The sequence below is a fragment of the Rhincodon typus genome, chromosome 29, assembly GCF_021869965.1.
Source record: "Rhincodon typus isolate 14 chromosome 29, sRhiTyp1.1, whole genome shotgun sequence".
Taxonomy (NCBI): Eukaryota; Metazoa; Chordata; class Chondrichthyes; order Orectolobiformes; family Rhincodontidae; genus Rhincodon; species Rhincodon typus.
Window position 1 is genome coordinate 4,551,833 of NC_063360.1, and position 53,535 is coordinate 4,605,367.

The following is a 53,535-nucleotide window of genomic DNA, read 5'->3' on the forward strand; positions in this document are numbered from 1 at the left end:
TTTCTGATGAAGGGTCTCGGCCCGAAACGTCAGCCTTTATGCTCCTACGATGCTGCTTGGCCTGCTGTGTTCATCCAGCTCTGTACCTTGTTGTGTCAGAGAGTCAGTCCAGACATGTTGGAACAAATGGTCTTCTTCTGCAATAACAATTCTGTAGTTCTGTAAAGTTGACAGGATCATGACCTCATTCCTGCTGGGCTGGTTGTCTACTGACTTGCAGATCCCTCCTCAAAGCTTCTCTCTAAAGTACACGCCGTGTGTCTGTGTCTGAACTGGTTTCTCTGTCACATCTTTTCTTATATCACTGTCGGACAAAATTGCAGTCCTTGACTATCTGAAGATGTTACAGTGAAGGGAGTGGAGGAATGAATGTAAAAAAGCAATACCTTAAACCATCAGCAGCTTGTAATCAGACAAGATTGTGGGGTGAGGAGAAAGTAGGATGGCCAAATAAAGAATTAGAACATTCCAACATTTTCAGTCCTGCCATTGGCCACAGCATCAGGTATGACTGCTCCAATGAGAGCAAGGACTGTTTTCAAAAGCACCTTCCTGTTGGGTTTATTTATTTATTAAGCTGTGACTTCCATGAACGTGTGTTAACCAACAGGACTTTTCTCATCCAATTGAGGCATGCAGCTCGTTATGAATTCACAGTCTGCAGTAACATCGGCAATACAAGCAGTTATTGTCCATCCCTCATTGATCTTGAGAATGTCGAGTTGACTTACCTTCTTGAACTGTCGTAGGTACCACCCACAGTGCAGTTAAGAAGTGAGTTCCAGGAATTTGACCCCAGGGAAGTGAAGGAACAGTGACATAGTTCCAAGTAAGGATAGTGTGTGTCTCTGAGGGGAACTTGCAGATGATGGGGGTCCATGTATCTGCTGCCTTGCCCTTCTAGATGGTAGAGGTTACAATTTTGAAGGTAGCTCTAGTACAGAGGAATCTGCATGACAATGTAGAAAATTGTGCAGGTAGTCCCGGCCAGAGGAAGTGCACAAATTCAACCCAATCTGTATCAGGATAAAGCATAGAGCAGGCCATTCAACCGACTCCATCATTCAATATGGTAATGGCCAATCATCCAGTTCAGTGCCCCAGTCCGCATATTCTATGATGCCTTTTGGCTCTAAGAACTATATCTAACTCCTTCTTCAAAACATTCAATGTTTTGGCCTTTAGCGTTTTCTCGAACAGAGTCCCACAGGCTCACCACTCTCTGGGTGAAGAAATTTCTCCTTAACCCTACATGGCCGATCTGTGACCCCTGGTTTTGGACTCTCCAGTCATCATGAGCATAATTCCTGTATTTACCTTATGTAGGCCTGTGAGAATTTTCATTGGTTTCTATGAAACTTACCCCACCATATCCCGCCCCAGGCCCCATTCATCTAAATTCCAGTGAACATAGTCCAAAATGACCCAGTCTCTCTTCATGTGTTAGCCCTGCTATCCTAGTAATCAGTCTGGTAAATATTCCCTTCTTACATTCCAAAGGTGAGACTCCAAGCATTTGCTGGTTCAAGTCCCACTCCAGAAACTTGAAAAACCACACTGCTGTACTGAGGGATAACTGCACTGTTGGAGGTACTGCCTTTTTGATGGGACATTAAACAGATGGCACTCACTAATCAACATGAATGACCCCATGTTACTATTTGAAAAGGTACATGGGAGTCCCCCTTGGTCTGATCTCCTGGCCAAACATGAATCAGCTAACATGTGACCCAGCTCAGGCTGAGGTAGGCAAAAACTTCAAGGCATGAGCAGGAATCCACAAGGAATACTGACGCATCCCAGTGAAAGGAAACATAACTGAGAAATTCATCCATGTATTATTAGAGATCCAAAATAGCACTGTCAGAATTCCAAGCCTACAAGACCCGCATGAATAAACCTCCTTCTACAGATATATATCCAACTGTAAATAGAAGTATAAAGTACAAAAGCAAGGCAGCTTTGTTGAGCCTATATACAATACTGGTTTAACCTTATCTGGTGTGGGTCATCACACCTTGAAAAGAACATCAAATATTTAGAAAGGTCACGCAAGCGATTCACTGGAATATAGTGGGACATGAGGAACTTCAGTTACATGGAATGCTGGGATTGTTCTCCTTAGATCAATGAAGAAGAGATGTAATATATGTATCAAAATCATGAAGGATTTGATTGAGTAAATAAGCAGAAACAGTTTCCACTAGTCAGAGAACTGATGGTCAGAGAATATTTGCCTAAAATCCAGCAATCAAGGCTGAAGTGAAATCTTTTTACAGAGCAGGTTCTCACAGGATGTAGAATATGTGCTGTCTGAAGTAACTTTCAACATGGAAATCAATATTGGTGAGAAAAATGAAAAGGGCTCAAGTGAAAGAGCTGGTGAGCAACGCGATTTGACGAACTCTTTCAGACGCACAATCAACCAAAATCCAACATGTATGATCCCCATATTGTGATGACTACACAAAAGTAAAATTGAAATCTCCAGGTTAATAGCCTCTATCATTTGAAGCACCCAGTATAAAATCACAGAGCAGGACAAAAGCTAATTTGGAAACTCTTGAAGTTTTTCTTTTTACTACATTGTAACTTCCAGAGACTCTCTGATATTCTCTTGAGATGAAAGATGTCAAAAATTCTAATTAGTCCGCAGTACTCTAGCAGCCTAGGGCCCTTCCATTAACTGCTCACTTAAGGTGAGTTTACAAACAGTATTTTAACTCATGATTTCAGGCACTTGTGCAATAATGGGATCACTGATGATTAATGGTCAACTCATGACAGAATCTTAGGTCATCTTAGTTCACTGAGTAGAAAATTAATGTTTGCCTTAAGGCTGTGACCAACCTATTTGAGAATTTTTTGAACCTCCTGTCTTACAGTTACTGGTATATAAATCCTAACCCTCAACCAGAACAATTTAGAAGGAGCTCCAGAACTCAGCAAATGAGGTGAGACTACAGTCAGTTTGTTTACTTACATTTAGATGTAATGATGTCTATAAACTGTTTAATGTCCCAGCCTGTATTAAATGTCTCCATTTGTATTTCAGTGTTAGGTTCCCTCATGCCATTTCCTAACAGACTGAAGTGAGCTAGCAGGTTTATTGTAATATTCTGGCTGAGGATAAATTGCAGTTTAGAAATTAACGGACATTTTAATTGTGTATATATCTCTCTTCTCCCTCTTTATAGTTCTATTTCAAAACATTCGATTTATCCAGTTGCCAAGCCAAAGGGTCATCTCACTAATACAGTGGTTAACAAGGGGCTAATTTTGTGAATACAACTATTCATAGAATCCCCACAGTGTAGAAGCAAACCATTCAGCCCATTGAGTCCACACTGACTCTCTGGAGCATCCCACCCAGACCCACTCACTTATCCTGTCCCTGTAACAGTACATTTCCCAGTGCTAACCCACCTAAGCCTGCATACCCCTGCACACTACGGGCAATTTAGCATGGCCAAACTGCCTAGCCTGCACATCTTTGGACTGGAAAGGAAACTGGAGCACCCAAAGCAAACCCATACAGACAAGGGGAGAATGTGCACGCTCCTCACAGACAGATGAGGCTGGAATCAAACCAGTGTTCCTCGTATTGCGAGGCAGCAGCAGTGCTAACCACTGAGCCACCATGCCACCCCAACTAATAAATTGTTCAAACTAATTATGTCATTATAGGGGACACAGTTTTATCATCCATAGCATTGAAAGGGTTTTATATTTTTCACACAACACAGACAGCTCTTTGTGAAAGACATGGATGATGTGTCTGATAGGATCTATATTTCTGTTGATCATGGAAGCTAACTGGAGAAACTATTCTAGCAAAGGGGTGCAATTGATGGGGATGTGCAGATTGTCTTTTAATGTACAAACACCGCCAGTTTTATTGACAAGAGTCTGCTACCTACTGACAGGTTAGGGAAAAGCGTGCTGTAAAAAGGAGTCAGTTCCAGCATTTGGTTTAAAGCATGGAAACAGAACTCAAGGGTGTGAAGACTTACACTGGGGATCCTGTCAGATACATCTCTGATAGGGCCAGTCACCTGCACCAGTTCACAGGTCAAGGTGATCAACTGGGCCTTTCACTAATGCCTCTCACCTCTTTCTCCTCAGGACTATGTTTGCACTGTATTTTTGAAATTATTTGTGCAGTCCCACTCTCGATGTTGGCCACAAGATGGCAGTGGATTGGAGCCCCAAGAAACATCTTTACAAGGGGCGATAGGCAGCAAAAGCATCATGGGTTAGAAAGCTGGGTGAAAGGAGCTTCAAGCCCCTTTCGCTCATTAAAGTTTATCACTCTGCTGATAGTGCAACATTTCATAACAAGTCAAACCAGGCTCAAAGCCAACAGATGGGGAACCAGTGATATTGTGATCATTTACTGGGCTAGTAATCCAGCCTGTTGCTGCAGGGAAATGAGCTCAAATAGCAAACTGTTTGAATTTGATCGAGACTCTGAATTGAAAGCTAGTCTGAGTGATAGTGACCATTCCAACTATTATCAATTATAGTAAAGAAATTTATTCTTTTAGGGAAGGAAACCTGCTGTCCTTACCTCGTCTACATATGGTTCTTCATTCATTTACTATTTGAGAGGCCTTCCCATTTGTCCGAAGCAACAGTGGTTGTAAATAATTGTATAGTCATAGAGTCATAGAGTTGTAAAGCATGGAAACAGACCCTTTGGTCCAACTCCTCCATGCCAACAAGTTATCCTAAATTAGTCTAGTCCCATTTGCCAGCATTTAGCCCACATCCCTCGAAACCCTTCCTTTTCATGTACCCATCCAGATGCTTTTTGAGTGTTGTTATTGGACCCGCCTCTACCATTTCCTCTGGCAGCTCATTCCATACACGCACCACTCTCTGTGTGAAAACGTTGCTCCTTAGGTCCCTTTTAAATCTTTCCCCTCTCACTTTAAACCTATGCCCTCTCGTTTTGGACTCCCCAGCCCCAGGAAAAAGACCTTGGCTATTCACCCTATCCATGGCCCTCATGCTTTTATAAACCTCTAAAAGGTCACCCCTCAGCCTCTGACACTCCAGGGAAAATAGCCCCAGCCTATTCAGCCTCTCCCTGTAGCTCAAACCATCCAACCACGGCAACGTTCTTGTAAAACTTTTCTGAACCCTTTCAAGTTTCATAACACCCTTCCTATAGCAGCAAGACCAGAACTGCACGCAATATCCCAAAAGTGGCTAAAACAATGTCCTGTATGGCTGCAACATGACCTCTCAAATCCTATACCCAATGCACTGACCAATAAAGGCAAGCATACCAAAGGCCTTCTTCACAATCCTGTCGATCTGGCACTCCACTTTCAAGGAATTATGAACCTGCACTCCAAGGTCTCTTTGTTCAGCAGCATTCCCCAGGACCTTACAATTAAGTGTATAAGTCCTGCCCTGATGTGTCTTTCCAAAATGCAGCACCTCACATTGATCTAAATTAAATTCCATCTACTATTCCTTGGCCCATTGGCCCACCTCATCAAGATCCTGTTGTACTCTGAGGTAACCTTCTTCGCCCTGCCCTCATTGGTCAGGAAACCTATGTTGACCTCCTTTCAGGAAATGTAGTGCATGTAGCATCTCAACCCTGTCCAATCTGTAGCTGGTCACCCCTTATTTTCTGTCCATCTTGTTAATGAGGAGTCCAGAAGAAGTGGCAACAGTCTCAGGATATACATTCATTCTAGCCATTTTAGAATGAGATGGGGAGAAATGTCTCCACTCAAAGGGTGGCAAACCTGTGGAATTCTCTCCCATAAAAGGTTGTGAGGGCTAAATCACTGAATATATTGAAGAAAAAAATAAATTTCTAGAGGTTGCACGTGTCCAAAAATATAGAGGTAGAGTAAAGCATTGGGATAGACAATCAACCATAGTCATTTTGAATGCAGAGCGGGCTTCATGGGCCAAATAGACTACTCTTGCACATATTTTCTAAGCTTTTTGTTTCTACAGTCAGCAGTTTTAGCCACCATCCTTAAAAAAGGGGCAGCACGGTGGCTCAGTGGTTAGCACTGCTGCCTCACAGTACCAGAGACCTGGGTGACTGTCTGTGTGGAATTTGTATGTTCTCCCCATGTCTCGTGGGTTTCCTCTGGGTGCTCCAGTTTCCTCCCACAGTCCAAAGATGTGCAGGCTAGGTGGATTGGCTGTGCTAAATTGCCCATAGTGCTCAGGGATGAGTGGTATAGGGGGATGGGTTCTGGGTGGGATGCTCTGAGGGTCCGTGTGGACTTGTTGGGCCAAAGGGCCTGTTTCCATATTGTAGGGATTCTCTGAAAAGGATAAATTGGCCTTGGAAAGAGTGCAAATTTATCAGGCAAATATCTGAACTAGAAAGGTTAAATTACAAGGTGTGATTACACCAGATAGGGCTGCCTTCCTGGAATTTGGTGAATGGTTTAGAGTTTTTGAGCAGTTTGGAGGAACAGGTAAGTTCGATGGACAGAAACTATTTGCTGGGAGTTTAGGACCAGACTAAACGATTATAGCCTGAATTTTTATGAATGAAATCAGAAAACTCATCTTCACATAAATGTGTCAGAAATTGGAGCATTCTTTCCCAAATGACAATTGGGATATTGGATCTGTTGTAAATGTGAAATGCAAGCTTGTTAGTTTTTTGGTATCCAGTGGTATTAAGGAATGTAGGGATAGGTAGATGTGTTGAGTTGGGTCACAGATCAACTATGATCTTGTTGGATAGTGGAATATGTTCAAGGGACTAAGTGGTCTGGTCCTATTCCAATATTCCAAAGAATTACTCTTCAGGTTTTGAGTGTTGAAGCAGTGCACAGTACAATATTCTCAACAATAGTCCGCACTGCTTGTCAGTGTAAAGATTTATGAAATATGCCAGGAGTTACAATGTTATAAGGAGTTGTAAGTTACAATATGAATGTATGTCTTCCATTTGTATTGGAATGTAAGATCAGCAACGACGGCTGTAAATAACCTGAAGGCTTGTCAGAGCAGCAGTTGCAGAGAGCACTTTATAAAGTTGGGTACGTTTCCCCGTCAAGTTGCCTTACCATATTCACGTCCATAAAATGAAGCTTATATCTCTGTATCATTCTGAGATTGATCTCACATGGATACCAACAGCTCTGGGCAGGCTGCAATTCCCAGCCTTGGAGGGTGAATGCCTTGCATACAAAGCTACACCGTCTTTCCATACTCGGGCAACTCAACATCACCAGGTGGATTTAAAGCTTCGGTCTTGTGTCATGTGGCCTCCCAGCTCCAGATCTATTCATTCTGCCCGTCTCAACCCTTTATGGTCTTAATTCACACTGTGGCTACAAGTAGGTACCTCTGTTAATTTGGCATCTAATGGAATCCCCAACAATAAACAAATTGGTACTAACTCCAGAAAATTCCAGAAAGTCAATCAAGCTAGAGGCTGGTGAACACTAAGCTCATGGTGCCATAATCCCAGGCAAATTGCCTAGAATTTTTAATTTTAGGAATGCCTGCATGATTGAGGAATGATGTGCTAAAGGATCCAAGCAGCCAAATTGCCTTTTCTCATTTTAAGCCTTCCTACAGAGTTATATCAGACACTGTGCATCCAGCTTCCTCCTTAGAGAAGGGTCTGGGGACTACAATGTCCACAGAATCACAAGGCATTTGGAAGAGGAAAGGAGGAACAGATAAAGAAATTAAGCTTCTGAGTTATTGACTTGTAAGACACTGGCTTCATCCTCTCATTTAGACATTCCCATAAGAGCGGCTGCGCTCTGTCATGAAACCGACTCAGTACCTGACTTTGGAGTTCTGTTTGCTCGCGGCATGGTCCGTGATCACAATTTGTGCCTTGACAACTACCCCAAGTTCAGATATAGACTGGGAAACCTGGAAGACCATCCATGGGAAAAAGTACAACAGTAAGGTAAGAAAGGTCTCAGAGGTGAGGAATACTAATCCAGGATGCTTTTTCATTTCTTTTGGATTGAGTAAATATCTGATGAAAAGGGGTTCAGGTACATAATTATTTGAAATTTGTATCACATGTGGACAGGGTGGCTAAGAAGGTGTTTAGCATACTTGCCTTCATTGCTCAGACCTTTCAGGATAGGAATTGGGATGTCACATTGAAGTTGTACAGGACATTGGTGAGGCCTCTTCTGGAGTATCGTGTACAGTTCTGGTAAAGATATTATTAAATTGGAGAGGGTTCAGAAAAGATTTATCGGGATATTGCTGGGAATGGAAGGTTTGAGTTATAAAGATAGGCTGGGACGTTTTTTTACTGGAGCATAGGAGGTTGAGGAGTGACTTTATAGAGTTTTATAAAATCATGAGGGGCACAGATAACGTGAACAGCAAAAGCCTTTTCTCTCGGTGGAGAAGTTCAAAACTAGGGGGCATATTTTTAGAGTGAGAGGAGAAAGATTTTAAAAGGACCTGAAGTGCAACTTTTTTACACAGATTGGTTCATATGTGGAATGAACTGCCAGAGAAAGTGGTGAATGCAGGTACAGTTACAATATTTAAAAGACATTAAGATAAGTACATTATTCAGAAAGGTTCAGAGGGATATGGGCCAAACGTGGGCAAGTGGGACTTGTTTAGTTTGGGAACATGGTCAGCATGGATTAGAGATAATAGGAACTGCAGATGCTGGAGAATCTGAGGTAACAAGGTGTAGAGCTGGATGAACACAGCAGGCCAAGCAGCATCAGAGGAGCAAGAAGGCTGACGTCTCAGACCTGAAACGTCAGCCTTCCTGCTCCTCTGATGCTGCTTGGCTTGCTATGTTCATCCAGCTCTGCACCTTGTTATCTCAGTATTGATTCTAACACCTGATTCGCCCTTTCTAACAGACCTTTGGGGAGCCAGGAGGTGAATTACTCACCACAGAATTTCTAGCCTTTCACTTGCTCTTTTAGCCAGAGTGTTTACAGGGTTGGTTCAATTCAGTTTCTGATCAATGATAAGCTGTGGGATGTTAATACTACAGGACTCATGATGGCAAAGTCATTGAAGGAGAGATGGTTGGATTCTCTCTTGTTGGGTTAATGTAATGGTTGTATGTTTCTATGGCCATTGCCTAGCACTGTGTGGTGTAAATGTTACTGGCCATTTATCAGCCCAAGCTAGGATCTCGTCCAGGTCTTGCTTAGAGGAATGCAAATTGCTTCAGTATGCAAGGAGTTACAAAGGGGAATGCTGCAGATCAAATGAGAAAAGCAGAGTACATGAACATAGTTGGGGCAGGTCTCAGATCTAGGATTCACAAGGATTTGAAGTTGAGATGCTTTTAATTCTTATCAAATTGTAAGATCTCACTGGATCCTTGGCTGAAGTTTGGATTAATTTCTTAACATTTTCTCTTACACCTTTAAATGAATTTGCCCCAAAATAATCATACACTGTAAAATGCTGCCTTATAATTAATTTCATGCTTAATCTAAACTTTATTTGTGCTGAAAAAGCTTTAATGCCCGTTAATTAAATGTCTGAACAATGGAACAGTGTAAACAGAACACACAAGAGTTCCAGTTTCTTGTTTTTAAAAGGGCAGTGACTCCTTCCACAGTCCTTAATTTACAGCAGTATCCTTTTCCCAATTTGATTCACAGTCCAAATTAAAGAAAAGTAAAAGATGGTTGCTCTTTACAATGGAAAGCATCTCATAGACTGCAATTGCAAGCCGCATCCATCGAAGTGGCAGGGACTTGATGGGCCGAATGCCTCCATTCGCAATGTAATGACTCCAAGCCCAGATTTAGAAACCTCCAATCATGTTGACAAGAAGATGGGAGCTTTATCCATGCAGCCCATGCCCCCACCACACACTTTCACTTCCTTCTGAACAGCTTATTGACTGACGTAGAAGAAGTGTTTCCAGAATTATTTACCAAGAAAATGTTCTCTGAATTTTGGCCTTTGACCTAGGGCACTACTTCCTCTTCCTGGTGGTTTTGACTTCGGTTCACCTTTCAGTCAAACTGCCTTTCCCAAGACTGGAATCCAACAGACTCACGACAATAAGTTCAAGTGAATAGAATTCTGTCAGTGAGAATGTTCGCCGATCACAAGAATGTCAAATTATTTTTTATTATTTGTAACGGATTGGTACAGACATTCCATCTCACCTACATCTCCCAGGCCCATTTTCCCATAGATTTAACTCCCTAACTGCTTGGTTGAATGTTAGCATTTTGACCAGGTTCCAAAAACATCGCAATTAATAGACATCGCAAGGACAGACAAATTAAATTTTATATCCCAGGAGCCCAGTGCAAGCTCTGCTGTGTCTTGACATGCAGATCCCACAAAATGGACGGTGTTGTCAGAGTAAACCTACTGGATTCACCAAGACTAAGCAACATGGAGATGCGTTTTCAAGCCAATCTCCACTTTTGAGCTTTCTCTTCCAGGGTGTTGCCCTGCATATGAGTGCATCAGATGACCCACTTCTAACTGGGTAGGTTTCAGACTAATGCACACATAATCCATACTGACACCTCTCACAGCAATATTGTTAATCATTTGCACTGTCATAGATACCACCTTTCCAATAAAGTGTTGAACCAAGGCTGTGTTTGCCCTCTCAGATGGATAAAGAAGATCCCTCACTGAGAAACAGCAGTGACATTCAGGCTGGCGGCCCAGCCAATATTCAAGCAGCTACACTTTGAAAGTAATGGGCTGTACAACACTCTAAGACACACTGAGATCTCGAGCGGCGCTATTGAAATGTAGACATGTCTTCATGAGGACAACACCTTAATTTCTCACTGTTCTATGTGCAGAAAACAGAGGCTCTCAGAAAAGGAATCTGGCTGGAAAATCTGAGGAAAATTAAGGAGCATAATGAGCAACAACAAAATTTGACATTTATGATGGTCATGAATAGTTTTGGTGATTTGGTGAGTGATATCCTGGGTTAAGGTGGCCTATTGGTTAAACTCAGAACCCAGTGTTTAGAATTTAAATTCCACCAGGATAAGTTGAGAAATGGAATTTGATAGAATCCAGTAATTTGTGGGTTAGCATCAGGTAAATGCATTCCTGGTTTTTTTGTGAAAGCCCTGCACAAGAACGGGGATCTGCTACACAAACCTTACTCAGTCACATATCACTCTGTCCTACACTACATAATTGGCTCTTAATGCTCTCAGGTCAACTACTCAGGTCAACTCAGGTCAATGAGCAATAAATACAGGTGCTTTAAAAAGGAGGAAGAGAGACAAAGCAGGGACCACGTGGGAGGTGAAACAAATGGAGAAATAAACCTGCACAGCTGTCTGACCCAGCAGCGAACCTGCACAGCTGACTGCCTCTGTGATTTAGTTTCAAGTATCTCTGGACATCTGAGTCAGTCTAAGAAAAATAAGCAAACAGTGACATTCACAGCTGACCTTGGAGAAACCTGCGTGGGAGAGCTCACAAAAGGGGAGTAGCTCAGTGGTTAGTTTTTAAAGTGTAATCTTACAGTTTTTTTTGTAAATCTACAATAGTGAGTAGAGTAGATTCTTTTTTGATTATATGTTTTTATTAAGATCTGTCTCTTGATTAAACTTTAAAAATATAAAACATAGGTACTGAGTTAGCATGGAGCAGTGTTTTGAGAGCAATAAGACTGTGCTAATTTCTGGGTCTGTAGACTGTTCAGCTACAAAGATGGCCTTTAGTAAAATGACATGCTCTTCCTGTCAGATGTGGGAAATTAGGGAGAATTTCCATGCTACTGATGGTTATGTCTGTAGGAAGTGTGTTTTGTTGCAAATCCTATCGGATTGCATGGATCGGTTGGAGCAGCAGTTACAGGCAATGAAGAGCTTACAGGAGTTAGGGGGTGTGATGGCTGACAGTTGCAGGGAAGGAGACAAACTGAAGAAACAGTCAGGTAGATGGGTTACCTCCAGGAAAGATAGGATAGGTAAGCAGGTAGTGCAGGAGTCTCCTGTGGCTATCCCCATCTCAAACAAGTATGCTTTTTTGGAAAATGTAGAGGATGAGGCGCTGACAGGGGAATGTAGCACTGACAGCCAGGTTTTTGGTACCAAGACTGGCTCTAATGTAATGAGGCTGCCTCAGGTTCTAAGTGATCGATTGTGACAGGGGACTCTCAAATCAGAGGCACAGACAAACGTTTCTGCGGCTGACAATAAGACATCAGAATCGTATGTTGCCTCCCAGATGCCAGGATAAGGGATGTCTCAGAGACGGTGCAGAATATTTTCAAAGGGGAGAGAGACGAACAGGAGGTCTAATGACATAGGAAGAATAAAGGACAAAATTCAGAGAGAGAATATAAGAAGTTAGGCAGGAATTTAAAAAGTAGGTCCTTGAGGGTAGTAATATCTGGATTACCCACAGGGCCATGAGCTAGTGAGGGTAGGAATAGGGTGTTGGAGCAAATGGAGGTGTGGCTAAGAAGCTGGTGCAAGGGAAAAGGATTGACATTTTTGGATCATTGGAATCTCTTCTGGGTTAGAAGTGACATGTATAAGAAAGATGGATTGCACCTGAATTGGAAGGAGACTAATATACTGACGGGGAGATTTGCTATATCTGCTCGGGAGGATTTAAACTAGTATGGGGGGGATACCCAGAGAAATATTGAGAAAAGAGATCAGTCTGCGGCTGGTGCAGTTGGGAAAAGGAGCAGGTCAAACAGACAGGAACACAGCAGAGAATGAGGTAGGACTGATACATTAAATTGCATTATTTCAAAACGAGAGGCCTGACTGGTAAGGCAGATGAACTGAAGGCATGGTAGGTGACATGGGACTGGGATATCACAGCGATTACAGAGACGTGGCTCAGGGATGGACAGGACTAGCAGCTTAATGTTCCAGGGTATAAATGCTAGAATCCTGGGAATACATCCAGAAAGTTATTTGGGTGGAACTTAGAAGTAAGAAAGGGATGATCACCTTATTGGGATTGTACTATAGACCCGTCAGTGGGAAACTGAGAAACAAATTTGTAAGGAGATCTCAGTTATCTGTAAGAATAATAGAGGGGTTAGGGTATGGGATTTTAACTTGCCAAACATAGACTGGGACTGCCATAGTGTTAAGGGCTTGGATTGAGAGGAATTTGTTAAGAGTGTACAAGAAAATTTTCTGATTCAGTATGTGGGTGGACCAACTAGAGAAGGTGCAAAACTTGACCTACTCTTGGGAAATAAGGCAGGGCAGGTGACTAAGGTATCAGTGGTGGAGCACTGTGCAGCCAGTGACGGTAATTCTATTAGTTTTAAAATAGTGATGGAAAAGGATCTAAAAGTTAAAGTTCTATTTTGATGGTATAAGACAAGAACTTTCAAAAATTGATAGGGGGCAGATGTTCACAGGTAAAGGGACAGATGGAAAATGGGAAGCCTTCAAACATGAGATAACGAAAGTCCAGGGACAGTATGTTCCTGTTAGGTTGAAGAGCAATGCTGGTAGGTGTAGGGAATGCTTGATGACTATGCTGGATGACTAGAGAAATTGAGATTTCAGTCAAGAAAAAATGAGGAAGCATATGTCAGGTATAGGCAGCAGGGATTGAGTGAATCCCTGGAACAATATAAAGGCAGTAAGAGTATACTTAAGAGGTAAATCAGGATGGCAAAAAAGGAGACATGAGATAGGGTTACAGGGTAAGTATGGTTAAGAAGAATCCAAAGGGATTCTACAAATACATTAAGGACATAAGAATAAGAATAAGGGGAGAATAGGACCCCTTAAAGATCAGCAAGACTGCCTGTGTGTGGAACCGCATCAAATGTGAGAGATACTAAATAAGTATTTTGCATGAGTATTTACAGAAGATATGGAAGATAGAGAATATGGGGAAATAAATAGAAACAGCTTGAAAAATGTCCATATTACAGAGGAGGAAGTGCTGGATGGCTTAAAAAGCAAAAAGGTAGTTAAATCCCCAGGACATGATCAAGTGTACCCTAGATTTCAGTGGGAAGCTGGCAAAGTGATTGCGGGGCCCCTTGCTGGCATATTTGTATCATCAATAACCACAGGTGAAGTGCCAGAAGACTGGAGGTTGGCTAACTTGGTGCCACTATTTAAGAAAGTGGATAAGGAAATGCCGGGGAACCAAAGGCCGGTGAGCCTGGTATCAGTGATGGGTAAGTTGTTGGAGGGGATCCTGAGGGATAGGATTTCCATGTATTTGGAAAGGAGAGGACTGATTAGGGATAGTCAACATGGCTTTGCGCATGGGAAATTGTGTCTCACTAACCTGATTGAGTTGTTTGAAAATGTAACAAAGAGGATTGATGAGAGCAGAGCGGTGGACGTGATCTTTATGAACTTCAGTATGGCTTATGAGAAGGTTTGGCTTGATAGACTGGTTAGTAAGGTAAGATCTCACAGAATAAAGGGAGAACTAGCGACTTGGATACACAACTGGCTTGAAGGTAGGAGACAGAAGGTGGTGGTGGAGGGTTGATTTTCAGGCCGAGGACCTCTGACCAGCGATGTGCCACAGTCCTGGGTCCATTGCTTTTCTTCATTTATTTAAATGATTTGGACATGAACATAAGAAGTATGGTTAGTAAGTTTGCAGATGACACTAAAATTGAAAGTGTAGTGGACAGCGAAGAAGATTATCTAGGAGTATGATGGGACCTTGATCAGATGGGCCAATGGGCTGAGGAGTGGCAGATAGAGTTTAATTTAGATAAATATGAGGTGCTGCATTTTGGAAAGGCAAGTCAGGGCAGGACTTTTAATTTAATGGTAAGGTCCTGGGGAGTGTTGCTGAGCAAAGAGACCTTGGAGTGCAGGTTCATAGTTCCTTGAAGGTAGAGTCTCAGATTGACAGGATAGTGAAGAAGATGTTTGATATGCTTGCCTTTGTTGGTCAGTGCATTGTGTATAGGAGTTGGGAGGGCACATCGCAGCTGTACAGGACATTGGTTAGACCAATTTTTGTATACTGCATCCAATTCTGGTCTCACTGCTATAGGAAGGATGTTGTGAAACTTGAAAGGGTTCAGCAAAGATATACAAGGATGTTGCCATGGTTGGAGGATTCAAGATATAGGGAGAAGCTGAATAGACTGGGGCTATTTTCCCTGGAGTGTCAGAGGCTGAGGAGTTGACATTGTGGAGGTTTGTACAATCATGAAGGGCATGGATAGGATGAATAGTCAACATCTTTTCCCCGGGGTGGAGGAGTCCAAAACTAAAGGTCATAGGTTTAAGGTGAGAGGGGAATGATTTAAAAAGGACCAAAGAGGCAACTTTTTTCACGCAGAGGACGGTGTGTGTAAGAAATGAGCTGCCAGTGGAAGTGGTGGAGGCTGGTACAATTACAACTTTTAAAAGGCATCTGGATCAGTGTATGAATAGGAAGGAGTTGGAAGGATATGGGCCAAATGTTGGCAAATGGGACCAGATTTATTTAGGATATTTGGTTGGTATAGACAAGTTGGACGAAAGGGCTTGTTTCCATGCTGTATAGATCTTGACATCTATGACTCTAAATGTCATTTTGCCAGCATTGCTTCTATCTTGAGGGCACATGTTCAAAAAGTAAATCATCACAGAATCTGTTTTTGGTAATTCATTTACAAGATGAAGGCATTGCTGGCTAGGCCAGAATGTATTGCCTCGAGGGCAGTTAAAGATCAGCCACATTGCTCTAAATCTGGAGTCACATATAGACCAGACCAGATAAGGATGGCAATTTCCTTTCCAAATTTATATTCATGAACCAAGCTGGGTTTGTGCTGACAATAGTTTCATGGTCATCATTAGACTTTTAACTCCAGATTTATATTTAAATCAAATTCCACCATCTGCCATGAAGAGATTCAAACCCAAGCCCCCAGAACATTATTTGGCTCTCTGGAATAATAGTCCGGTGATAATACCACTAGGCTACCACTTCCCCTATAGCCACTATGATCCAGAGCGATAAAATGCTAGAGAAACAAAAGCTTAGACTTTGTGCTGAGTCCGAATGTTTAAAGACGGCATGCTGCAAATTAAAAAAATTGTTTTATGGCACAGATACAAACATTGTCCTATTTCTATTATCGAATACTGCATCCAAAACAGCATCTAAAACTCCACATACAAACAACATAAAGAACAGGGGCAGTTTTCTGGTCAATATTGATACTCCAGACAACATTATTAAAAGGTTATGTGGTCACTTACCCCATTATTGTCCGTGAGAGTTGCTGTGCATAAATTGGCAGCTACTTCCTAAATCCCAACGGTATTGGATGTGCTGTATAAAATCTTTCTTTCTTTCTTTTCCTTCAGACAGCAAAAGAGTTTTCTCAATTATTCCACACACATGAGAGGAAAGCTTTGCTAGTGAACAACCAGACACGAGAAGCAACTAAGGCCCGACATTCTCGCCGTATTCCAGAGAGTGTGGACTGGCGCACAGCTGGTTACGTTACCTCCCCAAAGTACCAGGTTCCTAATCTTCTATTTTGTTGCTTCAATGCATGGCTATTGCTTCAGGATTTCTGAATCATTTTTGCATTATTGTTTGGCTCAGTAACCTGTTCTTCTTCAAAGAGCAGGGAAGCTCCCTGTACAGTTTTGCTCCTTGTAGTTAAGAAAGGATGTATAATATTGGAGACGGCTCAAAAAAGATTCAGTAGCTTGCTTCCTGGGATGAAGGGGTCGATTTATCATGAACAGCTAAATAAATTAGGTCTTTGTTCATCAAAGTTTAGAATAGCGAGGGATAATCTTATTGAATCATATAACACTCTGCAGGAGCTTGACAGAGTGAATATTGAGAAGATGTTTCCACTAGTGGGGGAATCTCAAACGAGGGGGCAGTTACAGAATAAGGGGGTCACTCATATAAAACGGAGATGTAAAAGAATTTCTTCTCCCAGAGGGTATTGGAGAATGCAACCCAAAGAGCAGCACAAGATAGATCACAAAGTATTGAAAGAGGAGGTGAATAGATTTTTGAAGTGTCGGGGAGTTGAGATCAATGGTACAAAAAAGGAACTGAGTTGTGAAGCAGATTAGTCCTGATCTTATTGAAAAACCGGGCAGGGCTGAAGGTCCGAATAGCATTCTCATGCTCCTATTCCCTCTGTCCTTCATATCCCGAGTGTGTTTGACAGTACTTAACCAAAGCTACCAGAACAACATCTCATCTTATTGTAGGGTGTTTCCTCCACATGTAAATAAGGAATTTGGTGCCCACCACAAAATCTTTAGCCACCAGCTCCAGCCCTCACTTTGTCATTGTCAGACGTTGTATCAGCCTGTTCAAGGAGTATCAGATTTGATCCCACATTGAGCTTCTGAACACATATAAAAATGTCATTCACTAAAATAATTTATTTCAACCTTCGTAACATTGCTCAATTCTACTCCTGCTTCCTCCACTGATCTGCTGCTGAAACCCTCATCCATGCCTTTGTTACCTTTAGATTTGATTATTCCAATGCACTCAAGGTTAGATCCAATCTTGAGATCATCCAAACTCTGTTATCCATGTCCTAAATCACAAGGAGTCCCTTCATTCCACTCTTATGCTTACTGACTCACATTAGGTCCTGCTTAAACAACACCTTGAATTTAAAATCTTTCCATGGATTCAACTATCCTGATTGCTATAATATGTTCCAGCCCAATAAGATAACTCCACTAACTCAAGTCTTTTGAGCATCCCTGATTTTAATGTCATTGATATCCAGGCCTTTATTTGCTAAGGCTCAAAACTCTACAGTTCTCTCTCTCTCGCTAAACCTCTCCAACTCTCTTCTTCATTTTCCTCCATTTAGAAAAACATAAACCACCTGAGCATAGCTCAGTGTCAAATTTGCTTGAAAACACTCCTGTGAACTAGTTCAAAACTACTTTAAAACCATTTACTATGATAAAGGTTCTACATATACAGAAAGAAAAGTCATTGTCAGTTTTTGGTAGAGGGATGGTTAAGGAAGAGACCATTGCAACTTTTAAAGAGATTAAATTGAAGCAGAGAGAGTTGAAAAGGAAAAGTAAAGTAATTGGGTTCTCTAAGAATGAATATGATGGGCTGAATGACCTTGTTTTGTTCTATCCACATCTATGTCCATTTATGGATTTTATTCACCATGTTTTGCCTGAAAAATATTACGGTTCACCAAGAGAAGCAGATAGGACATTGGTTTAACATCTTATGTGAAGGATGACACCTGAGTTTGTGAAGCTATCTTTCAGTGCTGAGCTGTAGAGAGAGTTTGAACTAACTGTTCAAGGCTCAACATGGAAACTGAAACTTATAATCTTTGTCATCAGGGTCAGTGCAACGGTTGCTGGGCATTCAGTGCCACTGGGGTGCTGGAGGGGCAGTTGTTTAAGAAGACGGGCAGACTCATTGCCTTGAGTGAACAGAACCTCATTGACTGCTCAAGGAGTCATGGAGCTTTCGGATGCAGTGGTGGCTGGTCTTTGAATGCCTTTGACTATGTCCGTGAGAATGGGGGAATTGAAGCTGAGTCCACCTATGCGTACACTGCAAAGGTACACCTGTTTCCTAGTTTCACCATTCCAACATTGAGCCACGCTTCAAATATGTTCAAGCATTGGTGTTTGTTTTAAACCAGCACCAATTTATTAAAATGCAGCCCCACCACTACACTCCCCTCTACCTTGGTTTACACTGTTCATTGTACATTGTAATTCCAAATGGAATAAATGTCTCACCAATTAAAATTTCAAAAAACATACAAAGAACATACATTTTAAAGATTTTTTACCTCAAGCACTTCAAGGGCAGTGATTTACAACATTAGTTACACAGATAAATAAGGCAGCCAGGAGAACATAGCAGGATGCAGAGGCAGCACTGAGATATTTGTTACTTGATTCAGTTGACTACAGCCACACCACAGATTCAGAAATGTCAGGATTTATAGACCATTCAAGTACTTGAACCTCTCACTGATATTGTCCGTTTGTTTGACCATAAGGAATGCTGTATTTTGAAATATTAAATCAAGGCTCAATCTGCCTGCTGAAGGAGTACGAGTAAGCAGCGCAATCAGTTGCAGTATGGAATTAAACATTTTTACATAACAACATGAAACAGACTAATCTAACACTTGCTTTATCTTCTGTGTGTCACTTGTGGGACTCAGTGAGTAGCAATCTCACCTCTGAATCTTTTTTTGATCTGCTTCATTATTGTCACATGTACCAAGGTACAGTGAAAAGTTTTGTTTTGTGTGCAGTACAGGCAGATCTTACCATCCAAAGAACATAATGGTAATAGAACAGAATGAGGAACGCAATGTTATGGCTCCACTGCAATACCAGGGACTGGTGCACTGTTTGAGCTGCTATCTTTGTAAGAATTTAAGGTGAGGACTCTCATCAGGTGGACATGAATGATCCCATAGCACAATGTAGCTGAAGAGGAGACACATTCCCTCTAGATTCTGGTTAATACTTATCCCTCAACGAGTATCATTCAGATCAAAGTGGGGTAACTCACCATATTACATTTAGGATCTTGTATGCGTAAATCGGATGTTGTGTTGCAAAAGACTAAACGTGAAAAAAAATGACTCATTGGCTAGAATGTGTTTTGAGATGCCCTGAGAATATGTGATGTAGTGAGATTCTTAGTCATTCCTCAGCATCGCTTACATCACCAAAAAGGGCAGGCAAGGTCCTGGTTTAACATCATATCCAACAGACAGCACCTCTGACAGTGCTGCACTCCCTGAGGTATCAGGCCAGATTCTTTATCCTATCTCAGGAGTGGTGGTGTTGAAGCTACAATATTGTGCCATGCAGAGGTATATGTGTTACCCACAGTTTGCACTAACCTAAGGCCAGTTGGTCTGCTGTGTATAATTTCCTCTCTGTTTTTCTCCCACAAAGGAAGGCAAATCTTGCAAATACAATGCTTCTAACAGTGTGGTTTCTGTCTCGAGTTATAAAACACTTCCATATGGAGATGAAGAAGCTTTGACCAGAGCAGTGGCTGAAATTGGACCTATAGCCGTGGTGATTGATGCAGGCCTGGAATCTTGGCAGTTTTACAGCTCAGGTGAGCACCCCACTAGTTCTCCTGCCAACCATAACACCTCCAATTCATAGCAGACGGTCTGATTTCACGAGGGTGTTTAAGTGGCACTTGGGAGGTAGAGGATGGGCTCTTACCAGACAAACAATGGAAGTGAACAACCTTTGACTTTCAATGACCTGTAGGAGACAACTGCCCATCTATTAGCAAATAGTCAAACCCTCCTAGATCAGCAGATTCAGGAACCATTGGATGGAAGGGGTCATTATTGTTGACCTTTCTGTGGTGAAATACTAGTCCTCTCCTTGACACACCAGTAAAAGTTGGAAAGTAAGTGTGACAGGCAGACATTGTGACTAAGGATTCAGCATTTAAAATGCTGCTTGGATAGTGAGGAATAGCAATGGATCTAGATCTCCTATTTCCTCTATCATAATCCATCAGAAATTTGTCCCCATGTTTCCATCCTCTTGCTGCATCAAATTATTTGTTAAACATTCCAAACATATTAATGATGGTAAATTTTCAATTTAATTTTATCCCCAGATGTTCACACATTGTGCTTTTTCCACAAAACCAAGGATGGCAGCCACTTTGTGGTTTATTTTCTGTGACAATAACTTGAGAATCATTGAGAGGGAATCAGAGTCAACTTGCCTGGTTTAAATTTAAACAAGTGCTTGACAGTTAGGTGTTTCCTAGTTCAATGTCTATGACAACATCTCTACAATCAGAACCCATTTGCCAACCAACCAACACATGCTTCTCATGCGGTATAAATTGTTGTTCCCTTTGAGATTTCATATTTTTGCAATTCTGTCCTGATGAGTGCAAGATGGAAAGATTCAACAACATATCTCATGTTTCAGCAATACTCTGGTTCTGTATTATCAAGAGAGTCTTTGTTAAAGAATTCCAGAGTGTATATCAGCCTCCAATATGGCTCTGACGCCATTCCAAACTTTAATCATCTCTGTATGAAGAGGAGCTTCCGAATGCAATCATTCACTTGTTGAAACTTTTCCTTAGTATTCTACACTCATTGTTTAATTTGAATTGTGTTCCACATCCACCTTTCCCATGCTATTTATTACCAATTGCCTCCAGGTTGATTCCAACTCTTTCCAGCTTTTTCCCCTTAACCCAGGCTGTTCAAACTCGGAGTTAGTCTCCCATGTCTTGAATGCTGCAGCCTGCAATTATAAATAGTGATGATGGAGGCTTTCTATCACATGGCTGACCAAGAATCTCACCCATTCTTTACTGCCTGTCCCAGAAGGATTTGCAATTGGATATGTCTAGCTATGTTATAAATGCACCTTTGTTTACAATAAACTCCTGGAGTGGATCTTGAGTTTTGGATTCAGAGCTGAATATAGACATTTCTCCTCATCTCAGTCCTAAACATCCTACCACATACACTTAGACTGTAAGTGCCTGGTTCTCGATTTCCTAGTCATCAGGAACACTCTTCCTGCATTTACCGTGTCTAGTCCTGTTAGAATGTTATAGGTTTCTATGAGACCCCTCTCATTTTTATAAACTCTCATGAACATAGTTCTAACTAATCAGATCTCTCTTCAGACACCAGTCCTGCCAATCCAGGAATCAGTCTGGTAAGCCTTCATTGCACTCCTTCCATAGCCAGAACATCCTTCCTCAGATAAAGAGAAGAAAACTGCACACCAAAGATGGTTGTAACCCTGCCAATCTGACCTCCAGTAGCCCCACCAGAATAAAAGGCCAAATGGCAGTTGGAACTGGGCTCCTAGCTCCACCGTGCCATCTGAAAAGTGAGTCTCCAAGAGCTGTAATCCAACCAGAGATCAGCAACAGTCTGGGATCAACAGCGCCACTTGGAGGGGTGGCCACTGCAGGTAATGCACTGGGGTCAATGCCAAGGACCATTGCTGGAGCCTGTGGAGAGAAGTAAATGGGTAGGGTGGGGATTCATGGGAAGGTGGCACCATCAGGTTTGGGGTGAGGATCAACAAAAAGGGAAAGGTAGATGCTTCCTGAGGATCCCTCTTCCCAAAGCCAGAACATTTGATTGGTCACAGAATGTCTTATAATGAAGGACCCCCTGCTTACCACTCAGGCTCAACAATGTTTGCTGGGTAGTTGTTCCCCATAGTGTGTCCCCCATCCATCACTGGTACAAAACTCTGGTTGGATAAGGCCTGAAGTGGTTGAAGTCTCAATTGTACGAACGTAATGGAGTATCCATCTTACATCTTTCCACCCAATTAGAAAGGCCCAGGACAGGGAGAATAAAATTCAGCCCCTTACTACATAATCAATGATATAATTGCCTTAAAGAACAGCCTCATTTAGTTTTTAAACTTTCCATTTGGACCCAGTGTGTGGAGAAATGTTTCTGGAGATCACCCTTGAACAGCCTCTGACTCTAATGTTAAAATTCAGCCCCTTTCTTCTGGATTGTATCCGAAGAGGAAATCTTTTTCTCTCTGTACTCACCAATCTCCTAAACACATCAATTAGATCAAGACTTTCTGAGGAATGTTTGATTGAATTTTTGCAATGGTGATAATAGTATGTCTCATTTTCCAGGTGTTTATTACGATCCCAGGTGCAGGACTAACACCTTTAACCACGCTGTACTTGTGGTGGGATATGGCATTCAATCAGGAATGAAGTACTATATTGTTAAAAATAGGTATGGCAGCTGAACCGTTATCCTCTCCGAGGCAGGGATTAGGTTGGGTGGATGAGGGGAGTAATGTGTAAAATGAGTAATGTGGCCTATTGCCTCCCCAAGTCTGCCTGAATTCCTCCAGCAAAGGGATAGGTCTTAAATGGTCCACTTGCCATTTGAAGGCTTTACCGAATCCATGAATGCGCAATTATGGGCTTCCTCCCACAACCGTTTGGATTTTATCCTTGCTGTAGGCTTGGGATGCCCTCTTTTATGGGCAACACTACATCCCCTAGGTTGCTTGCTTCTCTCAAAAACTCAGCCCCAACCTACGTCCCTCACTAGGGTCATCCTGACTGGGCAATTCAGGAGAAACCACAGTAAAAATGAGGAGCTTGTTACTACACGGAATAGATGAGGTGAATAGCACTGTGCATCTTGGGGGAAACTAGAGGTCAATTTTAAATTGGAGAGCGTTCAGAAAAGATTTACCAGGATATTGCCGGGAGTGGAGGGTGTGAGTGATAAGGAGAGGCTAGATAACCTGAGACTCTTTTCACTGGAGTGCAGGAGGTTGAGGGGTGACCTTATAGTGGTTTATAAAATCAGGGAGGGCATAAATATGGTGAAAATCAACGGTCTTTTCCCAAGGGTGGAGGAGTCGAAAAGTAGGGGGCATAGTTTTAAGATGAGAAGAGAAAGATTTAAAAGGAACCTAAGAGGTAACGCTTTCACACGGAGTGTAGTTTGTGTGTGGAATGAACTGCCAGAGGAAATGGTGGATACGGGCACAGTTACAACATTTGAAAGACATTTTGAAAGGTACATGAATAGGAAAAGTTTAGAGGGATATGGGCCAAATGCGGGCAAATGGGCATCGTTTGGTTTGGTAAACTTGGTCAGCATGGACAAATTGGATTGAAGGTTTTCTTTCTGTGCTGTATGATTCTATGAATCTATGACTAGTTAAACACGTGAGGGAGAAAGGAGTAGAAGGTTATGTTGATGTGGTTTCATGAATTAGGATGAGGCATATTGTGCCAGCTCTTTCTGTACTACAAGCTTGAAGCAATCAAGTGTCACCATTTCATCCTGCACTGTTACAGCAGGAGGTCAGAAATTGCCCAAAAGTGGAAATTCTATCTGGGAAGAAAATATTCCAAATCTCTGATAGGGAAGATTGAATATTTTTAGCATTCAACTTTTCCATCCTTCCTTTAATTCCTTTCTGTTTGCATTTCTATTCCAGCTGGGGACAACACTGGGGCCAATCTGGCTACATCCTGATGGCCAGGGGAAGGAGCAACAGCTGTGGAATTGCAAGTTTCCCTATTTATGCCCTTGTCTAAGAATTTGGGCTTCAGAAGGTCCAAGTGCAGCTTCACTATCAGTTTTGGAATTAGTAAGACAGTGATGCTGTTTAGTAATGGTATACCTTGCATCAGCCTGTGAGAGATTCTCATAGTTTACCCCAGATCTCATTCTCCATCCTTTTCTCCTATTTAAGAGGTCGGTACCTCTGCCTGGTGTTCATTACTTTCCACATTAGGGCTTCATTTGGAGGTATTCAGTGCAGACAACCCCATGTACCTTTATCTAACCCCTGGACTCCATTTTTCAACTCTTGTGCTCCATTATCCAATCCTCTAGCTCCTTTACTCAATGTAGATCTGAGCCTGTAATTACTAATATTTGTACTTTTATATGGTTCCATTTTATTTCTGCTTTGCTCATGTTATTAAGACTAACTGTGTTAAACCTGTATTGAATTTCTAAATGCTACTTTGTAGACAGGGTTTTAAAGCTACCTGTCCTTTTGCTTTAATTAAATCATAATTAATTATTCATGTAATCAGTAGTATTATTATAAACCGTGGACTTGCCTAATTTTCAAATGACTCTTCTTTGTTTCCATGCTGGTCAAAGCAGATTATATTCACGGCTGTTGATTTGTCTAAATTACTGTTTCTGCATCTTGATGGATTTGAGAAAATTAAACAACAAAATAACTGCGGATGCCGTAAATCAGAGGCAAAAATAGAAATGTGTGGTAAAACTCAGCAGGTCTGGCAGCATCAGTGGAGAGAAATCAAAGTTAATGTTTTGGGTTGAGTGACCCTTCCTAGGAACTGACTAAATTGCTGAACAAGAGTCAATTCTTACTGTATTCGCTGACCTTTGAACTACAAGCTAAGACAATTGATAACCTTGCTCATGGGCTGGTCAATGATGATGTGGAGTCAGGAGATGGAGATAGATTAATGGTCAGTGCAGCCTAACTGATGGAGACACTTTCATATACAATCCAATGAACTCCGTATATCATCCCCTGAGCTCCATACACCATTCTCCCTGAGCTCCATATACTATCACACCATGCAACATATACAATCCTCTGAGCTGCATATGCCATCCACTCAAGCTCCATAGACCATCCCCCTGAGCTCCATATTCCATTCCCCATAAGCTCCGTATACAAACTGCCGTGCTCCATATACAATCACCCTGAGCTCCATATGCCATCCCCACCAAGCTCCATATACCATTTCCCTGAGCTCCATATACTCCCCCTGTGCTCCAATTACAATCCCCCTGAGCTCCACATACCGTACCCCTCAAGCTCCATATATCATCCCCTGAGTTCCATGTACCATCCCCCCTGAGCTCCATATATAATCCCCCTGACCTCCATATACCATCCCCACCAGTCTCCTTATGCTAGTCCCCCCAACCTCCATATAATATCCCCCTGAGCTCCATGTACAATCCTCCATGCTCCATATACAATCCTCCTGAGCTCCATATGCCATCCCCACCAAGCTCCATATACCATCCCCTGAGTTCCATATACCATCCTCTCCGAGCTCCATGTATATAATCCCCCTGACTTCCATATACTATCCCCACCAGGCTCTTTATGCTAGTCCCTCCAAGCTCCATATACAATCCCCCTGAGCTCTATTTACAATCCCCTGTGCTCCATATACAATCCATATATGTTCCCCGTGTTCCAATTACAATCCCCCTAATCTCCAATACCAAACCCCCCGAGCTCCATATGCCATCCCCCATGAGCTCAATATACTAACCCCTTAGCTCCATATACCACCTCCCCGAGCTCCATATGCCATCTCCCAAGCTACGTACACCGTCTCCTGAGTTCTATACACCATCTCCCGATCTCCTTACTGCATCTTCTGAGCTTCTTACATCACTCCCCAAGCTCCATATACCAAACACCGATCTTCTTTTCCCAGAGTTCCTTAAGCCAGCTCCCAAACTCCTTATCCAGACCTTGTGCTCCTTTATTCAGATTCCAGTCTCATTTATCCATCTGCTGCTTTGTTTCATCCAGACCTTGTGCTCCAGCGACCTGTGCTTGCTTAAAAAGAAGCTTTGCTTTCATTTAACATTGGAACATCGGAACAGACCATTCAACCTCTTGAGCCTGTTCCACCATTCAACGAGGTCATGGCTGATCTATGGCTGAACTCCCGAGTTTGGTCCATATCACTTAATGCTTAGATTTCTTTCTTCGTGAAACAATCAGATTTAAAGTTGACAACTGATCAAGCATCGACTGCCATTTGTGGGAGAGAGTTCCAAACATCTACCACCCTTTGTGTATAGAAGACCTTCCTGACATCTCCCCTGAACAGCCTGGCCCTGATTCTCAGACTATGCCCCCTAGTTCTAGAACCTCCAATGAGGTCTTTTCCAGCTAATATCTTGAAGACCTTGATCAGATCACCACATAACCTTCTAAATACTGGAGAAAACAGGCCTACATTGTGTAATCTCTTCTCATAATCTATCCCTTGAAGTCCAGGTATCATTCATGCAAACCCATGTTGTACTCCCTCCAAGGCCAATATATCCTTCCCAAAGTGTGTTGCCCAGATCTGCTCTGTGTATTGCATGCGGGGTCTGACCAGGATTTTATAAAAGATGCAGTATAACTTCTACATCCTTGTACTTCAGTTCTCTAGATATAAAGGCCCGTATTCTGTTGGGTCTTTGATTATTTTCTGCATTTTATGACATTTTAAAGATCTATGCATCCAAACCGCCAAGTCTCTTTGGACATCCACTGTATTTAACTTCATACCATCTACAAAGTACCCTGACTTATCCTTTTTCAATCCGAAATGAATAACCTCACACTTTCTTACATTTATTTCCATCTGCCACGGTCATAGAGTCATTGAATAGAATATATTCAGCACGAAAACAGACCCTTCGGTCCAACTTGTCCATGCTGACCAGGTTTCCCAAATTAAACGAGTCCCACTTGCCTGTGTTTGGCCCATATCCCTCTAAACCTTTGCTATTCATGTACTTGCCCAAATATCTTCTAAATGCTGTAACTATACTTGCACAGAGCAAAGAACAAAGAAAATTACAGTACAGGAACAGGCCCTTCGGCCCTCCAAGCCTGCACCGACATGCTGCCCATCACAACTAAAACTCCCTATGCTTCCGAGGACTGTATCCCTCTATTCCCATTCTATTCATGTATTTGTCAAGACACCCTTTAAAAGTCACTATCGTATCTGCTTCCACTACCTCCCCCAGCAGCGAGTTCCAGGCACCTACCACCCTCTGTGTAACAAACTTGCCTTATACATCACCTTTAAACCTTGCTCCACGCACCTTAAACCTATGCCTCCTAGTAACTGACTCTTCTACCTGGGAAAAAGCTTCTGACTGTCCACTCTATCCGTGTCCTTCATAATCTTGTAGACCTCTATCAGGTCGCCCCTCAACCTATATCGTTCCAGTGAGAACAACCCAAGTTTCTCCAACCTCTCCTCACAGCTAATGCCCTCCATATCGGGCAACATCCTGGTAAATCTTCTCTGTACCCTCTCCAAAGCTACCACATCCTTCTGGTAGTGTGGCAACCAGAATTGAACACAATATTCCAAATGCGGCCTAACTAAGGTTGTATCGAGCTGCAACATTACCTGCCAATTTTTAAACTCAATGCCCTGCTCAGGTGAAATTTTGTCACTGTACCACATTAGGAAAGATTAGGACAGATGACTAAAAGCTTAGTCCAAGAGGTAAGTTTTAAATGCACCTTACACAAATTAAGAGAGGTGGAGAGTTTTAGGATGGAATTCAGACTGAGATACGTGATAAACTCTTCATAGAGAATACAAATTCATTTTATTATGTGCAGAAAACTCCCAAACTCAGTCATACCTTTTGGACCCAATGCAGCCAGAAGTAGAATGAAAGCCTGACACAACTCAGATACAGAGACATTGGTGGATTCCATAGGCCCACAGAGTTTGTGATCGTAGGCTGATGAGCACTGCACAGTGACTGTTTCGTAGATAGGCGAGGGCGGAGACCATACTATAGAAAGGCAAGCATGCCGTATGCCTTGTTGACTACCTTTTCCACCTGCATTGCCACTTTCAGTGACCTGTGTACCTGTACACCCAAATCCCTCTCCTATCAGTACTCTTAAGGGTTCTGCATCTACCACTTCCTCTGGCAGTTCATTCCACATACAAACCACCCTCTGTGTGAAAAGGTTGGCCCTCATGCCCTTTTTGAAACTTTCCCTCTCACTTTAAAAATATGCCCTCTGGTTTTGAACTCCTATCATTCCAGGGAAAAGACCCTTGCTATTCACCTTACACGTATCCCTCATGATCAGAAATTGGCTAGCTGTAAGAAGACAGAGGGTGGTGGTTGATGGGAAATGTTCATCCTGGAGTTCAGTTACCAGTGGTGTACCTCAAGGATCTGTTCTGGGGCCACTGCTGTTTGTCATTTTTATAAATGACCTGGATGAGGGCGTAGAAGGATGGGTTAGTAAATTTGCGGATGACACCAAAGTCGGTGGAGTTGTGGATAGTGCAGAAGGATGTTGTAGGTTACAGAGGGACATAGATAAGCTGCAGAGCTGGGCTGAGAGGTGGCAAATGGAGTTTAATGCGGAAAAGTGTGAGGTGATTCACTTTGGAAGGAGTAACAGGAATACAGAGTACTGGGCTAATGGTAAGATTCTTGGTAGTGTGGATGCGCAGAGAGATCTCGGTGTCCATGTGCATAGATCACTGAAAGTTGCCACCCAGGTTGATAGTGTTGTTAAGAAGGCATACGGCGTGTTAGGTTTTATTGGTAGAGGGATTGAGTTTCGGAGCCGTGAGGTCATGTTGCAGCTGTACAAAACTCTGGTGCGGCCGCACTTGGAGTATTGCGTACAGTTCTGGTCACCGCATTATAGGAAGGATGTGGAAGCATTGGAAAGGGTGCAGAGGAGATTTACCAGGATGTTGCCTGGTATGGAGGGAAGGTCTTATGAGGAAAGGCTGAGGGTTTTGAGGCTGTTTTCGTTAGAGAGAAGAAGGTTAAGAGGTGACTTGATAGAGACATACAAGATGATCACAGGATGAGATAGGGTGGACAGTGGGAGCCTTTTTCCTCAGATGGTGATGGCTAGCGCGAGGGGACATAGCTTTAAATTGAGGGGTGATAGATATAGGACAGATGTCAGAGGTAGGTTCTTTACTCAGAGAGTAGTAAGGGCGTGGAATGCCCTGCCTGCAAAAATAGTAGACTTGCCCACTTTAAGGGCATTTAAATGGTCATTGGATAAACATATGGATGATAATGGAATAGTTTAGGTTAGATGGGCTTCAGATTGGTTTCACAGGTCGGCGCAACATCGAGGGCCGAAGGGCCTGTACTGCGCTGTAATGTTCTATGTTATATGTTCAATGTTCTATAAGGCACCTCTCAACCTCCAATGTTCCTGTGAAAAATGTCCCAATCTCTCCTTATAAGTCAAACCACTCCTGGCAATATTCTGGTCAATTTTTTCTGAGCCCTCTCCAGCTTAATAATATCCTTCCTATAGTATGGCCTCTGCCCTCGCCTATCTACGAAACAGTCACTGTGCAATTCTCATCAGCCTACGATCCCAAACTCTGTTGGCCAATGGAATCCACCAAGTCTCTGTATCTGAGTTGTGTCAGGCTTTCATTCTACTTCTGGCTGCATTGGGTCCAAAAGGTGTGACTGAGTTTGGGAGGTTTCTGCATATAATAAAATGAATTTGTATTCACTATGAAGAGTTTATCACGTATCACAGTCTGAGTTCCATCCTAAAACTCTCCACCTCTCTTACTTTGTGTAAGGTGCATTTAAAACTTACCTCTTGGACTAAGCTTTTAGTCATCTGTCCTAATCTTCCCTAACGTGGTACAGTGACAAAATTTCACTTAACACATCTGTGAAGCAACTTGGATGTTCTTCTTTGTTAAACATTCTATATGATTTCTTTGCCCATTCACACAGTCAATCAATATCTCTCTGTAATTTGATTCTTTTGTTACACTATCTATAACACCACCCAACTTTGACTTATCAGTGAAGTTCGATATATGCCACTACCTAATTTATTAATGTGATGATACTGTGACTTTAATAAGTTATTTGTCCCGGTTTCTTTTAAGAAGTAGATTAAACATGAGGCATCAGGCTGCTAGTGAAGACCACTTGAGAGGCCTTGGGTTTTTATTAACAACTTGAATGGATGTGGCCAGCTCTCACAGATCAGGGTTTCTGGGTTTTGGTTTATCATGAGCATCAGAAGCTACTGGGGTCTCAACAGAGTTGAACCTTCAGTAAATATCTCCTGGCTGCTACTCTCTCTGAATTTTCTCTTGATGTTTTCTTCTTGGAGTGGAGAACTGCATGTTGAGAATCTGTGTCCGAATTTTCCTTTTTAGCCAAGGGCTGTGTTTATGCGATTTTACTATAATGGAACAGTTAATTAGTAATAGTTACTATATCTATTACTGTGTTAAATTTTCCAATAGAGTTAGCTATTCTAAATACCTCTTTCTTTGGTTGTATTTTAACTACTGTGTTTAAATAAATTGTGTTTTGCCTAATGTCGAGTAGTTTGACCAGATTACATAGCATCTGGAACACGGCATTTTATATCTACCTTTAAAATAAGGAAAAGTTAAGGTCTAGGCTACCTTCTTAAAATATTTTGAGGGGGTCTGGTTTGGTACATAAAATTAATAAATAATGTGAATAATTGAGGCCTTAACGCAGATCCTTGTGGGACACCACTGGCCACATCCTGCCAATTTGAGTACCTACCCATTATCCCTACTTTCTGTCATTCTGTCACTCAGCCTTGTCAGTAATTTACCCTCAATTCAACTTCTACCCCAGTTAACAGTCCCTTATGGGAGATTTTATCAAAAGCCTTCATGAAGTCCAGAGAAACAACATTCATGGACATTCGCCAAGATCCCTGATGCCCGACCAACACATTGCTGTACAGCTTTTTTGTCTCACCTATTTAATAATTAGGCCTATAACCTGTATCACATGGCAGTCCAGGATGGTTGAAAAATGCCTAATACAATTTCAAGTTGAATCTTTATGAATATGTCCTTGGATTAACTGATATTGAGGCACAATATGGGAGCTTCACTGTGCCCCTTTTGTGTCAGTAAAACCGAGACTGTGATCCAACTGTTTCTTCAAAAACTTTTAGCATATGTTTAAATAGAGAGGGGAAAGATTGAAAAAGGACCTGAGGAGCAACTTCTTCACGCAGAGGGTGATGCATGTTTAGAACAAGCTGCCAGAGGAAGTGGTGAAGGCAAGTACAATTACAATATTTAAAAGGCATCTGGATGGGTATATGAATAGGAAGGGTTTAGAGGGATATAGACCAAATGCTGGCAAATGGGAATAGGTTGGTTTAGGATATCTGGTTGGTATGGACAAGTTGGACTGAAGGGTCTTTTTCCATGCTGCATAACTCCATAACTCTAATATAAAAGAGGCCTATCCAAAAATAGTTCTTTGTGGCAGTTGCTGAATTTCAGGTTCTATAATGTTTTTAATTTCAGTGGGAGGCATTACAGTTGGTGGCATTGTCATTGAAGCCAGAACCCCAAGTTAATGTCCTCAGGAACACCTTAGGACTTACGCCAAACTTAGGTGCACTGCCTTTTAGATAAGTCAAGCTGGAGCTTAACATAGAACATATAACATAGAACTGTACATCACAGTACAGACCCTTCGGCCCACAATGTTGTGCCGAACTTTTACCCTAACCTAAGGTCTATCTTAACCTCCACCCCTACCTTATACTATCATCCGTATGCCTGTCTCATAGCCGCTTAAATGCCCCTAATGAGGCCAACTCCACTACCCTCTCCGGCAATGCATTCCACGCCCCTGCCACTCTCTAAGTAAAGAACCTACCTTTGATGTCTCCCCTATATCTACCTCCACTCACTTTAAAACTATGCCCCCTCATTATAGCTACCTCCACCCTCGGAAAAAGTCTCTGGCTGTCCACTCTATCTATACCTCTGATCATTTTGTACACCTCTATCAAGTCACCTCTCATCATTCATCATTCTAAAGAGAAAAGCCCTAGCTCTCTCAATCTTTCCTCGTAAGACCTTCCCTTCATTCCAGGCAACATCCTGGAAAATTAAACACATACACATATACATTCTCATGGTATCATACCTTACAGCCAATGACTCAGACAACACCATCACCATCTTGATTATGCCCTGCCCCAGTAGAGGAGTGGCACAGTAGTATACAATTGGGATGGAGTTACATTGGGAATCCTCGACATTATCTCCAGATCCCATGAAGACTCATAGCATCAGGTCATACATGAGCAAAGAAATCTCCTACTGATTACTGTAATGAATCAGTGTTTCATTGATTGAACACCATTTGGAGTGAGCACTGAGGGTGGCAGGGACACAGAATGTATTCTGGGCAGGGAATGTCAATGTCTATCACCAAAAGTGACTCGGTAGTACGACTTAAGACTGAACAGGCTGAATCCTAAAAGACATAACTGCTAAACTGAGACTGCAGTCGATGGTGAAAGAACCAAAAAGAGGGGAAAATCTGCTCGACATCATCTTTACAAATCTAGCTGAAGAGTGCAAGAGGGCAAACCTGTTGCAGACACAGGCATTATCTGAAAATAAGGTGTTAACTAGGTGAAGCTTCAAATGAATGGAAAAGGTGAAATTGTCCATTTTGGCAGGAAAAAGGAAAAAGCACATAAACTAAATGCTGAGAGACTGCAGAGGGATCTGGGTGTCCTTGTGCATGAATCGCAGGAGATACTGGGCAGGTACAGCAGTAAGCAGGAAAGCTAAGAGTATGTTATGGTTTATTGCGAGAGCAATTGAATACAAACATCGGGAAATTATGTTTCAGTTATACAAAGCATTGGTGTGACTGCATCTGGAGTAGTGTGGTCACCTTAATTAAGAGAAGGTGTAAGTGTGTTAGAGGCAGTTCACGGAAGATTTACCAGACTAATATCTAATGGGCGCGTTGTCTTATTAGGAATGAACAAGCTAGAAATTCATTGGAACTTAGAACAGTGAGGCAACATTGATTGAAACATGTAAAATCCTGAATGATCTTGACAAGTAGGTATGGAGAGGCTGTTTTCTCTTTTTGGAGAATCTAGATCTAGGGGTCAATGTTTAAAAATCAGGGGCTGAACATTGAAAAGTTGAGGTGATTTTTTTACTCTCTCAAAAGGCGATGAGTCTTTGAAACTCTTTTCCTGAAAAGGTGGTATAAGCAGAAACCTTGGATGTTTTAAAGCATAAGATAACTTAATATGTAATAATATCTTGTAATCTCTCTTAGCAAGATAGATTCTTGGTAAACAAGAGGGTGAAATGTTATCAAGGCTAGGTGGGACTTTGGATTTGATCTTACAATCAGATCAGCCATGATCATATTGAAAGGTAGAGCAGGCCAAGGGGCTGAATGGCCTATTGCTGCTCCTAATTCATATGTTCACATGGAGAATGGAGCTGAAATTCAAAGGTGAGGTGAGAGTCACTGCCCTTGGCATCAAAGTAAATTTGTCCAAGTATGGCATCAAGGAAGCCTAGAAAAGCTGGAGTCAATTGAAATCAGGGCAAAAACTCTCTACTGGTTGGAGTCATGTCTGGAATGTAGAAAGGTAGCTGTGGTTCTGGGAGGTTAGTCACCTCAGCTCCAGGACATCTCTGCAGGAGTTCCTCAGTGTAGTATCCATGGCCTAACCATCTTCAGCTGCTTCATCAATGACCTTGCTTCCATCTTAAGGTCAGAGGTAAAGATAATTCGTTGATGAATGTACAATGTTCAGCGCCATTCACGACTTCTTAGGTACTGAAGCAGTCCAGGTTCAAATGCAAGAAGATCTGGACAGTATTCAGGCTTGAGTTAATAAGTGGTAAATAACATTGCTGCCATAGAACTGCCAGGAAAGGTCCATCTCCAGAAAAAGAAAAGCCAACCATTGCCCTCTCACATTCAATCTTCTTACCATTAATGAAGCCAACACTATTAATATCCCAGAGGTTACTATTGATCATTATCAGAACTGGGTTAGCCATATAGATACTGTGGCTACAACATAAGTTCAGAAGTTGAAAGTCTGAGGTCTCTAACTCACCTCCTGACTTACCAAAACCTGTCAACTCTCTACAAGGCACAAGTCAGGAGTGTGATGGACTATGAATGCAGTTCCAAAAATACTTAAGAGGTTGACATCTCCAGAGCAAAGCAGTCACTTGATTGGCACCTCATCTAACACCTTCGACATTCACTCCCCCTCCACCACTGACACTTTGTAGCAGCAATGTGTACCATCTACAAGTTGAAGGAACATATCCAGGATACTTGAATAGCACCTTCTAAAACTGCAACCTCGACCATCTAGAAGGACAAGGGCAGCAGATATATGGGAGCACCACCATCTGCAAAGTCCCTATCATGCCCCTTACCATCCTGACTTGGAAGTGTATCACTGTTTCTTCAAAACCACCGAATCAACAGCCTTCCCAACATCCCATGGACTGCAATGGGTCAAGAAGCAGCTCACTACCATCTTCTCCGGGGCAATTAGAGACGAATAATAAATACTAGCCCAGGCAGTGACACACATATCCCATGAATTAACATTAATAAATGTGAATACATTTTATGATTCAGCAGATGAAAATATGTGCCAAGAATTCTGATGCAGAGATGCAGTTATTTTAAGAGACCGGTATTTTTTCAAAGAAATGTACATAATATCAGGCACGTGAGCACAGAAAGACCTGGGCAGAATTTTAACCACAAACTATATCAAACACAATTATCGTTTCCGTGATTTTTTGCAGTTACTTGCAAAATAATTTGGGAGCAGCATGGTGGCTCAGTGGTTAGCACTGCTGCCTCACACCTCCAGGGATCCAGGTTTGATTCCACCCTCGGGTAACTGTCTGTGTGGAGTTTGCACGTTTTTCTCATGTTTGTCTGGGTTTCCACCCGGCGCTCCGGTTTTCTCCCACAGTCAAAATATGTGTAGGTTAGGTGGATCGACCATGCTAAATTATCCACAGTGTCCAGGATTGTGTTGTGTAGGTGGATTAGCCACAGGAAATATAGGATTACAGAGATGGGATGTTCTTCAAAGGGTTGGTGTGGGCTTGATGGGCCGAATGGCCTGCTTCCACGCTGTAGAGATTCTACAATTTAAACAAAAGGCACAAAAGGCATTGGCCCCACTCCAGAGTTGGCCAAGTTCTGGCTCAATTAACCATTGTTTGATTTTATCCAAACTGAACTTCTTACAGGTACCAAGATACTGATTACACAGCTGTTACTAATAAATGCTGTTTATACTAGTTATTTTTAGATGTTTAAAACTGGATTGCTCTGGCTAAGAATGCTTCATGTTTTTTTGGCAAAATATATTTAATGCTGTATTAATCAAATTATGTGACTGCTATTCTTAAGTATATCGAGGATGTTTTTCAGTGCAGAAATCTTTCTTTGCAATATTTACATTTTGAAACTCTGCCCAGCTGTGGTGGTTTGTAAATGTTTTAGATTCAAAAAATGTAAATAGTTTTGAACATTTCCAACACAGTTTTGAGTATAATTTTGTGGCCACTTTGCTGATTGCAACCAAAGAGTTGGTCATAGAGCTTAAGGTTCCCAATTAGTAACATTCAGAACAAGAGAAGACTATTCAGCCCCATCAGTTTACTCAATTCTTCAACTGGATCATGGCTGACCTGTAACGTTATTCACTCCCCTTGGTCCCGTACACCTTATAATGTTAACTAACAGATTCACTTTACAAGCTCTAGCACCCACGCACCAGACTTCTACTCCTGCCAATATTGTGAGAAAAACATACTTCCTGATTTAGAGTCATAGGGTCGTACTGTATGGATGCAGATCCTTCGGTCCAAATAGTCCATGTTGCCCGTATTCCCAAACCAACCTTCCCACTTGAATAATAGAATCATGTAAAGATAGTTCATCTGCGTTTTTACTTGATTTTTCAGCACCTGAGACGAATGTTTACAAAGACTTTTACTGTATACTATCACCAAATGGATAACTAGATGTGTATACTTACATTTATATTCATATTTACATTTATACCTACCTTATATTTCTCCCCTGAATTATCCCACTCTAATTTTATTATATTCCTCTTCTCCACCAACTCCATTCCCTTGATTTCACTGCCAGTGGAGATAGATTCTTCATATTTATTTTAATAAATCCTTTTACAATTAGAACCACCTGAATCAGATCATGCCTCAATCTTCTTAATTCAAGGGAATATAAAATAATACAAATTAAGATAATTTTCAGAGGATATTCACTAAGGAGACAGAGGAAAAGTTGCATAGCATTAGACCTCAAGGATTTGAGAGGAATATCTTTGTGCTGATTAACGATTAGTTAATGCACAGAAAGTAGAGAGTGAATGTCAGATTGTCAGGTTGTAGCTAAAGCAATGCTACAAAGATCAGTTATTAGACCTCAGCAATTTATCATCAATGTTATTGGCTTAGATGAAGGGACTGTGTATAATGTATCCAAGATTGCAAACAATACAAAACTTAATGGGAAGGTACAGGCTGCAAAGCATTATAGACCAGCTATTTAACTGGGCAAGAATGTGGGAGATTGAATAATATGAAATTAACCTGAAATAACTGCATGGAGGCCAGTATCCCATCACCAAGTCACCCTTTATTTACTTGTGCACAGTACACTGGCTGTGGCCATCCAGCTCGGAGTCAGTCCCCTGAATTGGTCCCCTGTTCATATTGGTCAGCCAGGGCTTCCTGATTGGCCCAAGTTAACAACCCCAATCAACTATCTCATAGTCAACAAGATCCACCCAGTTCCAATCACTACATAAACAATTTGGTCAGCTGGATACAGAAGCAAAGTAGTTTCTAACGTTTGAGAGACAAGTAGATGTGGATATCCAGAGGGATTCTTATACATGAATCACAGATAGTTAACACACAGGAATATCAATTAATTAAGAAGGCAAACAGCATAGTTGTGCTGTCATACAACACAATGCAGGCTACTCACATGGACTCCATGCAGCAGTTGCTCCTACCAGTACTGAGATGGGTAGATTGTTGAGGACCAGGTAAAGTAACCTTTCCCCCATGTAAGCTTTTTCACTACCTGAAACAGATTCAATCCATTTCTTTTGGCCAACACAGCCAGCAGTGTCATTGAGTCACTCTTGGTGATTGATATTGGAGTTCCCTGCACCAGAGTTTACTTTGTCCTTTGTTACCCATTATACCTCTTCCAAATGGTGCTCAACATGAAGTAGTACTGATTAATCATCTAAGAGAGGTGGGTTAGAGTTAGGTTTCTTTGCCCATCATGTCTTGGACTACATGTTATTTGGAGTCACGGTCGAATGTCCCCTCGTATCACTGCTTCCAGTTTGTATATCATTGTCCTGTCATGATCACTGCTGGGACCATAACTGTTTACAATATATATCAATGCCTTGGAAGAAGGAATCAAATGTATTGTAGCTAAATTTGAAGGTGACACAAAATCAGGTAGAAAGGAAAGTTGCGAGAGGGATACAAAGAGTCTACAGTGAGATATCAATAGGTTACATAGGCAAAACTTATACGCGTGGAATTGGAGTATAATGTGGGAAAACGTGACGTTGTTCATTTTGGAAGGGAACAAAAAAACAGAATATTATTTAAATGGAGAAAAACTGCAGAAAGCTGCAACACGGAGTGACTTGGGGATACTTGTGCATGAAACATAGATGCAGCAGGTAATCAGGAAGGCTAATGGAATGTCAGCCCTTATTTCAAGGAGGTTGGAGTATAAGAGTAGGAAAGTCTTACTGCAACTGTACAAGGTGCTGGTGAAACCACATCTGGAGTACTGTGAGCAGTTTTAGTCCCCTTATCTAAGGAAAGGTATCATTTCACTGGAGGCAGTTCAGAGAAGGTTTGCTAGGATGATCTGATCCAGGGTAAGGAGAGATTGTCTTATGATCAAAGGATCAACAGATTGGGACTCTACTCATTAGAGTTTAGAAGTAAAAATGAGAGATGATCTAATTGAAACATATAGGATTCTTAAGGGGCCTTACAAGGTAAATGCTGAGAAGATGCTTCCCCTCACGGGAGAGCCTAGGACCAGAGGGCACTGTCTCAGAATAAAGAGCTACTAATTTAAGACTGAGATGAGGAGGAATTTCTTCTCTCAGAGGGTTAAGAGTCTTTGGAACTCTTTGCCACAGAGAACTGTCGGGGCAGAGCCCTTGTGTATATTTAAGGATGAGGTAGATAGATTACTGATCAGTACAGGAATCAAGGGTTATGGGGAAAAGGCAGGAAAGTGGACACAAGGAATGTCAGATCATCAATGATCTTATTGAATAGTTAAACAGGCTCAAAGGGGCATATGGCATACTCCTGTTCACATTTCTTCTGGTCACATCTGGAGGTTTTTTCCTGTAGGTGAAATGAGACATTTCAAGGCATGCTGATTGAGGTGATGGGAAATTGGCTGAAAGATATGTTTTGATCAGCACGACTTTGTCAGAGTGTCACTTCACTTGTCTGGGGGACAGCTCCTCCAGTTTTGGCACAAATTCCCGCATTTTAGTGAGGAGGACATTACAAAGTCAACTGGTCTTTGTACCCTTTTGGTGCATAGATCAATGTCTGGTAGTCTACTTGGTTCAAATTTATTCAATGTTGATGTAGAGGTTTGATACAGTTAAATAGCTTGCTGGAATATTTCAGAGAGTAGCTAAGAGGAAACCACATTGCTGTAGATATGGAGTCACATATAAGTCAGACTGGGGATTTCTTTCCCTAGAGGTTAGTAGTGAATCAGACAAATTTTTGTAACAATCTGGTAATGCTGTCATTATTGATACAAGCTTTTTATTCCAGATTTACTCATTTACTAAACTTAAATTTCCCAGCTGCTGTGCTTCAAATATATGTTTCCAACTATTACTCTAAACCTCTGGTTACTGATCCAATAACATAACTACTGCACTAGTGTATCGAAAATAACATATTAATACATTTTACACAGTTTAGGAAAAAAATTGCAGTGAAAAGACACATTAAAAGCATAAGGGATATGTGCAGTGTTTAATTCTATTTCAGTGAGGTGTTCTATCTCTTGTTCCTGCTCTTTTGATGGAAGTTCATGAGAATTATTGCGTTTAAGTCTGCACACTATTACCGGTTTTAACTTCAGAGGCATCAGTGCACAGACAGTTTCATCTCTCAGTTTGACCATAGGCGTGCAGAAACAGTCGGACTCCAATCGCTGTACATGCCATTGTCAACAAAATCCTTTGCTGCGATTTTTACAAAGTATAAAGCTTTGGATCGCAGGCCATTCAGGATATAACTAGCTTGATCGTTGATCTCAATCTGTGGGTTGGAGAAGAATGAAGGAGCCAAGTCATCGAAAGCCTAAAGGTAACATAACAATTGACAATAATGGCCCATATATTCCAATGGCCAGATAGACATTGGAACAGACAGGAGATGTGCTTCGGGATCCAGTGAAATCCCAAATGCAGCAGATTCCATGGGAGACACCCAGGAAATTCAAGTTTCTGATGGATCATTCCCCTGCATCTGGTAGCATCCCAAACAAAACCCCTTAATGTCAGAGAATTAACTTAACAGAAGAAGAACCCTCTGAATTCTCCAACAATAAAGCTTATTTTTCATTGGGTTCCACTCCTGTTAAGTTAATAGCTACCCAGAAAAGGTTAAAAAATTAAAAACTTAGTCTAACTCCTTGGCAACTATTAAGCTGACCTCCAAGTACACCTGTCCCAGCCCTTTACACATCCAGGCTCCTGACAACCACTTCTCCTCAACAGTGACTAACCCAACCCACCACTCTGGATCTTAAACCTCCTTCACTCATCTGTCCTGAAACCAAGGAACTGACACCCCCGCACCTTCCACCCCATGTCACTCCATCAGCCTACCCATCACTCCCCTCCAGCCACCCTGACATCTATCACCCAATTGACACACCACCAGCCCCCAACATGCCTGAAAGACTCCATTACTCAGCTGGCACCCTACTCACTTGACATCCTTTTTCTCTGGCACCCTGACACCTAGCACCCTTGTACATTACACACCTGGCACATTATATTCCTAGCACTCTAAATATCTAGCACCTTGCACCTTACCCACCTGGCACATTATGCTCCTGGCACCTTTCACCTGACATACTATGTTCCTGGCACTGTACCTATCTGTCATCCTGACACCTGGCACTCTTGCAACTTACAGACCTGGCATACTGCATTCCTGACACCCTACCCATCTGGCACCCTATGCCTTAACCAATTGCCACCCTAATTCCACATTTAGCTTTATAAATCTATTCCTTCACAATAGCTGTCTCTGTGACTGGCTGTGTTGCTAGATAATTAAATCTCAGAACATGGCACATTGACTGCTGAGAAAGGGGTTTGGTTTGACTTCCCTCACCCGGCTATCTTGTACCAATGGGAATCTGTGCTCATTTTAACTGCAATCTGCATTTCCAAAGGAGCCAAGATCAGAATTCATGGCTAGAAACATAGAGATCACTAACAATTTGGAAAATGAGAGTGGAGTGGCAATCCAACTGTAATTGTTACCCCTTGGATTATCTAGGTCAAGTTAATGAACAACAGATAGTACCAAGGGACAAGATCCTTGGATCACATTGAAGCTTCATAGCACAGGCTAATCTCTGAATTCTGATCAGTGTCATCTGCGTTTACAAACCACGGAGTTAGTGAGAGTGGACAGTCAGTTCCAAACACATTTCTGATTTAATAATTCCCAGACTGGCAGGTTTTTCACTGGGTTTTGATGAATTCATTTGGGAGGGCAGTAGCAAACTAGATAAATAGTTTTGGTGCAGTTTATTTTTCAGTCCAGTGTCTTTGAGTTACTGATACCTCTGGGTAAAAACATATGCTCCCAACAGAAATCTGACTCGACATGTTGGCTGATGGAGATCACATAGCATGAGGACAAAGGCTACAACTGATGCAAATTGCTTGGAACAGTCTTCTTCCTAAATTTAAAGAAACTCTAATGAAAACAAAATTCATTCACATTTGCAACAATATCTTTACAAACATGATGATGGTTTGAGTCCCAGTGTGTTACAGCATTCCCATACAGGAATGAAGAGAATAAATATTTTCAATTGGTGAGAGAAAAACAGCTTTTGTGTATTGCCAATGTTATAATTGCCACATAGTCCATTGCAAATAGTTACTGTTAACACGCACATCCCTGGATAACTCAAAGACTCCAGTCTGTCTTACCTCGAAAGTGGAACTTGTACCTTGTGACTGAGATGAAGGGGTTTCACTTGAAAGCATGAACAGGTAGATTATGGGCTGGAGCAATCATTTATTGGCCAAACTATTATTTCTTAACTATGATAAAAGTTCTTTGGTGCCAATTGTGTATGTTCACTCCTGGAGGTGCTAGATGTTCCTACTGGCTTCAGGATCCCAATATCAGGACCAAATGGAGCTCCTTACTTACTGATCACAAGAGCAGTACAACAGTCACCTGGGAGTTGGCTTCCTAATTGGCTAATGGCACTTCACACTATCATTGTGTGGACCAGTTGCAAAGCAACAAGACAAAAGCAAGCCACAGATGTTTGATTCTAGAATGTGATTGATAATGAAGAGACCTAATTTATATTAATTTTGGAAGCTCTAACAGCATCCATCAATCTCATAATGTAAACACTGCATTTTAATCAGAGACATAGTTTCTTGTGCATTGACCTGACTGACTCATCCATGGATGTCATATGATCAGAACTCCTCTGGTCTTTGAAAAGCTTTAATTGCACATTTACAAGCCCTTATCTCTGTCTATTTTTAACAGCTAAGCGAGTTTGCTGCAATATCATAAACAGAAAGAAGGATTCAGCCTTGATAACTAAGCCAAGATCAAACTTAACTTTTCTCAAAGCCTGATATTCGGGAGACTCATTGTATTTCTTTTAATCAACCTATTCAGGCATGCTTTAACACACTTCTGGTGAAGGTGGGATTTGAATCATGGACAAATCTGGTACAGAGATGGAGGCATTACTGCTTTGCCACAACATTTTCTGTGTAGCAGAATGAGTCCCTATTCAACAACACCAACTTGCTGCATCACCTCCAACCTTAAAGGAATTCTGACACTCCAGCTACAGCAGCGTGGACATCCTTCAATTGTCTTTTAACGTTCATATGTGTAAATAGCAACATGGCGTTTTAATATTCTTCATTGCAAAACACTTTTACTTCTTGTTTGTTTCTCGTTTATGTGTCTGGAGTTGCAAAGACCAGAACAAGTTTGAATGTGAAAAATTAATACTCCTGATTTAAACCAGATGATAAGTTACTGTGAGTCATTTCTCAAATGAAGGCATTTGGGAAACCCAGATGTGGAAGTGCCGGTGTTCGACTGGGGTGGACAAGGTCAAAAATCACACGGCACCAGGTTATACTCCAACAGATTCATTTGAAGACATAGCTTTTGGAGTCTCACTCCTTCTTTAGGTGTCTTCTTTAGGAGATAGCTAAAGGTTTTAGTAGTATACCTCTAGTTACCTTTGCTCAACCTTGGGCAGTGATTGAAAGAAATTCTGGGATTTGCATATTAATCCTTTCTAACTGATTAAAGATTTCAACAGCCATCTTAGGTTTATTCAATACATTCGCATCAGTTCTATGACCCTATGATCTTTTGATTATAAATTCTGTGTCTGATGCCACCTCTCTCACTGACACCTGAAGAAGGAGCGAGACTCCAAAAGTTTGTGCCTTCAAATGAACCTGATGGACTATAATCTGACGTCTTGTGATTTTTGACCTTTGGGAAACCCAGCACAGCTTTTTTTTTAAAATTAAACCACTCTGCTTATTGACTTAAGGGGAAGAGGATAGAAGTATTCAGTCTGCCTACCTCCCATGTTTATAAGAGTTTAGCAGTGATCATTTCATATTTAGGATCACTCAGTTGGAATTCCTCACAAGTGAAAAGATCTCATTGTCTGGCCCTTGCATCAGCTTAATCATTCCATCAGGGGACTTCTTAGACTTCTCTTCCTAGAGAACAGAGCCCTTAACCTGATCGAACCGTCCTGATCGTGAGAAACCTTCAGTTCTGGTCTAATAACCTCAAACAATAACCAGAGAAGTTGTCCTCACCATCTGATATCTGGTTGATCCCTCAGGCCAGTACATTATCCTGTACTTCAACAGAAACAGACTTGGATCGGGCCACGTGGCTGGCGGCTTCCATTGCAACAATAATTTCTTTGGTTGGTTGGGTATCGGAGAAACACTGACTTCTGTTGGTGGATCTGGCTTGACTGTGGGTAAAAGAAACAGTTAGAATCCCGCTCCAAAACCATGCTTTTCAATTTTGTGAGGGATGATACTTTAATTTGGTTAGTTTTCTGTCGGCTAAACACAAATGATAACTCATTTACTTAACGTGTAAAGTATTGATTATCAAGGTTACACAGCTCACTTCCAGACATAGGCCATAGGTCACAAGATAGGTCATAGGTTGTGATATAACTGGAGACATAAATCAAGACAAATACACATCTCTGACCTTGGAATAGGCAAATCACTTCACTTACTTATCTTCTCCACAATAAATTGTGTAATAGTCGATCTGGATCCTAGAGGGTTTGTTGCTGTCACCTTCACTGTGTAGGAAATCTTTGAAAAGAGTTGGATTCTCTCGATTGTGTATTTGCCCTGCAATGCCTCTTCAGCTGAGCATTGCTTGACATCTTCAGTTCCATATCTTTCAAAATTACAGAAACATTATTGTTGGTGTGCGAATTTCTCATAAACTCCTTGACAAACAGAGGTTGCATTATTGCTGTTTCTTCGGTTTTCGATTCCACGATGACCTGAACTCTATCAGTCAGTAGGAGTCATCCCTGTGAACTGCAAAGGATGTGAGCTCACGTCTCATTCCACGATTTTGAGCATGTGGCATGAGGAAATGTCCTGATAAAATAGCGGGACCTGGTAAAGCAAGACAGAAGGGACCCATCCAGATGTTTACATGAAATGAGGATTTCGCCCCCGCTGAATCCAGGTCCCAGTTGCACCTTTCTGAGGGGGCAGGGCTACACCAGGAAGAGGAATTGGATCTTATCAAAACAGGAAAACTCATTCAGCCCAGAAGATGCTGTTCCCATCCCAACTCTAACCTTAACCCTAACCTTAACCCTAATCCTAACTCACTTCAATATCTAATCCGAAGGTTTTCACCTCCAATTCCCATCTCATTCCAAACACTTAGCAGTCTTTCAAAAAATATTCTTTCTGATAACTGCCCTTATTTACTTTCATCGACGTATCTGTCCTCTATACCAGTTCACATTGAATATTCAGCATTCATTTTCTTGGATGATATATTATTATATCACATTATATACACAGTGCATCCTTCCCCCATAGACACTTCATTGATTCACTGCCTGAAGGAAGACCCTTGGTGACCTTTACTGCTGAGAAAGGGGCAGGTTTGGGGTCTGACCAAGCTTGAATGGGAACTGAACCCTGTGCTCTTGGTGTTAAGCTGATTCGTGTGTAAGCATGAGGGGCTGTGTTTCTCAAACTCTACCCTCACCTGAAGCATGGTGACCCTGAAGTTAAGCCACGACCAGTTGTCTCTCTCTAATGAGAGAAAGCCCTATGGCCTGGTAAGACTATGACAATTTGACCTTTACCTTGACTTTTATGCTGATTCATGCGTTTATGTCTTCAACAACCGAGCTGACTGGCCTCTTCCTCCTATTACCGACCTACTTTCTAAATGTAAAGTTTGGTCATTCCTCATAGTTAGTCTCTGTACAATTGAGATTGCTCGTTATTCTTCACTGCACCTATTCCTTTCCTACCGTTTCATGAGGTGGTTAATGGAATCGAGCGCAGTTTTCTGAGTGTGTTCTGACTGAGCTACGGTCCCACACAACATCTTAGCTTAAGTGCCTGAAACAAAAATACAGATTGCTGGAAAAGCTCAGCGGGTCTGGTAGCATCTGTGAAGAGAAATCAGAGTTAAAATTTTGGGTCCGATGACCCTTCCTCAAACCCTTATTTTAACTCTCGACTAAGCAAAGTTTGCTGCCTACTCTCACTCCCACCTATGTACCACTTCTAAAATAATTTACACTTCCTCTTCTCCTTTAAGGTCTCCATCCCTCCTCACCTTTTCAAAAATGTCACCTGATCTCCCTGTGACAAAGTATCCATGTTCCCATTGTATTCCGTGCTCCTTTTGAATCTTCTTCCTCTGGATCAGTGACAATTCAGATTTAATGCTCCCACAATATTAACTCCCCATTCAGAGGAAACAGAGACTGGAATTCTCTTACCTGTAGGAGACATTGATCCATGTGGGAAGGTAGGTTTGATTTTCCAGCTTCCACAAGCAGACCACATTCAGAGGATATCTCACTGATCGACAGGTGACCTGAGGCTTTCCTGGTGGATCTGCCATTCGGAAATTAAAATAGGAAATTACAACACTAAAAATATGAAGTAGCAGTGACTCTCAGTTTCTCTACTCTAGGTTTATTAAATCACAAGTGGTAACATGGAGGCAGTAGGGGAGAGGAGGTGGGGTAGGGTTGAAGGGTGGAGGGGAAAGGGGCTATTTTCACCAATCCTAGGAAGCCCACAGAAATAGGCAACAGTGGTTGCTCTCTGAAGGGGTAAATTACTCCAAGATGTAAAACCAGTGTTGGATTGAATACCATCGGTTCCTGAACAAGCAACAAAAGTTGTTACACTCCCAAGGGACAGTTGGCTGCTCTCTCATTAGAGAGATGGGGAGTTTAAGCAAGGGCTGTCATAGCTCAGTTGAAGTTGAGAGGATAGTCTTTATGGGAATTGAACACCTCACTCTGCATTGCAAACCAATCTTCTAGCCAACGGTACTAACCCAACCACACAAGTTAGTTTAGGATTGCCCTCATTACTATGTAAGTAAACATCTGATTATCCAGCCAAGAGTTGTCAAATCTGGTACACAGTATCAGTGTGACATGTTTCCAAACTGCCAGATAAAGAGTGAAGCTCTCTGTGCAACTAACAGAGTCATAACTCCTTGATTTTAATGAAGCAATGTGAATATATTCATATCCCACAGTCATTAATGTTGACAGTCAACTGTCCACATGCATTGGATGATGGATCTTTAGTTATTACATGCCTCAATTGTACCATATTAGGTAAACTCACTCATCCACTGACCAGCCTGTAGATTCAAACCAGGAATGCAGGTGAAGTCACTGTCATGTGGTGAGGTGTTATGCATAAAGATAAAGATATTTTGCTTTGTTTACACAGGGCATTGACAAAACCTTATCGTGAATAATAATAAGGTGGATGTGGAAGATTTGATTCCTCTTGTGGGTCAGTTTGGTTGATGATGTGGCTGTGATGTTAAGGTGATGGGCTATAAGTCAATTCTGCTCTGCATACTTATGCTCAAACCAGCTGCCATTTGCTGGGGAATTGGTGGCCAAATGGCATTGTCATTAGGCTAGTGATCTAGCAGCCCAGGCTTAATGCTCTGGGGGTATTGGTTCAAATCCAACCATAGCAGAGAATAAGCTTTCAAATTAATTAAAAAGGAATCTGGAATTAAAGTGCTCATCTAATGTTGATCATGTGACCACTGTCCATTGTCATTTTAAAAAAAATTGGCTCACTAATGCCCTTCAGGAAAGAAATCTACTATTCTTACTTGGTCTGGTGGTGGTCTATGCATAACTCCAGACCCAAAACAATGTGACGGACTTTTGTTTGCCGTCTGAGCAATAAATGCTGGCACCAACATCCAATGAATGAATGAAAGTCCAAAAGCAGGGTTTACTGTTTCAACATTTGGGTGACTTTGTTTCCCACTGATTCAAAAATAATGTATTCCACTCCAGCAGCTTTGTTAGTACAGCTGTGCGTTTTAATCCTACTTTGAATGCTTGGCTGTGTTCCAAGAACTTTACTAGTATCAGAAGTAGTTGATACTGTTGTGTGATGCAATTTCGTGTCTTAGTTATAAACTGGTTGAGTGTATCTCAGAAAAGTGTATAAAACCTGAGGGTGTAAATTGGGGTGGGTTTAAATCAAGCACCTGTAAACTGGGCTGCTGCAAATTGAACAGTTGCAAATCATGAGTATGTAAAGTGAGCTGCTGTAAATCAGGTTGGTGTAACATGTGAGTGTGTAAATTGTGGATGTAAATCAGACAGGTGCAAATCATGAATGAGAAAATTGGGCTTGTGTGAATTGGGTAGGTGTAAACTGAGTGAGTAAACTAGGAAGATGTAAATTGAGTGGGTATAATTCTGATGGATGGAAATCAAGGACCCAAGTATGCAATCCCTACAGTGTGGAAGCAGGCAATTTGGCCCATCAAGACCACACTGATCCTCTGAAGAGCAGCCCATGCAGACCCACTACCCTACTCTATCCCTGTAACCTTGCATTTCCCATGGCTAATCCACTTAGCGTGCACATCTCTGGACACTATGGACAATTTATCATGGCCAATCCCATCTAACCAAAACATCTTTGGACGGTGGTAGGAAACCAGAGCAGTCAGACCCACACAGACACAGGGATAATGTGCAAACTCTACACAAGCAGTGACTAGAGGCTGGAATTAAACCCAGGTCCCATGAGGCAGCAGTGTTAACAATGAGCCACCATGGCACCCCTGTGTAAATGATGGTCCCTGGAGGCGGTCAAAGTGACTGTTAAACCTCAGCGTGTGTGGATTTACTGAAATTTCCACAATCTGGGAAACTCTGCCAAGGAATAACATTGAATGACAAAAAGCTTCATGAAATTAGCCTTAAACTTACAGCCTAACATCAATGAGATTGTTCTGTAAGTTCTGCCTGACTCTGGATTGCGACATCTGTATTGACCTTCTTGGGACACATCGATGTTGAAAAGAGTGAGTTTTGTTCTTGTTAGTTCCACATTTCTGGTCTGAATGATTTTTGAGTCATTCAGCTGCCATTCAACAGCTCCATTATCTATGTTGCCACAGGTGAGTGTGACACTTGCTCCAATCTGACCATACTGTGTGACAACGTCTGAAATACAAACAGAAATACTGAAGGTTTGATCAGAACTCAGTCATATATGCCATTTTGCGGTGAAAACTTAACTCGGTCTCTCCTGCTGTTACATAGTACAATACTGGACCCAATCTCAATCATTGGACTGCAGTGAGTTAGGCGAAGGCATCTTGGCAACACTGTAAATATCTTCAGTATCCCTAAGGGTTCACAATCCCATATTAGAGGGCAGCCAGTTCCCACTCATGATCACTACCCTGCTGGGAGATAGCAAGTGTGGTAACGTCAGATTAGGGAAGATTAAGAACATGCTGTGAGGCATTCCACAGTTGAATACCCCACCTTTATTCAGTAGCTTCACTTAGACCTGGAAACTGAAATAGCTTAATAGCTACCAGTTAGGAGGAGTTGAGGAGAGAAGAGTGAAAAAAAAACTGGAACATTTGTGCTAGCCTCGTGCATTTTGCTTAGTCTTTTAAAAATTATTGCCATTAATAATTTGCAGAATTCTCGTTCTAATGTCAATACTTTGTCTCCATGCCACCCCATCCCCTTCTTCGCTGAAGATGACCTTTATGGTGACAGAAAGGAAATTAAACAGATTGTGCAAATCGAACATTTAACTTCATTTAGCAAGCGCCATAATGATCCTTCTCAATTCCCTCATTAGGCAATGCTTGTGGGTGACAATGAAGCCAATAAGCAGCAGGTAACAGCTTCTGTATTGTCCTGATGAAACCTTGTGGTGCAATGGTAATGTGTCCTACTCCAGATCAGGAAGTTGCTTATTTCAATCATATCCAGCTCACAATACTTGAAAAGGGGCTGTTGTGGTGCAGTGGTAGTATCCATATGTTTGAGCTAGAGGGCCTGAGTTCAGGTTCTTGTCTAAGCCAGAGATATGTCATAACATATTCAGCTGATTTTAAATTATCCAGAAGTGTTGCATATTCTTTAGTGTACCAAAAATGACCAAAATATCCAGGTTCAAATCCCACCTATCATGGACAAATGCCAAAATTTCAAATCTAATGTTGATCTTGCTTTGTATTCCTTGCCCTGTTCTATCACCCTATGATCTTTGCATGGTATGATCTGCCTGTACTGCATGCTAAACAAAACTTTTCACTGTACCTAGGTACATGTGACAATAATAGATCAAATCAATTCAAACGAGTCGATTAAAAACAAGTGCCCAGACTATTCTTAAATCTACATTAACAAAATATTGGCTGCTGCAATTCAATATTAAAGATAGAAGGCATGTTAAAGTGATTGGATTCTATATCACAATGTTCCCGAAGTGATTTGAATAATGTACAACTTGATCAGAATTGAAAATGTACTTCATTCAAGAAACTTTCCAGAAAACATTCTGGGAGATAATGTCATGGGTGTGAGCTGACTTCGCTGGAAGGTAGGCCAGTAACCAGGCGACACAAATTTAAGATAATGAGTGAAACACGGACACGTGGGAGGAGGCACCTCTTTTTTCACAAAGAGCTATTAAGATGTTGAATGCACCGTCAGAAAAGGAGTATTTCAGGGCTGTAGGGAAAGAGTGGAGGAGTGATACAAATTGTCTAGATCTTTCAAGTAACCAGCAGGGGCTCAATGGGCCAAATGTCCTCATCTGTACTGTAAAGTCCTGATCAGGAGTCACATCTACATGTTACATGGAATAGTCACTATCTGGAACCGCTCAAAGTTATACTGCTTTGTTACAATGCAATTAGTTTCCATCAACATTTAAAGGAAAATATGGACACGTGTCTTTTAACCAATAGAGTATGCCACAATGTAAAGATAAAGCTACCACTGTCTTACCAGGTCATACAGTTGCTCTCTCATGAGAAAGAGAGATAATTGATGGTGGTTTAACCTGATGCCTCAGGCAAGGGGAAGATGTTAAAGAGGAAAAATCCTTTATGTTGACCTCAGCTGTTGTAGGAGTTGAGCCCACACTGGTGGTGCTACTCTTCAGTGTGAGCTGGCTGGACAGCCAACTGAACTAAACCTCACAGCAGTGCACAGCAATTAATGTTGTTACACCAGCTCCATTAATCCAGTGAGACATCCAACTGTCAACCACAGGAGCATTATTAGGTTGACAGGAGACATGACGCTCCATTAAAGAGGTAGATTGTAACCAATACATGAACAGTTTGAGCCACAGAGGTCAGAACACAGCCAGAAGCTGAGGTTTCAGCTATGGCGGGTATAAGCGCGATGGTCATGGATCAAACAAAAACAGAAAGTGCTGGAGAAACTCAGCAATCTGACAGTGTCTATAAAGAGAATAGCCAAGTTAATGTTTCAAGTCTACTGATCCTTTGACAGAATCATGGATAATGACTGTTCTATACCATGAACAATTTGGCTTTCTGTAAACTTCAACACAGGAAAAAGGTCATTGTGAAAAAGTCCCTCCTGGTATGCAATAAACTGTGAATTCACTCCCACTCCCAGTGACGTTGAGATTCTGCCTAGTTTGTACAATGTAGCAAGAGAGGGAATGGTATGAAGTGTTTGGCAGTTTTGTCACCGATTGCATCTCAATTCAATTAGATCCTTCCAGCAGATATGAAGGTATGACTCACCATCCCCAATGGCTTGCCCCACTGTTATGTCAATGATATGAAGCAGCATTATCACAGAACCAAGGATTACAGTCAGCTTCAGGTACATCCTGAATCAGGTACGTCTGTAAATCAATAAATCTTGGACACCTGTGAGCTGAAAAGCAACTATTAGACACAAGGGACATAGATTTACATTAAAGAGAACGTACTGCGAGAGGCACATTTAACTAAAGTGTTGAGCTGATATCAGAAATAAAGCATGGTGGTAATCTTCTGAACCCCAAGAGTCACACAGAGTGGATGGACTGTATGCCACAGTGTGTCAGCATTGGTACGGAAGAGCTGGTTGAATGTTAACAATCAATGTCTATTACATTGTCTATCCAAATCATAGAAATGTTACAAATGCAGACGATCCGTTACTCATTCAAATCATACTGTAAGAATTAAATAGAATTGCACTAAATAAATACAGAAACAGGCCATTCAGCCCAACTACTCTGTGCTAGTATTTACATTCCACAGGAAACTGTACAGAGAATCTGATACATATTCAGATTGCAGCGTTTCAGTTAGCATTTATCAAACACCCAAAAGTTTAATTTGAACTGACCAATATTTTTCGAAAGGAGATGACACTATCAAGGAGAGAAATAATGTCCTTCAAGTGTGGACCTTAAGTATGAAACAGAATAGTTTCTACCTGTTTTTTAAAGAATAACTAATGGGGCTACCCTGCTTTATTCATACGGTAACACACACAGAATCTCCTTAACTCTTGACCAAGCCTAACTCTTTAAAGCTAGATAACAAATGCATTGCAAACAAACAAGCACTTACCCCTTCAAAAAGGAAGCTGGAATAAGAGAAGTTTTCCCCAATACTCTTTTTAGAAGTATTCAAAATAAACTGTAGAAAATGCTTTTCTCAGACTACGCTTCAGGAAGCCAATTTTCCTCAGCAAAAACTGTCACATTTCTGTATAAGAACAATAGACTTACATGTGACTCACAATACACAACTAATTCTGATGTGGAAACTGCTGGTTGCTTGCACAAAGTTAACGCTGAGTTTTATAAACAGCCATAAATTGTTTCCTTGTGGAGTGAAGCCCTGTTTGCCTTATGCACGCTGAGGAAATGTTGTCAACAACAAACCCATTTTGTAATTAAATACAGCATCTTAAAGAAGCCTCTACACTTTGAGATGAGCTTTTAGACCAGCCAGAATGATCTTGCTGAATGTCACAATGACATTGAAATGAAGCATCCAGTCACAGTCAACTGCTGAATGCAGACCGTGTTACCTCAAGCCCATGAGAATTATCAATCCAATCGCATGTGTTGTTATGGCACAGTGAATTGTTTGTGCAATTATCCCATATTAAACAGAGGAGTGTGTCTAGTAATCCCTCAGAACAAGGATGATTCTTGCTCATGGCAGTCCTGAAGAAGGGTCCTGACCCGAAACGATGATTTTCCTGCTCCTCTGATGCTGCCTCACCTGCTGTGTTCCTCCAGCTCCACATTGTATCGACTCTGACTTTGAGCATCTGCAGTTCTTGTTATCGCCTAGACTGCTTATGGAGTTTTTTTTCATGTGGAGAGGCTGGTGTGCTGCAGTTACTACATGGTTCTGGGGCAGACCAGGAAACTCTGCCACCCTTACCACCTGCCATTGACGTAGCAGAATGAATTACACATTGATAATTCTTACATATTTTTATTTCTGTTGGGGCCAATTAGGCCTTGCCTAAATTCCCTACCACTAATCCCTTTTGTTGATAGAAGTTTAAGACACCAATACCATGATTTCACTTCAGATAGGCTCAATCTTTGAACAATAAAAACACGCTTCTTAGAAGCTAATTAAAGTACATCTGAGATACTCGATTGTCTACTGTGAGTACAAACACAGAACTGGTTAGCTCCTCCCAGTAACAGTCTGTGATAACCCCTACAAGGCTCATGGGGGAATCACTTATGAATCTCATTGAGTATGAGTTCCCTTGGTAAGAGGCAATGTCCTGACCAGCTAGAACTCATCACCTGAGCCCTTTAAAAAGGGCATAGAGAACTGTTTGTAAGTACAGAACATTTCCAGTACTCGCAGACAGCTCCTTGACATTGTCCTGTACAAATTGGCTTGTGAATGGGTGCCAGAACAGAACCTGTCTGCAACCCAGGGACAGCCTTTGTTAACAAATACTTGTCTGTATGATTCTAGTTCTCTGGATACTTAACTCACCATTCACAGCAGGGCCAAGGGCTTCCATGTTCCTCAGTACTTTAGCTGTCTTCAGTGCTCCTTTGCACCATACAAAGTAACACATCTGGAACTTTTAACATCGATTAAGGCTTCCAAATCTTTGACTGAAAACCAAGTATTGAATAGTTTGTGTAATCCTTCCATTTTTAACAGAGGTTTTTGCCTTTTGGGAACTTTGGCTCGTGTTATGTTATTTAACCACTTTCATCCAAGGCTGAGAATGAGCAGCCAACTGGGAGAAGAAGAGGCCACTCAGCTTGATGCACTTTTGGTTAGATTATGTGTGTTATGTAGCTTACCTTCACTTCCCTATCCATAATCACTAAAGCTAAGAACATCAGTTTTGAAATTTGCAATCAAACTCCAGACACAACAGCTATTTAGGAGAGAGAGTTGTAAACTTCACTACCTTGTATGTGAAGTAACTCCTGACATTACCCTCTAGTGGTAGATATAGTAGGAACTGCTGATGCTGGAGAATCTGAGATAACAAGGCGTAGAGCTGGATGAACACAGCAGGCCAAG

General features: G+C 41.6%; 2 protein-coding genes across 4 annotated transcripts; one reads left to right on the top strand and one right to left on the bottom strand.

Moving 5' to 3' along the window:
- Positions 1-14,307: 14,307 nt before the first annotated feature.
- LOC109923998 (procathepsin L-like) lies at positions 14,308-24,000 on the top strand. Its single transcript, XM_020524015.2, has 6 exons — positions 14,308-14,349; positions 16,266-16,424; positions 18,261-18,485; positions 19,851-20,019; positions 22,567-22,672; positions 23,901-24,000. Exons 1-6 carry the CDS (start codon positions 14,308-14,310, stop codon positions 23,998-24,000), a joined length of 801 nt encoding a protein of 266 aa, XP_020379604.2.
- A 14,346-nt stretch (positions 24,001-38,346) lies between these two features.
- Positions 38,347-51,768, bottom strand: LOC125486500 (ciliary neurotrophic factor receptor subunit alpha-like). 3 transcript variants are annotated; one of them, XM_048614254.1, is made up of 8 exons: positions 51,583-51,768; positions 50,761-50,896; positions 47,939-48,175; positions 45,443-45,560; positions 43,688-43,857; positions 43,248-43,411; positions 40,977-41,095; positions 39,283-39,432 (listed from the first exon to the last, which is right to left on the bottom strand). In XM_048614254.1, exons 2-8 carry the CDS (start codon positions 50,846-50,848, stop codon positions 39,399-39,401), a joined length of 930 nt encoding a protein of 309 aa, XP_048470211.1. In that variant the 5' UTR covers positions 50,849-50,896; positions 51,583-51,768; the 3' UTR covers positions 39,283-39,398. The 3 variants fall into 3 exon arrangements, with proteins under 3 accessions (XP_048470212.1, XP_048470211.1, XP_048470210.1); XM_048614253.1 differs by having other exon boundaries at positions 50,761-50,907; XM_048614255.1 differs by lacking the exon at positions 40,977-41,095 and having other exon boundaries at positions 38,347-39,432; positions 50,761-50,907.
- Positions 51,769-53,535: the final 1,767 nt, after the last annotated feature.

What these genes read in the sequence shown, in the direction of transcription:
- LOC109923998 (XM_020524015.2), top strand. Translation starts at nt 14,308, where the DNA reads ATGGCTTATGAGAAGGTTTGGCTTGATAGACTGGTTAGTAAG. An exon ending in TTGATAGACTGGTTAGTAAG is followed by an intron (nt 14,350 to 16,265) that starts GTAAGATCTCAC and finishes CTTTTCCTTCAG; the next exon opens with ACAGCAAAAGAGTTTTCTCA. An exon ending in CCTATGCGTACACTGCAAAG is followed by an intron (nt 18,486 to 19,850) that starts GTACACCTGTTT and finishes TCTCCCACAAAG; the next exon opens with GAAGGCAAATCTTGCAAATA.
- LOC125486500 (XM_048614254.1), bottom strand. Translation starts at nt 50,848, where the DNA reads ATGTACCTGAAGCTGACTGTAATCCTTGGTTCTGTGATAATGCTGCTT. An exon ending in GGGGCAAGCCATTGGGGATG is followed by an intron (nt 48,176 to 50,760) that starts GTGAGTCATACC and finishes TTTGTATTTCAG; the next exon opens with ACGTTGTCACACAGTATGGT. An exon ending in TGGATCAATGTCTCCTACAG is followed by an intron (nt 43,858 to 45,442) that starts GTAAGAGAATTC and finishes TAATTTTGAAAG; the next exon opens with ATATGGAACTGAAGATGTCA.